The sequence below is a fragment of the Prunus dulcis genome, chromosome 1 (assembly GCF_902201215.1).
Source record: "Prunus dulcis chromosome 1, ALMONDv2, whole genome shotgun sequence".
NCBI lineage: Eukaryota > Viridiplantae > Streptophyta > Magnoliopsida > Rosales > Rosaceae > Prunus > Prunus dulcis.
This window is the reverse complement of record NC_047650.1, coordinates 25808959-25877482: the sequence shown is the minus strand read 5'-3', so window position 1 is coordinate 25877482 and position 68524 is coordinate 25808959. Positions and strand designations below refer to the sequence as shown.

The following is a 68524-nucleotide window of genomic DNA, read 5'->3' as shown; positions in this document are numbered from 1 at the left end:
CACTCTTTACTTCCCTACATCTGGATTCTGTATTACTTGTTCCATCTTTGGACCATAACTTGTTATCTGTTGCACAACTTACTACTACTTTGGGATGTACCATAACATTTTGGCTGAATCATTGTGTTTTTCAGGACATCCTCACAGGAAATATGATTGGTTGTGGTACTCGACGAGGCAAACTTTACTACTTGGACTGGGCATCAGATAATGAGGTCAAGGTTGGTCAAGCTTTCAGAACCAGTGGAACTCGTTGAAAGACAAATTTGGTTATGGCATAAACGTCTTGAGCATGCCTCGTTCGGTTATCTTAAGAAGTTGTTTCTATCATTATTTTCTAGTCTTGATGTTTCCAGCTTCCAGTGTGATACGTGTGAATTGGCTAAGAGCCATTGTGTCCCGTTCCCATTAAGTTCAAATAAGAGTTTGGTTTCGTTTTCCCTTGTTCAGTCTGATGTTTGGGGACCTGCTAAAATTGCCACTCAGACAGGGGCGCGATGGTTTGTCACGTTTATAGATGATTACACATGCATGACTTGGGTTTCCCTTCTCAAAACTAAAGGGGAAGTCAGTTCCAGGTTTCAACAGTTTTATCAAATGGTGGAGATTCAGTTTCATGCCAGAATTCAAGTTTTTCGTTTTGACAATGGCAGAGATTTCTTAACCATGATCTTAACCAGTTCTTTCAAGATCATGGCATCATACATCAATGCTCATGCCCTTACACTCCCCAACAAAATGAGGTGGTTGAAAGAAAGAACATACACTTATTGGAAGTTGTTCGTGCCTCTCTCTTTGGTGCCAATATGCCACGATATTTTTGGGGCGAAGCCGTCGTCTTTGCAGCATACCTTATCAATCGGATTCCCTCTAGTTTCCTAAATTTCTAAACGCCACTTCAAACACTTCACCACCATTTCCAAATACCTCCCACCCCAAACCTAGAACCCCGAATTTTTTGCTGTGTTGTATTTGTCTACTTACATGATCACCAACGAAGTAAATTGGATCCCCGAGCCGAAAAATGTGTTTTCATTGGCTATGCACCTTATTAGAAAGGATATCGGTGTTATCATCCTACTAGTCAGAAGGTCTTCACCTCCATAGATGTTGTGTTTTAAGAACATGACTTATATTTTTCAACAGCCCATGAGGAGAATCGAGAATCCACCACTGCTCCAATTCTTGATTTTTTTTCCCCAGTACGTCACTCTGCATCAAAATGATCGGTTGCCAGTGGAAAGCAACCAGTCACCTCCCCTTAGTTCTTCAACTACAGAGAACCTGCTTCAAAACAACCGGTCGCCAGCAGACAGTGACCGATTGCCAAAGAAAAACGATTAGTTGTCTCCACGTTGTCAAAATCAGGAGGAGGAAATTGAACCGTTTTATGAGATTTTGCCCGCTTCAGCTCCAGTACCACACTAATCACCTGCTGAGGAAGTCATTCAGGTAACATCTTTTCCTAAAATTGATAACACTAATGAAATATCCCATGATGATTTGATTTCAAAGGGCACAGAGCCTACATATCAGCTTACAGAAAGGAAGAACCGTGGCAAACCTCGAGTACAATATGAAGCAGATCTTAAAGCCAAAGGGAAATACTCTATTAATAATTCTATATCTCTCAGCAGATTAACAGAGTAACGTGTGCACTATGTGAAGCAGTTGGCTGACATATCTGTCCCCAACAGTGTAACCGAAACACTAGAAGACCCAAAATGGAAAGAAGAAATGCGAGCTCTCTAAAAGAATGTCACATAAGAACTTGTGCCCTTACCTCATGGAAAGAAGACAGTAAGATGCAGGTGGATTTATACTGTGAAACTTAAAGCAGATGGATCCGTTGAAAGATATAAAGCTAAATTGGTGGCGAAGGGGTACACACAGAGATATAGGATAGACTACGAGGAGACCTTTGCCCCAGTAGCCAAGATTAACGCTATTAGAGTCCTATTGTCTCTAGCAGCAAATCTTGATTGGCCACTACATCAGTTTGATGTAAAAAATGCATTCTTACATGGAGACTTGGAAGAAGAAGTACATATGGACTTACCTCTAGGATGTAATTCAGCTCTTAACAAGGAAAATCAAGTTTGCAAGCTCAAAAAGTCATTATATGGGTTAAAGCAATCTCCCAGGGCATGGTTTGATAGATTCACTAAATCTATGAAGAATTTTGGATATACCCAGAGTAATTCAGATCACACCCTCTTCTTGAAGCGTGATGAAGGAAAACTTACTGCATTAAATTTTTATGTAGATGACATAATCGTAACTGGAAACGACGCAGAAGAGCAACTGAAGTTGCAAAAGTATTTGTCTCAAGAATTTGAGATGAAGGATTTAGGTGATCTGAAGTACTTTCTCGGAATCGAAGTAGCAAGATCAAAAACTGGTATATTTCTGTCTCAAAGGAAGTATGTAATGGATTTACTCACTGAAACAAGAATGCTTGGATGTAAGCCTGTTGACACACCCATTGAGATGAATCACAAGTTGTGTAAAGACATGGACCAAGAACCAACCAATAAGGAACAGTACCAACGCCTTGGTGGAAGGTTGATATACCTGGCACACACAAGACCAGATATTGCATATGCTGTGAGTATGGTTAGTCAATTTATGCATTCGCCCAGTGTTTCTCATAGGAATGCAGTTGATCGGATCTTAAGATACTTAAATTCAGCCCCTGAAAAAGGATTAATGTTCTCAAAAAATGGAGATCTTGAAGTCGTTGGATACACATATGCTGATTGGGCTGGTTCTATTACAGATAGACACTCTACTTCAGGTTACTTTACATTCGTAGGAGGTAACCTAGTCACTTGGCGGGGTAAGAAGCAAAATGTGGTTTCTCAGTCTAGTACAGAAGCAGAGTATCAAGGAATGGCTCATGGAGTTTGTGAATTATTGTGGATCAAAAGACTCTTGACAGAATTGGGCTTCAGGCTAGAAAAGCCAATGGAGTTGCATTGTGACAACAAGTCAGCTATCGATATTGTCCATAATCCAGTTCAACATGATCGAACCAAACATGTTGAGGTGGACATACATTTTATCAAAGAAAAAATTGAGAAAAAGATCATCTGCCTACCATTCGTAAAATCAGAAGATCAATTGGCAGATATCTTAACCAAAGCTGTTTGTGGAAGAGTGTTTCATAACTCACTTACCAAGTTGGGCATTGGTGACATATATGCACCAACTTGAGGAAGAGTGTTGGCGTGAGTCTCCTAATTAATCAAGGAGATTTACTTCCTTAATTAATTAAGGGATTTACTCTCCTATTTTTTATATAATTGATAAATCATTGTACAATTAAGAGATACTTTTCAAATTCTTTACTGTATCTAATTCCTTATAAGACCCTCATGTAAACTCCTATATATACCTACTTATGGAGAAGAATAAAACTCAACCTAATACATTCAAACCATATTCATATTTTAACACCTGCTGCATTGCCTCCACCACCACCACCACCACTTGCTCCTCCTACATTGGATGATTTGCCTCCACCACCAGCATTTTGGTTTCCATTTCCAACCTGGCTATTACCATTACTATTAGAGCCCTTGCTTCCTCCCATCTTTGCAATCCAAAGTGTTTTTCTGGTTTCTTTTTTTCTTGGTGAGATAAGATAATCCAAGTGCAAATTACTAGGTTGGTGCTGTCTATGTGGCTTTGTTGGAGGGGTGCATTGCTATATATACACACAGATTTAGATTGTAGTGCAGAAGTGGAAATTAATAGACGAAGCAGGAACTGCCAGAATTATATTGACTGTTTGTTCATTGAAATTGAGTTTTCCAAATACCGGGATAGGATTGGGATTTGAATACTAAAAACCTTTGGATGAAGGTTATATATTGGAATATGGTTTTTCCAATTCAAGTATGTGGTTTCTGAATGCTAATTAAGAGAAGGATGTTATTTAAGTCTATGCATTTCCCAACAACTGTACAAAAAAGAAAGCTTGAACGTCATCGAAGCTCTGCTAATTCAACCTGAAACTCCATTACAATTTGTTGTAGTAGCAAACCAAATTCTTTCCACTTCTTGAAATTGAAGTTTTGTTGACTACTTTAATATTTTATGCCCCAAAAACTTCTTCAATTCAATTAATGCAATGTGACGCAAAATAATGAAACATATGAAAACATTTGAAGAATATCTATATATTCATTGTTTGAAAGGAAAAAATGAATGTTTTTAGATTTTCAAAGTAGGTTTTATTTTTCCAAAGAAAAATAAATGTTTTGAAGAGTCAATGTCAATTACAAGTCCTGAAGAGAGAAAAAGATGTTACACCTTTGATGACTGAGTTTGAAAAGAATGTTGGAGAGAGTTTTGATGATGTGACTCACTTATTTTTGCATTCCAAATCTGTTTGTTAAACATGCTCTAATGCTTTGCTCAAACATCATATGCCACAAGAAGGTGTTTTGACCCCCAAAAAAATTAAAGAAAAGAAGAGAACGACAAGGTCGAAGTAGAGCATTTAGGTTCGGAAAATAAGCGTATGAAGGCCCAAAGTTCAGAGAACCTTAAAGGAGCTTTCTTTTCTAGGTAAACAAACAAGAGTTACGACAAATCTTCATTGGCAATCCCCTTTGCCAGGGAGTTGTAAGGTTAGTTCTGATGGTGGTCGAAAGCCTGCTCTTGGTTACACTGGAGTTGGGGGTCTGTTAAGAGATCATACTGGTAATTGGATTAAAAGTTTTTCTGTTAATTTGGGTGTTGGGTCAGTGATTGAGGCTAAGTTATGAGGTATTTTTTGGGGGCTCCATTTAGCTTGGGAAGCTGGGTTTCGAAGTGTGGAGGTTGAATGTGATTCTAAGTCTGCTGTGGTTCTGTTACAGAATCCTACTGGTCATACTCGTCCTCTTTTTAGCATTATCAATTGCTGCCATTTGCTGATTCAGAAGGAATGGTGCTGTTCTGTCAAGCATATTTTTCGTGAGCAGAATTTTGTTGCTGATTCTTTGGCTTCTATGAGCCATGATCTTCCCTTGGGTTTGCATGTTTTGGATTGGTGTGGTTTTGAGCTTCTTGCTGCTGATGCCAGAAGCTTGGCTCATCCAAGGATGGTTGTTGTGTAGTTCTTTTTGTGTTGTTTGGGCTTCGGCCCCCTTTTTACCCAAAAAAAAAAAAGTCATTTTAAAAGCCCAAAATATGGGCTATTATGGGCATCTGCCAATGACATTTTTCTTCCTAATTATACTCACGTTCAGACGTAGAGAGGTACGGGCTCTTTGACAAAGCATTTTTACTGTTTCATGGGATTGAAACATGAACTTGATTGTCCTTTCTGAAGGTCTAAAATAATTTTATTTTATTTTTTTCCTTTTCAAGACATTGAAATTTAATGAGATTAATATGAAAAAAGTAGTCTAAATTGAATTCTATATGCTTGTGTAGCCGTTCAGCTCAACACGGAAAGCCTTTGTTATGATATCATGAAGAAAGTTAAAGTTTTACTCTAAAACCAATTAGCTATAGAGTAGTATTCCAACTTCTTATAAAGGTCATCAACTTTTCAATGCGACACAAATACTCTCAAATTCTCAACATATATACCTCCTTTTATATTATATGTATTTTTGGAGGACAACATTGGATATAGGGCATCTTAAATGCAGACTTGTGAATAAAATTACTTTGTTACATTTGTTTTTTTGGGGGGTAATCTTATGTTATGTCCCATGGGATGATGCCTAAACAAGCCGCATTTTCTTGTCTTACAAATTCACAAAAGTCACTTAATATAAGAGGTTGTTCGCTACTTTTCAAAGCAAAATTTTCAAAGGGAAGCTCTAGTCTCTCTGTTAAGTTGAGAAAAGTCATGAAAGAAAAACGCGGTGTGGTGATAAAGAGAAAGTTTTGCAAGATTAATCATATGGTGATGTCATAGGTGACGAAGCCAAGAGAAGCTACTTTTCAAAGCAAAATTTTCAAAGGGAAGCTCTAGTCTCTCTGTTAAGTTGAGAAAAGTCATGAAAGAAAAACGCGGTGTGGTGATAAAGAGAAAGTTTTGCAAGATTAGATTAATCATATGGTGATGTCACTAGACTTACCACGATGTATCAAAAGTCTACAAATAGCAGCTTAAGGTTTCAATGAGAGTCACTTACGATGATATTTGCCCTTTGGATTGTAGTATATACCAGGACAAACTAAGTAACAATCAGAAGCTTAACATGACCAGATTGGTTTTTTCTTGACTTTTTTCTAAACAATCAGGAGCAAGAAAAGCTTTGAAAGCTCAGTAGGTTCAGAGAAAGAGATAGAGATAGCCAAAGAGAAAAACAATACCCCAAAAATGACTACTTTGGGAGCCCTAATAATCTTTCTTTCAAGCTTTCTGTGTCTGCTTCTTGTCTTAGCTTTCATCAAGATCCTTCACAAACTATGGTGGACTCCGATTCGCATGCAGAAGCTGATGGCTTTGCAGGGGATCAAAGGCCCTTCTTACAGATTCATCCATGGAAACACCAAAGAAATCTCCAACATGAAAAAGGAAGTCATGGGCAGGCCTCGCATTTTATCACACGACATATTTTCTGTAGTTCAACCTCACATTCACTCGTGGACCAAGATATATGGTAACAAACAAACAAGCCTCTCAATTAGTTAACTATTGTTATTTAAATTATAAGTTTTGGTCATTTTTGCATGCAATTACAGGGAAAAATTTTCTTCAATGGCATGGTTCTCGGGCTCAGTTGGTCATAACAGAACCTGAGTTGTGCAAAGAGATACTGAATAACAAAGGCAGAGCTTATCCGAAAAGAGAGCCCACAAACATTTCGAAGAAGCTATTGGGAGATGGCCTTGTGGCAACAACCAAAGCTGAAAAATGGGCAAAATTGCGAAGGCTGGCCACCCATGCTTTCCATGGAGAGAGTTTAAAAGTAAGTTTTTAAGTTGCTGGTACGTTTTTTGCAAAGAGTATTATAGACATAGCTGCGTCACTTTCTAAATACGAAAAGAATAAGTTGAATGGTAAATATGCTAATACTAAAAGCATTATGATATTTTCTTTTACTAGAGTATGATTCCAGAAATGGTAGCTAGTGCCGAGAATATGCTAGAAAGGTGGAAAGTTTACGAAGGAAAAGAGATTGAGGTGTATGAAGAGTTTAGATTGTTCACGTCGGAAGTGATTTCCAGAACAGCATTTGGCAGCAGCTATACAGAAGGACAGGACATATTTGGGATGTTGATGAAGTTAGGCTCCCTAGTATTCAAAAATATTTTCAAAGTCAGAGTTCCTGGCATCAGGTAGCTTCTGTTCTCTCATTTAGTACTTCTAATATTCCAATTGAAGAGAAGAAATAAGATATTTTTAGAGAGTTACTTCTGTTCTCTCATTTTTAGTCTTTCATTCAATGTTGCAGTAAGCTCTTCAAAACCAGCGATGAGATCGAATCGGAAAACTTGAGAAAGGAATCCATGCCTCCATAATAGAGATGGTTAAGAAAAGAGAAAAGAAGAAAATGACTGGAGAAAACGACAGCTTTGGGAGTGATTTTCTTGGATTGCTTTTGAAGGCTAATCATGAAACCAATGAGAACCAGAGGATTTCGGTGCAGGAGATAATTGATGAGTGCAAGACGTTTTACTTTGCCGGACAAGAAACCACTAATACTTTGCTTTGTTGGACTGTCTTTCTCTGGCACTCCATACGGATTGGCAAGAGGAAGCAAGAAAGGAGGTGCTACAATTATTTGGCAAAGGAACTCCAAATCTTGATGGCATTGGCAAACTGACAACAGTAAGAAACTTGTGTAGGTAGCAGAAATATGTTCTCAATAAAGTTCGAGATCCTGATTTGGTTACCTATTTTTCTTTTTTATGCAGATGAGTATGATCATCAATGAGACTCTAAGGTTATATCCCCCTGCTGTTTTAGTTCTAAGGAACGTTGAAAGGGAAGTTAGACTAGGAAAGCTGATTGTTCCTAGTAATCTTGAATTGGTTGTCTCAATCGTAGCACTCCACCATGATCCTCAAATCTGGGGACAAGATGTGCAACTTTTCAAACCAGAGAGATTCTCGGAAGGGATTGCCAAAGCAACCAACAATAATGTAGGCGCTTTCATACCCTTTTCAATGGGACCTCGAATTTGTGTGGGCTTGAACTTCGCGACAACTGAAGCGAAGATTGCTTTGTCGATGATTCTACAACGTTATGCCTTCACCCTTTCCCCGGGTTATGTCCACTCCCCCTTTCATCATCTTACAGTTCGGCCACAACATGGAGTTCAGGTAAGGCTACAACCACTTTGAACTGCGAAGATCAAATCAGTTGTGCCTATGAATGTTGCACTTTGAGACAAGAGAGACAAGACTTGTCAATTATCCTTTCGATTTAGTTTTGCAGCATTTTGGAAAGTCCAAAGTTTTCCCGTTTGTTTTTCTTTTTCTTTTTTTGGGCAGAATGAAATCTTATGCTTACAGTTTAATAAACATTGACTGTTTGTTCATTGAAAACCTTTGGATTGGTACTTGAATAAAAACCTTTGGATAAAGATTGGAATATGGTTTTTCCAATCCAAGTATGTGGTTTCTGAATGCTAATTAAGAGCGCCTCCAAAGGAGATGTCAAATGCAAAATGTTAAATTTGAATTTGATGGCTTAGGTGGCAATTTGACACTTTGGAAAAAAAAATCAAAGTAATGCTACACTTACCACATTTTTATCCCACATTTCTATACCACATGATATGGTATGCCCATATCATATGCCACATTAACTAAATCAATGAAGTGTATTTTAATAAAGAAAGTTTAATTAACAGTTTTTTTAAAAGTGTTAATCAATCATAAAAGAAAAGAAAATATTAAATAATTTTAATTGATGTGGCTGTCCACCTTATCTGCCACATAAGGTGGTATAAGAATGTGGTATACAAATGTTGTAAGAGTAGCATTATTCAAAAAATTAATTCCACTTGAAATGCCAAAGATGATATTATTTTATTATATTTTTAAAAGCAAATGAGACCCATATGATGCATAAAGTTTAAAACATAGTAAATGATAGTGGGGTCCATGAATAAAAAATATTAAAATAATATTTGACATCAATCTTTTTGATATGTTATTTTTGACATATCTCTTCCGGCGTTCAAATTCATGTAGGATTTGACTACTCGATTGGAGTAGCTTTAACCTTCAATTTTTTTTATTTCATGTTCATGTGACAATTTGACATATCGGTTGGAGATGCTCTAATAGAAGAATGGTATTAAAGTCAATGTATTTCCCAACAACAATTGCACAATAAAGAAAGCTTGAACGTCATGGAAGCTCTACTAATTCAACATGAAATACTCCATTAGAATTTGTTAGTTGGTATTCTAATGTTTTGCTCAAAAATCTGATGCCTCCTCAACAAGGCTTTTTTATTATAAAATAATAAATAATAAAATTAAAGAAAAGAAAATAACAACGAGGCCCAAAGAGAGCATTTAGGCTTGGAAAATAAGCATATGAAGGCCCAAAGTTGAGAGAACCTCAAAAGAGCTTTCTAAGGTGTGGGGGTCTTTTTTCTCCCGGCAGCTGTAAATGGGCTGGGCTGCCAGAAAAGGGAAATCACTGAAATTGCCCCCTGTGCTGGAGTTCGAAAATTAAGCCCCAAAAGCACTTCGGAAGGGCAGCAAAACCTTAGGAAGTATTCTGGTTACCTTCACCAATGAAAACGAGGGCTGCTTACAGGTGTTTTGTGCTTGCTTTCAGATAAGATTTTGGCTTAGCATGAAGAGCTTGTGGCATGGGAGCAGGGTCAGCATGAGTTGAGCACCAAAGAGGAAAATAAGGCTTCTTAAGGAGAAATGTGAGTGTTTAAAATGAGGGAAGCCAGATTTGCAGGGTGATCTTGGCTGAAAGGAGGTAAAAGATGAACATCGCTTCTTCCGGCAGCTTGACAGATTCTGAAAATAATCTGTCAAGCAAAGCAGAATGAAGAAGAATAGTGAATGAGGTTACTGTATTTTGCTAGTAAGAGAGGAAGCTTGCTCTCTCAGCCTGGGTTGGTTTTTGCTAGGTGGAGGGGACCTCCTTTTATAGCTGCGGGAAACTATCCTTTCCCAAGAAACCCTGATGGTTTCTTGCCAATCTTGGCAAGCTTCTCCATCCCTTTTCCTCTCCTCTCTTGACTTTCCTATCTGGGTGAGATTTCCCCTTATCTATTTGCACAAAATCAGGAGTTTTGGAGCTCAAGACCCCCTTTCCCGCGGCTGCTTCAGTAGGAAGCTCCACTCTTGGCTACCTTTTTCCTTCTCTTTCCTGGGGCAGCACTAATAAAGGAAAACAACTGGGTGTATATGCTGGTTTGAAAGGGTACTCCCCTTCCTGACAACTTATATGCTAATATCCCTTGGTCTCTCTGGTGTTTTGTTTTGGAACTTGATCCATTCCTATGTGCTAGCATTTTCCAGTAGCCCTGTTTAGTGATCCTACAAACCTCTTCTACGTGGTTTCTATTTTTCTAGCAAAGGGCTGGGGCTTTTGTGGCTTATTGTGAAATTTTGTATGGGCTAAGGTACTTCATTAAATAAATGGGCTATTTAAACATTGGGCTTTTGGTTGGGCTATCCTTTGACTAGGCTAATTTTGGTTGAGTTATTTTCCCCTTTTTGCTCACCCATATATTTGGGCCTAAGAAATGGGCTTGGGTCCCGAGGCTCCCAAGCAACCCGGAACCTCCATTTCTCGTCCCATCAATGGGCCTCATGACGACCTATTACCATCCATACCACAACCCACTCAAGCAAGCCCCGGGCATTTTGAGTGGCTTGGGCCCACTTAGGCTTGTAGTGTGTTTGGGTGTGAAACAACGATTTCATGCTTGGCATGGCATGTCGCTTGGCGTGCTTTAATTTTTTTTATCATCCTTGATGTTTAATTTTGGCATGGGCTCGTAGAGCTAGCATGGTGAATTAGCATGGCGCATGAATTCCAATTCGCATGTGACAAGTTTTCGAGTACCTCTTTTTTTTTTTATGCCTTTTCTTAATAAAATGGCGTTTCGGGCTGGTAATTTATTTGGGCCCAATCATGAATTTTTTGGGTCTCAACATAAGGTAAATAAATAAGAGCGAAAATATCATTTTAAAAGCCCACATTGGAAGAATCTTTTGGGTCTTCCAATATCAATAGATTGATTGTTTCGCTCTCGTATCTTTCAAAAGGAAAAAAGATCTCTGAGAGCAGTTTCCTGAATTCGAGAACAAGTATAAAGAAATACTTTAAATCTTCATCAATCTTAAATTTAATTATAAAATTATAATCTTTCTATAAATCTTTAGAATTTAAAATATTATATAATCATTATTATTATATAATCTTTATGATATATATAATATATTTTATATTATGACTTGATATTATTATGACTTTAATAAGTCATTTAAAAAATTATTTAAAATTATTAACTTATCTATAAATTATATAAATATATATTTTTTTAATATCTTTATAAAATAATATAATAATATTTTATGGGCCTCGTCCATGACCTTTTTTTGGTTCAACCTCTGCCTATGACTTTACTTTTTCATGGAAGCATGAATTTGATTGTCCCTTCTGAAGGTTTAAAAGAATTTTTTTTTTTTCAAGACATTGAAATTTAATGAGATTAATATGAAAAAATTAAGTCTAAATTGAATTCTATCTCTATGCTTTTTTTTTTTTAATATAGAAAAAGAATTTATTTCATAAAGCTAAAGACGTACAAGGAGTGACATGATATAATGACCTCATTAAAACCTTCCTAGAACAACCTCATTTAATAGGACCCGACTTAAATTCCACTTTGGAATCTGAGCCGAACCATGTGCGTGTCCAACACTCGGCAGAAGTCAAACTTGACAGGACCCGAATCAAATTCCGCTTTGGAATTCGAATCGAACCCTGTGCGTGTCCGACACTTGGCAAATGTCGGGCACAAATAACCTATTTGCCCTTTTTCTTAAAATTTTGACCTTGACTTTTACCGAAATTTTGGTAGAGTCTCCCCTGTAATTTGCTCAATCCCAAAATTTCCACCTGTCAGAATGAGCAAAATAACTACACAACCAACTGCCAGCACTTCAATAAACATGCCAAAAGTTCCATTCTCACTCTAGGGCAATATATCAGAGCAATTTTGATAATTTACGAATCACTTAATTGTTTTACTTACCAACACTTTTGAACCAGAAAGCGCGGAAGTCACGATGGCCCGGTGGTGGATGTCTTGTGCACGCTACAGCCTGGGGGCGCAAAACAGTTGAAAGTGTGAGTGGACCAAAATAAAGGTTCCTAAAATATCTAAGAATATACTAACCCCCATTGTAAAAATAGTGAAATAAATCTAAATACGTATTCTGCATTTAAAACATACTAAACTCAAGGCATTATATGTAAATCATATTCGAACTCGATAATTCTCGCATAAAAACAATGAAATCAAATACAGTTGAGTAAAACTGATTATCTAAACTAGCTTTGAAACATATTAAAATCAACGCAATTACATATTTATAAAAATATATGCTATCGCATTCAAGAGCAATAAAACTTGCATGAAAGCATTGAAATCCAAATTCGCATAAAAGCACTGAAATCAAACCTGCATAAAAGCAATGTACTCAAAACTTGAATCAAAGCACTGAAATCAATCAAATCTACCACTCGGATGTACCCCTGTAATTCCGTCAATTCCCCTGGCAGGTCTCGGCGACACACAGTCTATCCGAGCCTCAAACTGGCAGGATACAGGGGACTATAGTCAGCCTGATCCGTTGGCAGGTCTCGATGACACAAAGTCGACTCGAGCCGCTCTGGCTGGATTCAAGGGACCATAGTCAGCCTGATCCGTAATCCTGGCAGGTCTCGGGGACACGAAGTCAGGCGAGCCACAAATCCTGGCAGGTCTCGGGACACCAAGTCTGCCGAGCCGCAAATCCTGGCACTCACGGTCCTAGCGTCCCCGAAACTCGTGAGGCAATGTCAAGTGCACTGACAGAACTGTAAATAGACTGGATGTCCGTAGACATCGGTCCATCTGAGGGTAATCACCAAAAACGGGTGCATGGTGGTTTTAAAATAAATTACTTTAGGAAAGTCTGATAAATAACTGTAATCTAAAATTATGCTGCTATCTTATTTGATACAAGCCTCAAACTCTGTTTCTATAACTTTTTAGCATGTGCAAGTAGGCAGCATAGAATTATAGAAATATTACTGCACTAATCATGCTCGGAAACATTTAATAAAACTTATTCAAGATCAAATAAGAAATTTAATTATATAAACTCAATTATAAAAACTCATTTAAATAATATTAATATAAAATCATTTACATAAACTCATTTATATGAAATCATTTATGGAAAAAGGTCCACTCACTCCTGGTCCGAGCTCGCTAGACCTCCTGAAGGTCTCTCCTGCGGGTCTGCTTGGTCCCGGTGCCTGGATAAACCATCATGAATATTCAATTAATAAAACTGCTTGGTATAACTTTTTAAGTAAAATCCTGACCCCCGACTTCTAAAAGTGCGTGCACTAGCTTTAAGGTCATTTTTCTGTCCACTTAGGCATTTCAGATGTTTAAAATCGTCTGAAAAGACTCGAGACTTTACTAAGCGATAAACTTCCACCTTGGTCGATACGGAACCCCGTGGGGTCCATGACCTCCAATGACCAATTTGAGAGTTCCTCTAAGTTCCTCACGTTTAAGGAACCATATCCTGTAAGTTTAGTCTGAAACTGACGATCAGATTGACCCCGATCGCGAAATCATAGAATTTCCAAACCCTAGCCCCAGGGTTCGCGATTTCGGAGTATCCGGGACTCCGATTCATAATCCGTCGAATCCTACACGATTCTGAAATTATCTGGAACAACATACCCGAAATTGAGCGCGATCCAACGGTTCGATAATATTGAACCCGGAAATCGCACAATATGGAAAATCCGTTCCGGGCTCAAACGGAATCCAAATTGAGATCCGTGAAATCCTACTTGCTCGTGACAACATAAGGATTGCAACAAGACACAGTGCCACTGCACCACCCTCACCCACGCCCCCCAGCAGGCGCCGGCAGCTATGGGTGTCTAAAGCGATTTTGGCTCGCCGGAAAAACTTCAAACCACGGCTCCAAACTCCTACCCTAGGTAAAACACCATATTTGGAGCCACTTTTGTTCTTGGACCTACCCCAAAAAGTGACTGGAAGTGGCCAAAAATCGGCTAAAACTTCAAACTCAAAAATCCGATGGCTACACTACAAATAGATCTAATCCGACCCAACAGGCAGATAGAACTGCTCGAGAGGTTCAGGATCCATTCCTGGGTCGACGGAAATGGTGGCCGGAGGAGGGAGATCGGAGGCCTTGAAGTTTCGATGAGTTTCGGTGAGTTCCCGTCGTTCTTTCGCAGTTTCCGGCCAGCACAGGTCGTCGGCGGGCGGGGGATCGGTCGGGAAAGGTAGGAAACTCGACGGCGGTTCCATCGCCACCGTTCCCGTGGCCGGTGGTGCTCTGAGGCGGCGCCAGCGAGCTCTGGAAGGCTGTGGCCCGTTTTCGCCCGAGAGGAGAGAGCTGGCTGGGTTTTATAGATCCAACTTCGAGATATTTACGGTTATGCCACTGAGACTCTTTTGACCATAACTCTTTCGTTACAACTCCGATTCGGGCCCACTACGTGTCTATGAACTCGTTTCGCCGTGCTCTACGTAATGGAACAAGCAGAATTGTCAAATTCCTTCTCGATCAAAAAGTCACTTTTTTCTTAATAAAATATTACGAGAGCAAAATTGTCTTTTCACAAAATAAAATATTCCTTAATTGTAAATTTTTGGTTTGGGATATTACAAAACTTGAGGTTAACTTCGGTTTTGTTAGAAGGGCAATTTAGTCAAGTGTGCCCGGCACCCGCCAGCTGTCGGACATGCATAGGGTTTGGCTCAGATCCCAAAATGGAATTTGGATCAGGTCCTGTCATCATTAGACAAACTCCAGGGGAGGAAAGAATATCACACATGTTATGGACTAACAAGAGCGTCTAATTTTTTGACAATTACAATAAATGAACAAATCAAAAAACAAAAACTAACACAAAGACCTCTAATGAGAACCACAACTTGAGACCAACACAGTAGACCCACATGAGAGGACCACATAACCCCAAATAGTAAACCCACATGAGAGGACCGTAGAACATCTCAACTATTAAAAGAAGCTTTCTATGAGTACAATCATAGTCCTTTGACACCCACACAAACTACAAGGCATACCATAACAAAAACCAGGAGAGAACACGGAGGAGGAACACAAAAATAACAATAAAATGACCCATGAGAAATACCCACTTCAACTCAGAACCTGACAAAGAAAACCTTTATATGACCAAACATAATTCTTCGATCAACTCAGAGTAGAGAAGAGCACCACATCCTGACAACTACCGCCAGCGTAGCTGCTGTCGCCGCCGCCATTGAAATAGAGACAAAACATCAACCACAATGTATCACAACTTTCTAGAAGAGAGACACAATCCAGCGTCACTACTGTTACCGCTGCCGAGACAAAGACAATAGCAGCCACTTAGAACACTGCAAAAATAACCAAACAAAACAAAACAGACAAATAGATCTAGATCCAAACAGATATAGAATATCTGGGGAGGGGAAGGGGAGGAGAAGAAGGGAGAAGAGGAAGGAAAAGATGGGAGAAAAAGAAAAGGAGATGAGGAGAGGAAGGGGAAGATGGGCGGAGGGGAGGAGGAGCATTGGCCACCTCCCCCTAGCTTCCTTGCGGTTGGTTGTCGGTAAGGAGAAAGGGGATCAGTGTGCGGCTATTTCTATCTCTATGCTTGTGTGGCCGTTTGACCCAACATGTGAAGTCTTTGCTTTGATACCACGAAGGAAGTTGAGGTTTTACCCCAAAACAATTGGAGGGAGTAGCCCAACTCCTTATACAACCCCTTAATTTTTCAATGTGAGACAAACACTCTCAACATACTTCTGTTTTTATATTATATGTTTTTTTGGGACAACAATTCATATAGGGCAAGTGTTTTAGGTTTTTTTTTTTTTTTGTACAAGCGATAGTCTAAACTACAGGGTAAGGTTTTCTCACACATACAACTAAGATGTCATGGGAGTTCCAACCTGAGATCTCTAGTCGCAAGTTAAGGCCCTTTTCCACTGGACTAGACTCTGTTGGCCTATATAGGGCAAGTTTTTTATAGAAGCAAATGTTCATTCATAATATCAAGAATGTACATATAACGACACGAAACAATGGCCTAATTAAAACCTTCCTAAGAAAACCCAGATGAGGAAAAAATACCACACATGTAAAGGAATAACACGAGAGTCCAATTTAGGTCACGCTGGACTGCTTACAAGATAAAAAACAGGGAGACCAACAGAGAAATAACTCAAAAACACGAGCATGCCAGAGAAAAGAAAACCCCCAAAAAAACACACCCAAACTTCTTTACACTGTCAAAGGAAACCTCCTATGAAACACATAGTCCATAAGGCAATCAAAGTCGCACCGGTATGCTGAGAAAGAAGAATACATAGGGAGAGCATGGATCAGGAAGACAAAATTGGCATGGGCCACTTAACATAAGGCAGAAATCAGGCCTCAATGCAATTGCATGATGCCAAGTCGACGAATGTTGTCTGAATAGCTTAAGGGAGGTCCCTAGGAGACCCCACTAGACCGGTCTCCATAGGCATGTTAGGACGGGTACCACTACAGAAGCATTTAGGATCCATTAAGCCCACGCTAGGAACCAAGATGTCACTAGCAGGAGACTCCTTCGCTAGGCTCTTTAAGACCTTGCACACCAAAGCAAAATCTAGACAAGACCACCAGCGGACAACGAGGCCCAAATAGAGCACAACAACAAAACCCCCATGCCAGTGAAGCAGCAATACACAAATCCTAGAGCATCTCGACAGAACCACCACTCCAACCAGTCTTCGCCGAAACCAGCAAGTAAAGATGATTTGCCGCCCTTCACAATCCCAAACGACTACGGAAGGAGATAGGTGACATAACCCATTCCGATGACAGAAGGGAGAGCACGACAGGGGAAAACGCGCATCCCGGACGCTGGAAGGTGAAGTCGCGCGACGACGATGATGGAAGGTGAAGGCACGCAATGATGAAACAGGAAGGTGAAGTCAAGGGCGCTGCTGCAGAGAGAACAAGTGAAAGGAAGTGATAAGGGCGACATGATTCGTGAGGAAAATGGACGAAACTAAAAGGGAGGTGACGACGCCAATAACGATTCCAGGATTCGAAAGCCGACTGGGAAAATTTTTAATTTATTCCTAATTAAACCCTAGAATACTCAATTTCAAATTAAAAATGCATAAGATAATTAAAAAGGAGAGAATGAGAAGAATAATTCTTGTCAAAAAGAGAAGTTGCTAGAAAGATGAGAAGTTGATGTCTATATGTCAAGAGAAGTAAAGGAGAAGTTATTGTAGACAAGAGGAGAGAAGCAGCCCAGGCAATATTTTTTTTTTGCAAAAATTTGGGCCCTAGCCTGCCCTTAACATAGAAACGCCCCTGGATGGCTCACAGACCAAACCTTAACCCTAGCTTGTGTTTACACTAGCGAGAGAATAGATTATCTTGTGTTTACTTTTTAAAAGTTTAGGGCAAGTTAAGTATATGCAGAAGTGTGAATAAAATTACTAGTGACATTTTTTCTTTTTTGGGTAATCTTATTTGTATTATACTTTATTTCGAGGTCATAACATGTTTCACAAACGAGCCGCTTTTTCTTGTCTTACAAAATTCACAAAATTCACAAAAGTCACTTATTACAATCTTATCCATCCAAGACAGCTAATCACACAAACTGCCTGCTAGTGCCAGCTGCTGCAGTAAGAAACATATGAACTCCATAATGTTGGATACAACTATCTTATTTTGGTATACTCCCTCCCTCTCTCTCTCTCTCTCTCTCTGTATATAGAAAGTTGACAAGAAGAGAGGTTGTTCACTACTTTCCAAATCAAAATTTTCATAGGGAAAGCGGGAGATAATTCCAACATGAAGTCACAACCATGATGTATCAAAAGTCGACAAAGGGCAGCTTAAGGTTCCAATGAGAGTCATTTACGATGATATTTGCCCTTTGGATTGTAGTAAATAGCAGGACAACTAAGTAACAATCAGAAGCTAACACGACCAGATGATTTATGATGAAAAGTAATGCACATTTGATTCTAGAATAGTCTAGAATAGTTGAGAAATGAACTCCAAAATATCATGATATCAATAGCATGTTTTAGTATAAAAGAATCAAGATATTGTAGTATAATAAACCGACATAGCTGTATTCAAAGTTGGTGACTCTCCTATATATATAGGCTTGTTAACTTGAACAAAGATGTAAGAAGTAAGCGGAAAACTACAGCTGTCCTGGTGTCAACCAAAAGGCCAATAAGCCTAGTAATCAGTTTCTAGTTGTTGAAGGCCAATAAGCCTAGTAGGAGCAAGAAAAGCTTTAAAAACTCAGTAGATTCGGAGAAAGAGATAGAGAGCGGAGGAGAAAAGCAATACCCCAAAAAGAATGACTGCTTTGGGAGGACTAATAATCATTCTTCCAAGCTTTCTGTGTCTGCTCCTTGTCTTAGCTTTCATCAAGATCCTTCACAAACTATGGTGGACTCCTATTCGCATAAAGAAGCTGATGGCTTTGCAGGGGATCAAAGGCCCTTCTTACAGATTCATCTATGGAAATACCAAAGAAATCTCCAACATGAAAAAGGAAGTCATGGGCAGGCCCCAGATTTTATCACACGACATACTTTCTGTAGTTCAACCTCACATTCACTCGTGGACCAAGATTTATGGTAACAAACAAACAAACCCTCTCAATCAGTTAACTATTGTATTTAAATCTTAGTTCTAAACAAGATAAGTTTTGGTCATTTTTGCATGCAATTACAGGGAAGAATTATCTTCAATGGCATGGTTCTCTGGCTCAGTTGGTCATTACAGAACCTGAGTTGTGCAAAGAGATACTGAATAACAAAGGCAGAGCTTATTTGAAAAGAGAGCCCCCACACCTCGTGAAGAAGCTATTGGGAGATGGCCTTGTGGCAACAACCGAAGCTGAAAAATGGGCAAAACTACGAAAGCTGGCCACCCATGCCTTCCATGGAGAGAGTTTAAAAGTAAGTTTTTTAAAGTTACTGATACTTTGTTGCAAAGATCATTATAGTAATAGCTGCGTCAAATATTTAAACATGAAAAGAATAAATTGAAGGCAGAAGTCTGCTAATAGCATGATGGTATTATTGTTTTACTAGAGTATGATTCCAGAAATGGTAGCTAGTGCCGAGACGATGCTAGAAAGGTGGACGGTTTATGAAGGAAAAGAGATTGAGGTGTTTGAAGAGTTTAGATTGTTCACTTCCGAAGTGATTTCCAGAACAGCATTTGGCAGCAGCTATGTAGAAGGACAGGACATTTTTGAGATGTTGATGAAGTTAGGATTCCTAATATTCAAAAATATTCTCAAAGTCAGGGTTCCTGGAATCAGGTAACGTAGTACTTTTAATACTCCAATTGAAAAGAAGAGGAAATAAGAAAATTTTGTAGAGTTACTTCTGTTATCTCATTTTTAGTCTTTCATTCAATGTTGCAGTAAGTTTTTCAAAACCAGCGATGAGATTGAATCGGATAAACTTGAGAAAGGAATTCATGCCTCCATAATAGAGCTGGTTAGGAAAAGAGAAAATAAGGCAATGGCTGGAGAAAAGAACAGCTTTGGGAGTGATTTTCTTGGATTACTTTTGAAGGCTAATCATGAATCCAATGACAATGAGAACCAGAGGATTTCGGTGGATGAGTTAATTGATGAGTGCAAGACGTTTTACTTTGCTGGACAAGAAACCACTAATACATTGCTTTCTTGGACTGTCTTTCTCCTGGCACTCCATACGGATTGGCAAGAGGAAGCAAGAAAGGAGGTGCTACAACTATTTGGAAAACAAACTCCAAATCTTGATGGCATTGGCAAACTGAAAACAGTAAGAAACTTGTCTAGGTGGTAGAAATACGTTCTCAATAAAGTCTGAGATCCTGATTCAGTTATCTATTTTTCATTTTCATGCAGATGAGTATGATCATCAATGAGGCTCTAAGGTTATATCCCCCTGCTGTTTCGGTTACGAGGAATGTAGAAAGGGAAGTTAGACTAGGAAAGCTGATTGTTCCTAGTAATCTTGAATTGGTTGTCTCAATCGTAGCACTTCACCATGATCCTCAAATCTGGGGACAAGATGTGCAGCTTTTCAAACCAGAGAGATTCTCAGAAGGGGTTGCCAAAGCAACCAACAATCATGTTGGTGCGTTCATACCCTTTGGATTGGGACCTCGAACTTGTGTAGGCTTGAACTTTGCGACGACTGAAGCGAAGATTGCTTTGTCAATGATTCTACAACAATACGCATTCACCCTTTCCCCAGGTTACGTCCACTTGCCCTTACATTATCTTACAGTTCGGCCACAACATGGAGTTCAGGTAATGCTGCACTCACTTTGAACGGCAAATGGTGTATCAAGCAGACATGTTGCCTTTCACTTTGAGACAAGACAAGAGCTTATTTGTCAATTGTCCTTTCAACTTTACCAAGCAATTGTTCTCTTTAGTTTGGCAGCATTTTGGACAGTCCAAAGTTTTCCTGTTTGTTCTTCTTTTTTGGGTACAATGAAATCTTATGCGTACAATTGTAACAAAAAATTTCATATCTAGTAAAAGGAATTTAAATAATGGCAGAAAGAAAGCTTAAACACAATATGTAATTAGTAATTAATCCCAAAACCAAGATGAGGGTACTTTCATTAACATAGGGACATTACATAAAGATGGATAGATAGATAGATAAACAAAAGCAGCAATAGAGTAGACTACTACTCTTTATTCATATAGCATTGAGTAAGTAGTTCCAAGCTATTTGCGCAAATCCTTGAAATAGGCAGCTGGGTTGCTCTCAAAGCTCTCCCTGTAGATTGTATCACCTCTTCCAGGTGCTTTCATGGTTCCAGCTGCATTGGCTCCAACACCACTTGCTGCTACATTGGACGACTTACCCCCGCCAGCATTTTGATTTCCAACCTGGCTATCGCTATTACTATTAGAGCCTTTGCTTCCTCCCATATTTGCAGTCCAAAGTGTTTTTCTGGTATATTTTTTTCTTGGTGAGATAAGATAATCCAAAGTGCAAATTACTCGGTTCTGCCTCTGTGGCTTTGTTGGCGGGGTGCATGGCTATATATACACACAGATTGTAGTGCATCAGTTTGATTCTAAGAATTAAAAGAGTCAAAAGTTGAAATTAATAGAAGAAGCATTGGAACTGCCAGAATAATATTGACTCTGAGTTTTCCAATTACCGTGATGGGATTGGGATTTGAATACGTGAACCTTTGGATGAAGATTATACATTGGAATATGGTGTTTCCAATCCAATCCAATCCAAGTATGTGGTTTCTGAATGCTAATTAAGAAGAAAAGGATGGTATTGAAGTCAATGCATTTCCCAACAATTGTACAATAAACAAAGCTTGAACGTCATCGAACCTCTGCTAATTCAACCTGAAAAACTCCATTGGAATATGAAAACAGTAAGACAGTCAAGAACTCAATCATTAGCTTGTTCTAAGTGACAGAAACTTGTTGTCATTTTTTTTTTTTTTTTTCGTTTTGATGCAGATGAGTATGGTTATATTCCCCTGTTGGTACGCTGTTAAGGAAAGCTATTGTTGAATTGGTACTTCACCATGATCCTTTAATCTGGGGACAAGACTCGCAACTTTTTAAATCAGGGAAAAATTTTAAATAAATAAATAAAAATTTAATTTTAAATTAAAAAAAAAAAAAAGGCCCCAGTAGAGCCGCTCGGCTATAACTTTTATATATTTAAATAGTATTACCGCCCGGCTGTACTATTTATTACCCAAAAAAAAAAAAAATTGTTGCTAAAGCTACTAACAATAACGCAGGCGCTTTCCTACCCTTCGGAGTAGTAGGATCTCGAACTTGTGTGTTGGGATTGCTCTGTCAATGGTCTACAACGCTACTCCTTCACCCTTTCCCCGGGCTATGTCCACTTGCCCTTTCAGCAAGTAACAAATCGCCCACTCCGTGGAGTTCAGGTCATGCTACACCCCTTAAATCTTGCACTTGGTAAGTATCCAGAAACCAGAGATTAATCATAATAAAGCCTTTGGTTATGAAGTGAAATTGATAAAGTCAATTGTATTAGTCAATTATCTTATCAACTTTACCAAGCTATTGTTGTGTTATGTTTGGCAGCATTTTAAGATAATCCAATAGTTTATTTCTTTTTGTTTGGCGTGGTAGAAAGAAACTTTGAAGCTTGCTTGCAATTGTAAGCATCGTTCCAGAAAAAGGCAACGAGGTAAGGATGAAAAACAATTGTTTATGTTAGAAGATGCCCCAATAGAATATGAAAATGATCATGTAACTGCTGCATTAGAAACACCAAAAAATAAACTCGCCGTCCATTTTGGGACCCTTTTTGTCATTGGTGACGAAGCGGGGAGATAATTCCAACATGAAGTCACAACCATGATGTATCAGAAGTCGACAAATGACCAGATGATTTAAAACTGGTTTTTTCTCGACTTTTTCTAAACAATCAGGAGAAGATAAGCTTTAGAAACTCACTAGGTTCAGAGAAAGAGATAGAGATAGCCAAAGAGAAAAACAATACCCCAAAAAATGACTAGTTTGGGAGGCCTAATAATCATTCTTTCAAGCTTTCTGTGTCTGCTCCTTGTCTTAGCTTTCATCAACATCCTTCACAAACTATGGTGGACTCCAATTCGCATACAGAAGCTGATGGCTTTGCAGGGGATCAAAGGCCCTTCTTACAGATTCATCCATGGAAACACCAAAAAAATCTCCAACATGAAAAAGGAAGTCATGGACAGGCCCCAAATTTTATCACACGACATACTTTCTGTAGTTCAACCTCACATTCACTCGTGGACCAAGAAATATGGTAACTGACAAACAAGCCATCTCAATTAGTTAACTATTGTATTTAAATCTTAGTTCTACCTAAACAAGATCACTTTTGGTCATTTTTGCATGCAATTACAGGTAAGAATTATCTTCAATGGCATGGTTCTCAGGCTCAGTTGGTCATTACAGAACCTGAGTTGTGCAAACAGATACTGAATAACAAAGGCAGTGCTTATCCGAAAAGAGAGCCCCCAAACCTTGTGAAGAAGCTAGTGGGAGATGGCCTTGTGGCAACAACTAAAGCTGAAAAATGGGCAAAATTGCGAAAGCTGGCCACCCATGCTTTCCATGGAGAGGGTTTAAAAGTAAGATTTTTTAAACTACTGGTATTTTGTAGCAAAGAGTATTATAGTAATAGCTGTGTCAACAATATTTAAACACGAAAAGATTAAATTGAAGTCAAAAGTCTGCTAATAGCATAATTGTATTATTGTTTTACTAGAGTATGATTCCAGAAATGGTAGCTAGTGCCGAGACGATGCTAGAAAGGTGGACATTTTATGAAGGAAAAGAGATTGAGGTTTACGAAGAGTTTAGATTGTTCACGTCGGAAGTGATTTCCAGAACAGCATTTGGCAGCAGCTATGTAGAAGGACAGAACATATTTGAGATGTTGATGAAGTTAGGCTTCCTAATAGCAAACAATTTTCTCAAAGTCAGGGTTCCTGGAATCAGGTAACATAGTATTTTTAATACTCCAATTGAAGAGAACAGGAAATAAGAAAAAATTGGAGAGTCACTTCCGTTATCTCAGTTTTAGTCTTTCATTTAATGTTGCAGTAAGTTTTTCAAAACCAGTGATGAGATTGAATCGGACAAACTTGAGAAAGGAATTCACGCCTCCATAATAGAGATGGCTAAGAAAAGAGAAAAGAAGACAATGGCTGGAGAAATGGACAGCTTTGGAAGTGATTTTCTTGGATTACTTTTGAAGGCTAATAATGAAGCCAATAAGAACCAGGGGATTTCGGTGGATGAGTTAATTGATGAGTGCAAGACGTTTTACTTTGCCGGACAAGAAACCACTAATACATTGCTTTCTTGGACTGTCTTTCTCCTGGCACTCCATACAGATTGGCAAGAGGAAGCAAGAAAGGAGGTGCTACAATTATTTGGCAAACAAACTCCAAATCTTGATGGCATTGGCAAACTGAAAACAGTAAGAAACTTGTCTAGGTGGTAGAAATATGTTCTCAATAAAGTTTGAGATCCTGATTCAGTTATCTATTTTTCATTTTCATGCAGATGAGTATGATCATCAATGAGGCTCTAAGGTTATATCCCCCTGTTGTTTCGGTTATAAGGAAAGTCGAAAGGGAAGTTAGACTAGGAAAGCTGATTGTTCCTAGTAATCTTGAATTGATTGTCTCAATAGTTGCACTTCACCATGATCCTCAAATCTGGGGACAAGATGTGCAACTTTTCAAACCAGAGAGATTCTCAGAAGGGGTTGCCAAAGCAACCAACAATCATGTAGGTGCATTCATACCCTTTGGACTGGGACCTCGAACTTGTGTGGGCTTGAACTTTGGGACCACTGAAGCGAAGATTGCTTTGTCGATGATTCTACAACGCTACGCCTTCACCCTTTCCCCGGGTTATGTTCACTTGCCCTTACATTATCTTACAGTCCGGCCACAACATGGAGTGCAGGTAATGCTGCAGTCACTTTGAACTGCCACAACATGGAGTGCAGGCAAGGTTGCCTTGTACTTTCAACTTTACAAAGCAATTGTTCTCTTTAGTTTGGCAGCATTTTGGATAGTCCAAAGTTTTCCTGTTTGTTTTTGTTTGTTAGTAGAATGAAATCTTATGCTTACTTTTTGATAATAAACATTTTCAGTTTGAATGCATCATCCATATATAGTAAAAGGAATTTAAATAAATAATGGCAGAAAGAAAGCATAAACACAATATGAAATTAGTAATTAATCCCAAAACCAAGATGAGGGTACTTTGATTAACATAGATAGGGACATTACATAAAGATAGATTAATAGATAGATTAACAAAAGCAGCAATATAGTAGTAGTGAGTAAGTAGTTACTTCATTCAAAGCTCTCCCTGGAGATTGCATAATCTCTTCCAGGTGCTTTCATATTCCCTGCTGCATTGCCTCCACCACCACCACCACTTGCTCCTCCTACATTGGATGACTTACATCCACGACCAGCATTTTGGTTTCCATTTCCAACCTGGCTATTACTATTACCATTAGACCCTTTGCTGCCTCCCATTTTTGTAATACAAAGTGTTTTTCTGGTTTCTTTTTTTCTTGGTGAGATAAGATAATCCAAAGTGCAAATTACTCAGTTGGTTCTGTGGCTTTGTTGGAGGGGTGCATGGCTATATATATACACACACACACACACACATTCAGAATGTAGTGCATCAGTTTGATTCTAAGAATTAAAAAAGAGTGAAAAGTGGAAATTAATAGAAGAAGCATTGGAACTGCTAGAATTATATCGACTGTTTGTTCATCGAACTTGAGTTTTCCAATTACCGTGATAGCATAGGATTGGGATTTGAATACTTGAACCTTTGGATGAAGATTATACATTGGAATATGGTGTTTCCAATCCAATCTAAGAATGTGGTTTCTGAATTCTAATTAGGAAGAAAAGGATGGTATTAAAGTCAATGCATTTCCCAACAACAATTGTACAATAAACAAAGCTTGAACTTCAACCTGCAATCCTCCATTGGAATGTGTTTAGTTGGCCTTGTTATGCTTTGCTCAAATATCAGATGCCTCAACCAGAAAAAATAAATAAATTAATTAATTAATTAAAAAAAATCACGTGTAATATGGAACTATAATTTACCGTATCTACTATCTCTCCATCAAGTTTCCTTGGAAATTGAAATGAGTCAAATTTTGGATAGAATAATAGAATATCGGGATATTTGGGTTTGGATATAAACTCATAATCTACATGGACGTCTGAGCTTTCTAGACACTCCATCCAGTCACATCCGTTACTATTAGTGAGGAACCAAAATAATAAAATTTCATTTACTATTTACAACATGGCATGCTTGCTGTGAGCATGACTTTTTAATATATTGGAGCACACAGATTTGACAGTTGCCAATTGGCAGTTGGCAGTTAACAGTTCCTGAAAAGCACCATTACAATGTATGACCATGAGAGTAGACAGACGGTTTTACATGGTATATTTGGAAGTATAGAGATTGGGCATCTTATTCAAATGCCTCAAAATCTTCTCAGCCATCTGCCTGGTATTTCCAGCTCCATGATGAAAAGCACTCACCAGTATGGCAGGCAACACCCTGTCATTTGATATATCTGAAGCAGACTTATCCCCACCTTTGTTCAAGAACTTTTCAATCACCCAAAATGACTTCTGCCACAGCCCCTCTTCCCTGTGCTCTTTCACCACATTCAAAACATGTTGCACAGCGTTTGCCTCACTCAGCATGCTCACACTATTCTCCACATCAACTTTGTCATCCAACAAAGTGCATATAGTTGACAATGCAGCTTCCACAACCTCTGCATTCTCATTTCCCAGACAAACCAATAGCCTCTCAACTGCCTTTGCATCAACTATGCAGAAGGTGTTTTGTGAAGAACAGACCCCTCCGTGAACCGGGCACAGTGGTATTTTCCTCCTCCTTGATGAGCCACAGAATAGATACTTGGGCAGGTAGAACAACTTCTTTCTCTTGATTTGTGGTGGTTTGGATAATCTTATTGACTCTGTAGAAAGATTCTCCAACCCAATTGCTGATAACCTCTGAACTTCATCACTTGATGGTTGTATGAGTAGTTCTGTGAATAGTGCTGTAAAATTGTGTGTTCTTGCTGAAAACAGTATTTGGGGTTCATATAATGTTGTTGTGAATCTGACTAGAATGCCTACTAGACCTTCTAAGTAAGCGCTTTCGAACCTGCTTGATCTTGTTCCTCTTTTTTGAATTTGACTGATTGCTTCTAGGATTGTAGGCACTGTATTATTGTATAGAAGAGCTAGGTTGAGCGTCAGGTTTTGATGGGGAAGTTGAGCTAGAAATTTTGCTGAAACTGCCTGCTTCTCGGTGATGGGGGTTGTATCAGTTGGGCTCTGGACAAGATCCTCAGGCTGTCCTCTGGTTTTGCAGAGTCTTTCCGCTAACAAATTGCCCATAAGGGGTGAAAGAACAGTTAGTAGCTTGGTCGCGGCAATGGCAAGTTCTTCATGTGGGTTATTGATGAATTCAATGAGGGTGTAGCTTGCTTCAGTTTCTTTTACCAGTGAGACAATGGTGGCTGCACATCTGGGGATCTTAGCAATAAACAAAAGAATTCTGATGAGGTTGTTGTTTAGTTCATCTGAGGCTGAGTTCTTGAGCATGTACATGATGTTACACACCACATAGTCTGAAGTCATGGTGTGACCGTGAGAATTAACCTGGAGGTTCTCAAGCTCAATCCCAGCATCAAGTATATTTGCAAGAATTGCAACTGCTTCATTTTTTGAGTTCATTGGCTCATTTTGAATATTTCGAATGAACATCTCTTCAACCATGATTTGCACAATTCCTGCTTCTTCAAGTATTTTTCCATTTGGCTGGTATGATGAGAGTTGTGCTAGAGCTTTGAATGCTGCCCTTCGGGTCAGGGTATTTCCCCTATGTACCATTTTGATGAGAGCAGGAGAGGCCCTCTCAGCAACATAAGTTTTGCTGTCATGTCCAAGAACAATTTCCCCAAGGTAACTTGCCATTTCCATCATCATCTCTTCACAACCTGTTATTTCAGAAAGAAAAAAAAAATTATAAGATAACATTTGAGATTTTCAACAACTAAATTATCATATGTCATTTAATCTAAACTTGCAGAATGGTCACAATGGTAAAATTAGTGGTCCAAAAGGTTTGAATTTCTTTGTTATTTATGCTTGGCTGGAACTGTGGAGTTGTAGAAATTACCTTCAGTAAGATTCTTTAGGAGGGGTTCCAGGAGTCCATTTTCTGCCATGTTTTTTATGTTATTTGGCGAATGCTCTAAATTCCTTAAGATTTCATCTGCTTTTTCTGAAGCAAAGGCATCAATAGACCGTCTATATTTAATCCTGATCAACATAAGGATTGCTCCAGTGACTGATCCAATTCTCTCACATAATGATTGTGATCTTGAAAGATCAAGCAAGTATAGCAATGATGCATGCCTTATGGACTGGTGACTACTAGAAAGCATCTTGATTATAGTTGAAATATTCGTTGTTTGCGCAATCATTTCCTGCACAAGAAACCACTTTCAAAGTTGGAGCAAAAAAGTTTTCATTCTAGTCAATCTACTGGTTTGGTTAGTGCATGTTTTAGTAAATCATAGTACTTTTCTTAATTGGTTGTTTCTCATTAGAAATGAGGAAATTGAAATTTGACCTTGCTGTCGTTATCATCCTCCACCAGTTGCCTCAAAAGTTCCAGCACTGCACATCTAACATCTTTGTCTTTGTACTCCAGACACTGAACAAGCAATGGCAATATTCCAACACTTCGAACTTGCACCTTACTGTAAGGGTTCCTTTGGCAGATATTTTGCACGTCCTTTACTGCTTCAAGTACCATATTCTCTGAACTAGCCAAGGACAATGCTGCACGCGCAACCTTAATCCTTGCTGCCTGATTCCTTTCCTTCCACTCCTCTAATGTGGATTTCAGAGCTATGTTGACATTGAAAGATTTACTCATCAACTTTTGTCCAGTGATTGGGCAGAAAATTTCTTCCGAGTCGTTGAACTTCTTAAACCACTCAACAATTGCTTTCCTCTCGTAGGTCACTCCACTTCTTATGGTTACCGGGTCATCCATGATCTTCTTTGTCAGTGGGCAGAAGAAAGTCTCATACAGAGGCTCCATGTACTCACCCACCTGTGGAAATGTTGTTAATGATCCACTCATGCTCCCATGTTTTCTTTTGCTGACCCAACTTGTGCTTTTAAGTATTTCAATCAGCTGAGGTGTATTTAAGAGCTGAGGATTCTCCATGGAAACCTCAAAATCTATAGGGTAGAGATCTGTTTCTTCTTTTGGTGTTTGTTTTTCCTTTGGTTGCTCTTCCAAGGACAGCATCTTTGTATCTTGTTCATTGGTCTCAGATGTTTGAGCTTCGAAATGAGCATTCTGCATCTCCTTTGAAAGCGACCGCACTGCAACTTCTGCATATTGTTGGTCTCCAAATGTGGAGGGCGGTATCAAGCTCAGGCATTCTCCTATGTGCTTAATGACCTCCTCCAGCCGTGCTATAATGATTCTCAGTTCAGGATCTGAAAATGGTTGGATGCCTATTTGGCATCTCTCCACAAGATCTTTGGCCAGATTAACACTTTTGGAAATAGACTGAAGAATTTCCATTGCATTTTCTGGGCAGGTGTCAGTCATCTTCAACTCCATTATGGCCATAGAAGCCCGATAGAGATAGCAAGCAATCTCAATGAAATTTTCGTGTTCCACCTCGATGCTTACTACCAATTCTGTGATTTCTGAAATGGATGCCAATATGGAATCTGCAAGACTCTCAACTGGACTTGCATCTTCCTTGAGCTGAAGAAAAGAATGAGACAGATTAGTCTTTTACCACGCTCATGAATCTATGAAGTTAAGGAATCTATTTTTCTGTAGACAAAGATTCCTTGGTTTTCATCCTTAAGATACTCCCACAAAATAAAGTTAGTGATACAGATTTTCTGCCTCACCAAGAGAGTTAGTGAGTTAATAAAGATTATTCAGTTTAATATTTTCATGTTTTTGTTTTTGTACTACTTATACCTGGTGACAGATATATCAGCTAGCATGCTTGTATAATTCTAACGTTACCTGGGAAACTAATTTGTAAACGGTAGAGCTTTACCACTATGTAGATAGACGTATGAAAGCTTCCCAGAGCCTTGATTTCCATTTATCAAACACATAAGAATTGTAAAAGGCTAAAAAGAAAGAAGAAGAAAAAATGCATATGAAGGCTCCTACCGGCATCCAGTTGTAGTTGGTCTGCCCTATATAGCCTTGCTGTTGTGAACCTCAACCACAAAACCACAAAACCACAAAAACCAGAGTGCTAAGCAGAAGACTTGGCAAAGATGAAACTTTCAATTACGAGTCACTGATAGCTCTTTGAATGTTTGTGTGATCTCACTGATAGTAATTTTTATTTAGTTAGATACCTTCTGTGTTGATAGACTCAAGAGCAGGTACAGAAGAAAAGACTTGGTCAGCTAGCAATCACTTCTGGTTTGGTTTGAAGTTTCTATCTGATAATTTACTAGCATACAGAAGAAAGCCTCTGATACTGGTCAGTGTTACGTGTAGTCCTTCTTCTTCTTCTTTAATTAATTCCTACAGGATTGACTAAGTAGTTTCTTCAAGATATGCATTTGTTTTATTTATAATCAAGGTTTGAAATTCATGAATGGTAATTTACTTTACTTTAACAAGGTAGACTCTTTCTTTTTGCCATATATTAGGACCATGCTGAGTTGCAAGGTGAGCACTAAGAAATGTGTTTGACATTACAAAGAAGCTGGAGGCATGAAAGCCTATGCACAACTATGTGAAATTACTAAACTAGCCCTTACAGCTGATCCACTCTGATGCATGGGGAGACGGATTGAAGACGAACTGAAGACGGATCAAACTTAGTACATGAGCACATATACACTACCTTTACGAAACTCATGAAGTTGGTTAACCAATACACTTGGAGAGAGAAAACTCATCATCCACTCAAACTTCTACACGTGGCATATACTTGTTCGCACCACAGCCACCACCCTTAAACACGTGAAATATACAATTGGCTGAATTAGAAGCTTGATGTGCTAAAGATTAAAAGCACAATTATTACTAGACGACAAATCGTTGTCTACCCAGATTAGAGCTTGCCACCATTTAATTGGATAAGGACGCTGGATCCTGGGTGCCATTGCCACACCAGCAAGCAACCAGTCTACTCAACCACCATCGCTTCGTGTTTGCTTCTTTCTTTATTCTTGGGTTGGTCAAGGCATCGTCTTGTGATTCGTTGACCAAAAAAGCAAACTTACCATTTGTTCTGTTACTTGTGCCTTTCAAGATAAAGCTAACTACTCAAACAAAGCGGCTACGAATTTCCTCATGAAAGTGAAAGCAAGAGAAGAAGAGAAACTCTCACTCACTGTAAACCAGCAAGAAAAGAAAACAATGACCACTGACAGCAAGCAAACCAAGAACCCAAGAAAATGCAAGCAACCCATTAACGAGGAATCTCCACTGCTGCCAAATCAGAGGGGCTGCGATGAGCAGGCAGTGCAGGAATTCAATGGTGCATCTTTTGCTGGTGCAGTGTTTAATCTGTCAACGACCATTATTGGTGCTGGGATTATGGCGTTGCCTGCCACCATGAAAGTGCTGGGTCTTGGCGTTGGGATTGGTATGATCATTTTTGTTGCGATTTTGACACAGGCCTCCGTGGAGATGTTGTTGAGGTTCAGCAAAGTGGGAAAGGTTGTGTCTTTCGGAGGGGTTATGGGGGATGCCTTTGGGAAAGCTGGGAAGGTTGTGTTTCAGTTGTGTATCTTGGTGAACAATCTTGGAACGCTCATTGTCTACACGATCATCATTGGTAAATAATTTTTTTCATTTCTAGTCCTAATTTTTGGGTGTGAATTTTAATTGGGTTCCATCCATAATCTGATTTTTCCTAATTACCAGTCTTCATACAGTATAATAGTACTTCCCCAATAGTAAATCAGGTGTGCAAAGCTCTGACTTAATTGGTGCATACAAGAAGCATTCAAATTGTATGATACTGCACTTCAATTTCAACCAATTATGATGTCTGAAGTATTGTAATTAGGTTTCTGTAATTGGTGCGCTGGTTGAAATCAAAAGATGCTGGCACATGTATTTCTTTCAATTTGATTACAAGTAAATGTGTAGTAATTCTCGTTGTTTTACTTTCAATGTGACTTAGGTGATGTGCTGTCTGGAACTTCTTCAACTGGAGTTCACCATGCTGGAGTATTGGAAGGGTGGTTTGGTGAACACTGGTGGAACGGGCGTACCTTCGTGCTGCTTGTCACAACCATTTTTGTATTTGCTCCATTGGCATCCTTAAAGAGAATAGGTACATAAAGACTGATTCTTTGTAATACTGAACGCAGAAAAAAGACTAATCCTTGTGATTAAATAATCCACACATTGGTTTCTCCAGGAGTTGTTCAATGGCATAAGAACTTGTCCACAATTACAATTCTATCATAGAAGTTTTGCTTTAGCAGTTAAATACTGTCTGTGTCATTGGTCTTCACCAACCATTTTATTATATGGATCAAGCATTTCTGTAACTTGTGCCTTTTTGTGATTGCAGATTCATTGAGATATACATCGGCTTTAGCAGTTGCGCTGGCAGTTGTTTTTCTAGTTATTACTGCAGGAATCGTAGTTACTAAATTCTTTTACGGAGGTATTTCCATGCCCAGGTTCCTTCCTAATGTGTCTGATATTGCATCGGTGTGGAATCTCTTCACAGTTGTTCCTGTTCTTGTGACAGCCTTCATCTGCCACTTCAACGGTATGCTAGCTGATCAACATGAAATGCAGCTTTTATTTCAAAGTGAAAAAGCATAACCGTTAACGAGAATTTTGTTCTCCTGCAGTGCATACAATCGACAATGAGCTTGAGGACTCTTCCTTGATTCAACCAATTGTGCAGACATCATTGGCTTTGTGCTCTTCCGTCTACATACTGACCAGCCTTTTCGGGTTCCTCCTATTTGGGGACTCAACTCATGATGATGTGCTAGCCAACTTTGACACCAACCTTGGCATCCCTTATAGCTATTTGCTCAATGATATTGTTCGCATCAGTTATGCCCTGCACCTCATGCTTGTTTTTCCTGTTATCTTCTATCCACTGCGGCTCAACTTGGATGACCTCGTCTTCCCCTCATCTAGGCCTCTGGTTTCAGATAATTGTAGGTTTGCATTAAGCACCATTGGGCTCATTTCTGTTGTCTTCGTGGGTGCAAATTTTATACCCAGCATCTGGGATGTCTTCCAGATTTCTGGAGCTACTGCTACAGTTTGCATTGGGTTCATCTTTCCTGCTGCCATTGCTCTAAGGTGAGTTTTGTGGCATACAATTGTTTTCATTCCATTTTCATTTTGGATTTATCTTTCCTGCTGCCAGTTTAATTTTTGTGTTCTGGCGATGAAGGCGCTTACATTCGGATTATCTCTCTGAAATGCCTGATTAGTGATTGATGAATGTGCTTAAAAGGTTACATAACATCGTAAATTCATTCTGAGGAAAAGCTGAGTTGTACTCGAGTTGGTTTAGATGCATATAAATTCAAAAAGAGTTCACACAAGCTCTCATCAATTTCGAATTGGTTACAAAGCTAAATCAGATATCTGAATATCCTACTTCTCATTCCATGATTTGGTTTCAAATTTCTGCGATGCAGAGATCGACATCAAATAGCAACAAGAAAGGACAAGATTTTCTCTGTTTTCATGATTGGTCTTGCCGTGTTCTCAAATGTGATAGCAATATACAGTGATACCACTGCCCTGTTAAAACAGGTGGTGTCCCCTGGTGCATGATTTTACATTGTTTCACACATTAGTTGAACAACCTGGACGTATACTGAATGCCATAGCCATTTGAAATCCAGAAAAACATTGATGTTTTCTGGGGAAATATGTGTATAATAAGGTGAAAGAACTCTAGCCTATGTACTACTATTCGTCTCTGGACATGCAGCCACCGGCTCCATGTGTATTGGAAATTTTTAATGCAACACCTCAATTCTTAATTCTTCCAGGGCCCTAGAAGTAAGCTTCCCTCTAATCTTCCTTGATGCACACCGGGGTAGGATTTTACTTGAATTTGCTCGTCTGTTTTAATTTATAGGGCAAATTTTGTTTATTTATATAAACTGACTCATAGGAAAGCCTTTGAAACTATGGTGTCAAGGAAGCCGATACACTTACGAATACGCCAAAGCATAAAAACGGTATTGCATTCTAAGTTCAACCTCTGTAATTTTCACATTAAAATCTAATGAATTTGCTTCAAAATCGAGTAAAGAATCAAAAGCGAAAAAATCCAGTACAAGAACTTATTCTCTACCTCTGAAATGAAGAACAAAATATACAAACAGAACTTGACAACAATTATGTTGACCTTTTAATCAAGCCACTAATAAACACACACCCACCCATATCTGTTGCACTCGTCATCTACGAAGAATTAAGACCTCCACAATATTCATCAACCATCCACTGCCCATTTGTTTGAATCAACTCGCCAAGTGTTTTTCATGCTCTTGGTGCTTTAATTTGCTCTGATTTACAACATGTTGCTGTTCGTTTCTCGAATGCTGCATGTTGACCATCTTGTTTCCCCAATCCTTTTAAAATAGCGGATGCAGAAGACAGCCAAGCCCCCTGGGATATCTCCAGCTAATTCTTGTAGGTAGCTTGTCTCGACATATGTACAAGAGTACGGACAGCAAATGGATAGCAGCAGTCAAATCAAGATTTTTTCCACCGGAATTGTTCTCCTTGACATCACGCAGGGAACTTGCCTTGACAATCTCATACAAATTAAATTGCATCACCTTGTGATTGAATGATATAAGGAACTAAAACAAGCAAAAAGGGCACTGCTGCCTAGCAATCATCTGGCTCAGACTAGTTGAAGAAATAGGGAGATTCAAGAACATCTCTGAGATCGAAGTCTCCGCGATCTGGTAAGGGGGGAAAGGTCAAGGTGGGGAAAGACTGTTGAAAGCCTTCCAACAACTGTAAACATAAAAGTACAAATTAAATAAGCAACAAAACATGGGAAGAGCATATTTCAATTTCATAAGATAAAGAAAATTGGGATCACAGGACGAAATGCAATTTAAAAAGCTGGAAATATTTTTCTTTTAATAGCCCATGAATTATTAAAAAGTAAAAACTTTTGTGGTGACAAGCAAAGGAGTGTGCTTCGAAATCCCCTTTATTTTTTAATTATCATGTGAAGGATTATTTCTAATCTAATGTCACCATTCGTTACATTTTTTTGTCGTTACTAATTTTATAGAAAATAAATTCTAACAAGGGGAACTGGTGACTAAACAAGATCGCCACACTCACACCAAGTAAAGATACTCACATTCTCCAGTATCGGTGCCTCGTAAAGTTCAACAAACTTCTCCCTTAGTATCCTATTCATTTCGTCAATATCACATGCATGCGTCCAATATGAATCATGCACTCCTGTATCATTAGCAGTTATTGGGAAACCTCCAAACATGTGAACGGCTACTAGCCTATACAAGAGAGAACAAATAGCAAATAAGAATACAGTAGAAACCTGCAAAGTTTAAGCCTGCCTTTTTGCAGGCAACAGCAGTCATCATCATGTGGGAACCATCAAGGGAGTGAACAAAATTCGGGGGAAAGGCTGTCCTCTGCCGTTTAACCATGACCTTGTCAGTTTCTCTTTGTAATGTCAACACCTGAAGGGAAGTCTTAATCTGCATTCAATTCCAAGTGGTATCTTAGTTACATACTGGCCTTAAATGTTTTTTAAGGTACTTTTGTAATTAAGTAAAATATATGGCCGCATTTGAAGTTCTAAGAAGTTGTTTAAAATATTACAAGATGCCGTCCTAATTGCCGGTACGGTTGTACAACAGGAAGTCCAAGGGGAGTGATCCACCGAACTGGTTGATTCTCTGAAGCTATCACCTATTTATGTTCAAATATAACTGTCAGAACTAGCATAAGAACAATACAGAATCAGTTCATACTTTAAAGAATTGATATCTTAAAACGAAATAGTCAAAAGAAGAATCAAGTATGAAATTTCAGACTTGTGCTCAGAGGCGCAGGTGCTAAAAAGCAACTTACAACCAACAGGTCCAACACTAATATCATTAATCAAACATAGAATCTGAATCTGTCCCTTGTGCATGTGCTCAGGTTTCAAGTCATTAACAGTTACACGCCATTCACACATAGGTACAAACAGACCACAAAGTAGATGAAACATACCTTTGCACATTCACCAAGCCAACTCATAATACTTCTTGCGGCTTCAAACATCTCTCCTAAGGCAGTCAAGGTGGTCTGCTCTCACAGTAAAACAATAAGTACAGACACAGACATTGGACATATAAGCACACTAAAGTTTCTTTCACTAACCCTTGCAGCATAGCAAGCTGCGGCAAACAGCGCCGTGTCATCAGCTATGGAACCACGCTCCTTTAATCTCCTCTTAATTTGATCGCGTGCACCAACATAAGTAACACCATATACAGACGTCATAACTGTCTGCTTCACCAATTTACGATCCACCTAAAATTTCCAATCACCAAAGCCAAGCATTAGAAACATCATATTAAGCAGTAACGAAGAAGCAGAAATGCAGAAAATTACTAAAAATCTTAACACTTTGGCAAGCACGATTAACGATATTAACCTGATTAATTAAAAGCCTAGCATGCAATGCATTTGGATTAGTGGCAGGATCTTTTTCTGCATCATTGCGCATTATATCAAGTACTCTGCATAGCCACAAAAAAATTCATTAGACAAATTAACAAGAATGATGTCACTTATCAGTGGTATATTTCTAGGGAAAACAACAAATTTCAATCTTCTTTTTAAAACAGATATAGGGAATGAATTAGGCTGCTGATTCCTCTTAGTTTTCTACATCCAATTCATATTATTGCAAAAGATGCAAATGCTTATATGCCATGCCAAAATGAATTTTTGCTCACAAACTCAACTCGGAGAAAGTAACAGTTACCTGGCAGCAATTCCTGAGTAAACATCTGCCGGTTTATCTCCCCCCACAAGATTTACAGCAGCAGCTCCAAGCTAAAAAAGGATTAGCAATTTGATCAACAAAACAAAAACTCACACAATCACTAAGATATAAATGAATTGTTCGGTAAAGAATTTCTTTTAGTCGAAGCAATGTGATCAACCACAAAAGCTGTCGTTGGGTGCATAAAAGGCTGGGGTTGGAGATCTCATCTGAGTAAGATGAACACAGTGGTGCAAGTGAATGAACTACTATGATCATAGATTTGGAAGAGCTTCACATTAAAATTAAAATATATTGAACCTTTTTCTTAATTTTTAACAATAAAAGGGTTCATTACCTTGTCCCTTCCAAGGGCTGCATAGTGTTGTAAACCATTACATGAGCCATCCTTGCAACACAAAAAGAGAACTGAGATCAATTTTTTGGATAACAGAATCATATGTGCCAAATCACTAAATACAAAACATAGCAAAGCATGGGAGATGTCCAATGGTCTCTCAACTTCAATAAAAGTGAAACAGTTGACAAGCCAACAGGCCAAATAGAAATCTCAAAATCGCTCTCCACCAATGATATCCATCTTAAAATTTTATAATGTGTAACCAACCACTATTGATTCTAAAATCTATTCATTTTAGTACCTGGAAATTCAATCCAAACCAATTAAACCTTTTGGTTATCTTTCTTTTTACAGCAGAAGACGGAAGTGATTTCAACTTCCCAGATGATGCAACTGTAACCATTTAGAATTCACAATTTTGGTAGTTTCTTGGTTCGGAATAAAGTAATGAAGTTATAATTGTTTGTAGAATATGATTAGAATATTATAAGAGATGAATTACCTGGTGGACAGGCATATATGAAATGGTAGTCTCTGGAGAGGGGCTTCTCAATGCTTCACAGAGATTAATGCATGCTGCCAAGCACTGGAAAGGATCCTCTGCACCCAACCACCAGCGCCTTCCTTCAAGAGGTCTGTCTGCAGAATCAAAAATTTCATCTACGTGATTCTCAGTAAATGCTGCTCGATCATCAAAGGAGAGTTTGTCCACGCCCCCAGCATATAAATTAGCCAAATGTATCTTCAACCAGCGTAAGCCTGACTTTCCAAGATGCCGTCCCTCTGAAAACTCCAAGATGCCTCGGCACATATCGGAACCAAGATGGTTTAGATATGGGTGCATGGGGTAAGCACGACCTCGGAAATCGAGGTTGTGTGGGTAGTAGAAACCCTCCTCATCCTTCATCTTTCGAGATGCCTATTCCAATTCAGTGAAACTTAGTATTAGAGTATCCAATAGCACTGATTATTCAACTTAACAAGAATGATTCTTACAGCAAGTTTAAGTTCTATATCACACCGCTGTGAGTGCCTCTCACTATTCTCCTTCTTTGCAGCTTTAAGTTTCCACTTCCATTTTCTGATTTCTGCCTCATCTTCTGTGTCTGGTTCTTCAGGTAAAGGAACCTTTTTAAAGCAGGAAGAAAAGTGAAGGTAAATCATTTATCGATAAAAACCAAGGTGCTGAATTACATGTTAATTTCAAATTGCAGCAAAACAATAGAATTTCTGTCAAACAAAACCAGTTTCTTCTGCCCAGAAGCACAGGAAAGGTATGCACCACCAAGTATGGAGAAAAAAAAAATTCCAGTTAAACATAACCCACATCTTCACGGTCAACCAAGTCAGCAAGACGGCCTCCGCTAGCCCATATCCTGTCTATCACACCAAGCACCCTTTTGTTTACCCTCCATTTGGTACTTCCAAGAGTATCCAGGGCCTAAAGACAGAGAACAATTAAGAGATTAGAAGAAGATCCAAAAATTACAAGTGAAGAACCCTTGCACTGGTGTATACATTTACGAGCTGTTTCTGAGGAAACAGAAATGCAGGAGAAGATGCAGCGCAGAAACTAAAAGTAACAGATCCTGGGTCTTTCAAACCTCAAAAACAGGTTCTAATTGCTTTCTAGGAGTCCTTTTAACAACTTCGCGTTGTTGTTTCGCTCCATGAGTTCGCATTACATAGGATGGTAAGAATAAATATGCTCCTCTGTCATACCTGCCAAAATATACAAACAGGCAATAAGAGTTGGCTAAAACCCCAAAGTGCTTAATCTCGCTAGTTGCTTCAAAACTAAGAAGTCCAGCTAATCTAAATACTTCATACCCGGTCCAATTAATAGGGGGAACCAACATAGGCATATAAGGCATGACCATGTGCCTTGCCTGCATGGACAGAACAGAAATCAGTACAGTTGCTACTCAGGTATTCATATGCTTGTATGAAAAGTAAGATTATTGCCCTTGTTAGTCACAACACAAGAACAAAAACATTAAAGAAACAACCTAGAATCGTGAGCATGAGCCAAACATGCTGTTCAACTTACAGTTTTCTCCATGCCTTTGCGAACTAATGGGTCGCACTCTATAACGCCATATCTCCTACTGGTCTTCCTATTACAAGAAACCCAGATTAGTATAAAATAAATAAATAAACTGATATTTGAAGAGGAGAAGAGTGATAGAGAGCGGGGTTAAGAAACACAAAGATTGAATATTTCTTACTGTGTGTCTCTAGTGATTGTCTTAAGGTTATGTACAAATGCAGGGCGTATATCAGGTGGACCATCTCCTATTTGATCAACTGGAGGTTGTATATAAGCCGTGTCCATCAATAACTGAATCAATCGACAGCCAACCTGGAAAGTACAAGCACCAAGATAATATAGCAACAATAACAAGAAGATAGTTTGCTTATTTGAATCCATAGACATCACAAACCTTAACATGGGCTTCCTGACCCCATGGCTTCAAGTCTTCTTGTTCCTTCACAATTCCTCTAACTTGCTGCATTTTCTGCCTTTTTATTAGTTTGTTAACCTTTTTCCTAAGTCTCTCTTGTTCTTTGGTCAGTTTCTCTTGTTCATCAGCCAGTTTCTCTTGTTCAATGGTCACAGGAACAGAATCAGCTTCAGCCTTCTTATCAGTAGTGTTCTTCTTCTTCTTTGTCTTCTCCAAAAATCTGTGTATCCTAACCTGATACACATGATTATTTTATATAACTCGATTAAGTTCAAAACCAACAAATAAATGGAAAATAGCATGTCAATAATATTTAGCTGCTAATCTGACTGGGTGCTGAACCAAGCATGACTACCTAATGAGAAAAGCCTTCAATTAGTCATGGAGGCATGAGAGGCCAGACGACTCAATTTCATACAAAGGCAACACATGTAATCCTAGAAAATGGAAGTTCATGTTTGTGTGTATAATCCTACAAAATGGAAGTTCACGTTTTTTGTGTCTATAAGGAATTTAAGTAATGAGTTTCTACCAAACCTAACAAATTGATAGTTGACCGATAACTAAAATTTAAGTTCGAGCCAAATTGTTCATACTACAGCAAACTTAGAACCAAAATCAAAGTCACCGCACCTATCAATGTTCCCAGAAAGAAATTTGGTGAATTTGAACCGCATATGTCAAAAATAAAGATCAAACATGAATTACGAAATAAGAAAATTCTAAGCTCACAGACCTCTTGCTCAATGGCTTCACCTATCGCACAAGCAGCTTGGACTACCCTGACACTGCCTATTCCACCATTATTTGTCATCAATAGCCCCATCAACTTATGCATTGTAATAACCGCCATCTTATCGGCGGGTAAGTGATCAAAGTAGGGAGCATGACTCTGTCTACTGTTAGGTTGCTTGCAGGAATCTTGGTCCGCCGCAATGGCATCTCGTAAAGGCTCAAACCAACCAAGAAACAATGACTTGATGTATGGCAAATTGGGTGCTAGCTTCTGCTCACACATGTCCGTTAAAAGCTCTTGGTACTCTTTGGCCGCCTCTTGCCAAGCCTCCGTCTCCAGTTTTATTTGCCTCTTCCGAAGAAGATTGTACTTTCCTACTCCCATACCAACCACCACTCTCTTTGGCTGCTTGAAATGGGACTCCACCATGTTGTTTTCTCTGATCAAATCCTCCAACATTTCCTGAATTTCTTCAGACCCGGACGAGTCCTCCTCGCCATCTGTCGAAGCAATGGCCTCGGCAACGCTGGCATAGCCTTTGGCGTAGTTGCAAAACCCAGAAATACCATAAGGGTAACTTGGATTCAGTGAACTGCATCTGCCCAATTCGTCCTTTTGAGAAGCCATATCACTAACTTGACGAAAACCCATTACCAAAATCCGATTATTTATGCATTTCCGAGCCTCGAAATGCCTGGCCTTATCGAGAAAGCTCGATTCTTGAGAAAATATCATAGAAGTAGAAGAAGGGGAACCAAAATGAGATTGGGAGGAGAGATTGGTCTTTCTCGAAGCAACTTGTTTAGCCAAGTTTCTCCACATATTTCCCAGTAAACTTTTCAAATTAATCAATCCGACTTGCAGGTGCTGAAAGATACAGAGGAATGGAAAATATGATACGGGACATCAAAAAGGAAAATCTTAAATTGTCGAAGAAGCAGAAAATTGGAGAAAAAAGTCGGAAGTTATAAGAAAATTACAAGTTTTAATTTTAAAAACAAAAAATCTACAAACGAATTGGACGATCTCGAGCGATCGAGGAGGCAGGGAGGAAGGGTGTGACTGGGTTGAGTAGCCGCCTTTAAACCCTCCTTAAACCTACGTTTTCTGATTTTCAGATGAAGCCGTTGGGTCTTCGACCCGAGATTTTCCAAAGTCTGTTTTAAAACTCAAATTACAAGTCGGTTTGTGGGTTGTCGGGAATGATTAACTGGGCTCATTTAATAGCAGTAATATGGTCCCATGGGCTGGGCTTTGCCATCGTGGCTTGCAGGGATGAAACGTGTATCCCTAATTCAACGTGAACTTCTTTTTCTCTTTTTTTGGTAAAACAAAAGATATGAGTGAGCATTTAAATTACTAACAAGTACCGTTAGATTAATCTAAGGGCTTGTATTAAAGAGTTGCTCACAAATCCTCATTTTTAAGTCCTTAAGTGAGCGACACTAGTTGTATTAATCACTTTTTTAATTGGGTAATGCTAGACTTACCACATTTTTCATACCACATTGTGTACCGTCTCTCTAAATAGAGGTGGAGTCCACTAATACAATAGGGTCCACCTCTATTAGAGAAGTAGTACATAATGTGGTATGAAAAATGTGGTAAGCCTAGCATTTTTCTTTTTAATTTGTACATATGTTACTGTTATCCATAATGGTATAGATGGATCACATCAGCCATCCAAAGAGTCTCTTGTTTATTTGTGGACAGGTGATGTAATTCACCCGTGGGACCCAAGAATTTCTCCACATAGTGGCCAGAATCTAATTTGAGCGTCTCCTTGCCTAGGCCTCTGTTTTAGTGAATGTGCTAGGTTACAAATCTAGTAGCCTTAGATTAACCGTATGCGTTGGATGATCATGATCCGTGAAACTTGCATTGGCAGTGAAAGACATTATATTCTGCAGAGTTGGTGGATCATTTATTTTAATTTCAATCACTACATCTTGAGCATGAAGACCGCCACCGTTTTCCAGTTTCTTCATGCATGAAAATATTTATGGAGGCAAAAAAAGAGTCCTCTGTATTTGAGAATATTGAATTGTTTCTCGTAAGGTGGAAATTGGCAAAAGCATAGGTCCACATAACCAGAGGCATGCATTTCCCTCATACCAAGTTAGCGACCGTATTCTTTCTTCTAAAGGCTAATCAAATATTGCCAAAATTTTTATATAAAACATCATTTCTGCCAGACATTCAGTCGCTCCATGGATCGCTCTCTGCCCTCACGTCTGATGGTTCAATTACTTGTGCTTCCACCACTTCACCAGCACTCGCATCAGATGATTCTCCTGCATCACCATCAGCTACCTCCGTCTCTGCCTCCTCGTCTTCCGATCTACCCCATCTTCCTCCAAGGGCCATTGCCATCATCTCGTATATCTTGTTTCCCAACTCAGCTGGGCTGTCAGGCTGAGTCATCAAAGAAAGAAGTAAGAATGGCATAAAGCTACTCTAAACTATGACATTTCAACAAAGGAAAAACAAAGGCTTGCTCCTTACTGTGAATCCACTGGAGATCAATGCTGTGTCATACAATAGGTCTACAGCTCTCTTGGCATCTGTGCTGTCAGGGGCGTTCTTGCAAGCAGCCTGCAGTAGAAAACAACCGTCAATCCAGTGATTTTAAGTCTTCTACTTCCAGTCAAGAATAGTTCTCCTGACCACATGAAAGCATGAAATTTTTGTTTTCGTTTTTCTCATTCACATTTTGATGCATCTATCTCACATATTCGATCTACTGTTTAATAAGAGCGGTCTCATGATCCTACCTTTAGATCCTTAACAATGGGATGATCTGGGTTAACTTCCAATATTCTCCTGCCCCTCATGAACTCCAAACTTGCAGTATCACCAAGTGCCTGTGCTTTCATCAATCTGCAGAAGCAAATTTTTTTTATCATAATCATAGCAAGGGAAGGTAACAATTAACCAGCACTTTTCTTGGTATGTATCCTTAGTGCAAACAAAAATCTACCTTTCCATATTGGCAGACCATCCAAACTTGCCAGAAACAAGTACACAGGGAGATGAGCTTAGACGCTTTGAGACTTGGACTTTCGCCACCTTATCACCAAGTTGTTGCTTTATCCAGTCACAGAGAAGATTGTATTCTTGTTCAGTTTCCCTTTCTTTGACCTCATCCTCATCACCTGGTATCATAAACTTTTTGGTGAGAAACATGAGAAAGATAACAAGAAGGAAGCCACAAAGCTGAACATAGTAAAACAACTGCCAATAACATCTGAATATGCTGATTAATTTTCCAAATAACAACTAGGGGCGAGTACTAACCAAGCTCTAAATCTTCCTTGCTAATGTCTACAAACTTCTTTTCTTTGTATGTCTGTAGGTTCTGGATGGCCACTTCATCAATAGGTTCTACTAAATACAAAACCTGAGACAAAAGAAACAGCATCAGCAACCTGGGGAGGAAAACTCATCACAAAGGAAAAACAATTGTTTCTGAAACCAATTATTTTTTAATGATGTTTAAGATTTCCGTTCCTCCAAAAAAATTTAAAAGGAAAACATAATCGTCTTGTCTTTTTCTACCACTAGCTTGCAAATCAGATTTTCTATACAAATCACCATTGTTCCTCTACTGGACTACGGCCAAATTCAGCAGGACAGATACCTCAATATCTTTCTGAACCAACTTTTCCAAGAATGGAGCACTTTTCGCACTTTTCAGACTGTCTGCTGCCAAGTAATAGATTGCCTTCTGGTTCTCAGGCATGTTCTCGACATAATCATCTAAGCTTATCAGTTCTTCCTCACTTTTTGAAGAGTAGAACCGCAACAAGGGTGTTAGGCGCTTGTGATTTCCAGAGTCCTCGATGCATCCCAATTTTAGAAACCTGCCAAAGTTCTCCCATAATTTCTTGTAATCCTGGGATCAAGTTCAACCATTTTCCAAGTTAATAACAATTTTCAGCCTTTCCGGTGGAATTGAAGAATAAAACACAAACTTAATTGCTGCCACCAACCTCTTTATTTTCACTCTCAGAAATCTCTTGAATCATGTCAAATGTTTTCCGTACAAGTCTCTTTCTCATAATTCTTACCTGAAAATGGTAGACAGATTGAGATGAAGAAATAATACAAATATCCAAGCACATAGCAAGAACAAAGAACTAAATATTAACTGCTACAGAGATGTTCATTCACAAATTTGTAAAAATAATAGCATTCCCTTCACAAAATGCATAAAGATAGTGGAAAAACTAAGGCTTACAATTCGACTTTCTTGAAGAATCTCTCGAGAAACGTTAAGAGGAAGATCATTTGAATCCACCACACCCTTAACAAAGCTCAGGTATCGAGGAAACTGCAGAAAGAATAAAGGTGTTACAGCCACAAACCATATTACCAAACAAATAAGCATCAACCCCAAAATGTATTTTCAACATTCCGGATGGTACATCACAAGTTGAATACCATCAATAGACCACTTTTATGCTGAACTAGCAAAATCGTAGCAGAATGAATTGACTATAACATCTAAACAAATCCATTGATGAAGGAAAAAACAACTCTTCTTTTGATTAGAACATCTCATAACTAAATGAGTATTAAGGAATACTCCATTTTCCAATTTAAATACAGATTAAACAGTCAACACCAGCATTGTTAATAATATACAAATTATTTTCCATCATAAAATAAATCACAAAGGAAACTTAATGTGCAACAGTATATGAAACAAGGAAGATCACCACTAACATGAAACAAAGACGACAAACTAATGGAAGCTCAAATTCACACCGTTTTGCAATATATCGAAACTTACCAGTTCACCATCAAAATCATCTGAGATAAATATCCGTTTCACATACAAACGTATATTCTTTGTTTTTGCGTTCACTACATCCTCATTGTTAAGAGGCCCCATTCCAGGAATATAAAGAACACTCCTGAACTCCACCTCACCCTGCACAGATTTCAAAGTTAAAACTCCAAATCTGCTAAATTTTCTACCTCAACCAATATTAAAACAACAGACAATGAGACAAAGGGGGAGAGAGGGAGGGAGAGAGAGAGAGAGAGAAACCATTTCAGTACCTCAGTGGTGAAGTGAGTGTATGCAACTGGATCCAAGAACTCACTAAAAGTTTTTTTGTAAAATTCATGGTACTCGTCTTTTTCAACTTCCTTTGGATTCCGCATCTGCAGAAGAACAAAAACAAAAACAAAAATTATACAAGAAAAGGCTATAAAATATATAACAAGAAAATACATACACATTAGGCAAACAGACCATGCTGAATCTAAAATACATATACCATGACATCAATAACACTATGCCTTCAACTCACCCATATAGGCTTCGTTTCATTTGCTAATTCCCAATCCCAATACTTCTCAGTTTTTGTCTTCTTTTTCTTCTCACCCTGGTAAGAATCAAAGTAACTTATTTCACTGTATAAGTTGATGAGAAAAAACTACATTTCCCACAATCGGGAATCCTATGTCAATTACCTCTGGCTTTGGTTCTTCTCCTTCTTTTGGTTCTTCCTCCTCTTCCACCTGCCAAAAGTTTCCACTCAATGAGGACCGGCAAAAGTGCTAATTGCTTCATTATATGAACAATAGATACTTCTTAATCATAAACTGTGAGGTATAGAAGAAATACAGCCTCAAGGATTAGTTTGCAAGGTCAAGCCAATAAAGACTACTTATCCAGAGAGTCACATTTTGATAGCAATACTTTTCTGATTATCACCTACAATGTACACTTGACATGCACCTTCAACTAATCAAGAAGTAACAGTCCAACCATTTAGGAAAAGATGAACCACATGCAGAAATCCAATTGTACTAATCCCTTCAAAACCTGCCATATAGAGGGTAAGGGTTTGACAAAGCAGAAAATGAAGTACTCACCTCAACAGTCCTTGATTTTTCTTGCCATGTATAGATGGGGAAGGAAACAAACTGCGAGTAATTCTTCACCAAACCCTGGATCCGGGCTGGCTCTGAAAACTCATACTTGTCATCCGGCTGCAAGGAGAGATTTCACTTTAAGATAGTTCTTGGTAAGACATCAGAATAAATTGAAAATTAAGCAATGGAATGTCCCAACAAAAGATAATGACTTTAATGTGTCAACATCTGGCAATTGCTGGGCATAACTTCAATGCCCAATAAACAAGAAAAGTCACATGCAAAATGACCAAATGCCATGAAAAGAGAAATGAAGTAGCAGGTAAGGTACCCTTAAATAGAGTGTGATCTGTGTTCCACGGCGTATGAGATTTTCAGGATCAGTTTCTTCCCTAATTACATAAGAGCTACTGTCAGCCGCTGCTTCCCAAACATATTGCTTGTCTGACCTTGGGCTTTTTGTAGAGACAACAACCTGATTTTGTATAATATATACAAGCCAATTAGCAGCTACCCAGGAAAGCCATCCACGTTAAAAGCTCAGCTACAAGCAGATAGTTAGAAAAACGCATAAATAATTGTCAAAACACTACTGCACCTTCTCAGCGACCAGAAAAGCAGAATAGAACCCAACACCAAATTGACCAATTAAGCCATTGTCTGCACCAAGATCCTTATTTTCCTACCAAAATATAAGGCTGAGAAGTAAGCTTCAAAAGCATCAAAAACCCTCAAAAATCATTCACACGGAAATAACAAACTGAAATATAATGCATTCAACAGATGCAATAACTAATTCCCGGTTGTGAGAGTCAAAAGAGAAAGGGGGAGAGAGACACCTTCAGAGCCTTTAAGAACTTTGAAGTACCACTCTGAGCAATGGTTCCAAGGCAGTCAATGAGTTCCTCTTTCGTCATTCCAATACCAGTATCCCTAAAAGTCAGAGAATCAGACTTCAATTACCTCCACTAATCCATCCAGGGACAAAAATGAAGCAAAGATTTACAAAAACATACGTTATAGTGATAGTCCCATTATCTGGATCAGGTTTGATACGTATCTGTAGCTCACCAGCATCTCCAAGCAGAGAGGGCTCAGTCACACTCAAAAATCTCAACTTGTCCAAAGCATCACTTGCATTACTGGAACAAGAAAGCAAAATAAAGTCAACATATGGACCAAAAAGAAAGGCAAATACAAAACATATCATAGTGAGCAAATTATACGATACTCATCTAAAATCGATGTGATTGAAAAGTTTAAAGAACAAACGAAGGAGCAAATTCTACAAGCAAAATAGCATATCGTATAGGTGAGTCACCAGAATGACACGTTGCATTGAAGTTTATGCATATGCAGCTCACCTCACAAGCTCCCTCAGAAACACCTCCTTGTGGCTGTATAGACTATGAACTATCAAATCCATTAGGCGAGTGACCTGCAATAAGTTTCAAAGTCATCAACTTTCGATTCCAAACTCAAAACCCAATAACCGAATCCTCTCAAGTAATGAGTACTAAGCCGATTAAAAAAATTATTTTCATTTTCTATCCAAAACAGTGACAAAGACCCATAATTTAGTACCAAAGCGTCCATTTTGATTGCGAGGAAACATCAAAAATGCATAAAAGTCTATAAATTTCCTATAAATTTTAGTCACTGGGTTACTGCAATCGCATAGCCGCAGTTGATGGATTCCAAAACCAAACAGAGAGTAAATAGAATTCAAAACCCAATTGAGTAAGAATCCAAAAGACCAAAAATTTATCGAAACAGAGAAAGGGATGCACCTCGGCTTGGTACTCGAATTTTTCACCGGGCGTATCGGTGGCTTCTTTCTCGGCAACCGCCGCATCACATCGAATAGATATTCCTCTGTTTTTGCTCTCAAGCTTCCACTTCAATCCACCGCAAGAGAAGCCCTTCCTGAGACCATTTTGAGGAACAAAAGCACTTCTCAGGCTCAAGGCCTTGCTGGGGTTTCTAAGTGTGAAGGGAGATGAGGAAGGAAGTGAAGCTAGAGAAGCAGTTGCTAAGCTTCTGCTTAGAACTGGAGCCATTGAACCCTAAACCTAGCAGATGTTGGGTTGGGGGCGATAGTAGTGTTGTGTTGTGTTGTGTCAAACAGAGTCTCTAAAGTGTAAAAACCCTTGTGACTTGGTGAGGGTTTAGCAGTTTTAAGTAGGAGGTTGGAGTGTTCTAGAAATATCAAAATTTTGGGGCTTTTCCTTTTTGTTTGGACTCGGAGCTTCGTTCTGCGGAATTGTGAGGCCTATATTCTGCCATTTCAGCTACCACAACAATATCCTCTTCTTTTTTAATTTTTCTTTTCTTTTTTATTGCCAAAATTTGAATTTTTACTGGGAATTTGGTCATGTTCCAAATTTCCAACCCAATTAAATATCTAATTAATAATTAAAATGTTTGCAGTAGCCACAAATTACTACACAATATGACTTTGCATGTTCTGCGGATTGTATTAGCTTTCCAAGCACCAATTGAGGTTCAAAAATGGGAAGCAAAAGGCTTGAGACTTGAGTCACACTTGAAGAAATTCAAACTCAATTCTTTACATTCAATTCATGTTCATATGGTATATGGTCTCTTTTCTTTGACCAAAATGGCAACATGTGTGATGGGGCTATGAGAGAAATCCCTTAAAACAAGTATTGGATCTAAATTAGTTTCAGGCAGAACATGACCACAAAGTTAAATGTTTGATATGTTTGTGTTTGGACTGAAGATGGTGGCACGCCTACACAAACAACACACTGAATCATTACAAGGCCTTTCATTTGGGCCTTAGCTCAGAGTCCCGATTCAGAAAAAGGAGAGAGGCTGGAACACTGTTCAGTGTGCCCAGTCCCACACACCGTCTCCTCTGGGGTGAACAGATTGCTTCCATGTCTTGTGGCAATTCTCCCCTCCTTTTGCTACTCAACTCTATCAAACTAGTACAATATAAAACAGAAATACAATTGACAGAGATGCCAACATTGTCGATGTATATTGTAGCTTATGTACCAAAACATTCAACAATACAGAACAAGGCAGCAATATATTTTATTAGATATCAGATTGAGGAGACAACAGAAGAGAAAGAAGAACCCCATGAGGAATGGGGCTGCACGTGAGCCTATTTCCATTTGATAAAACCATGGGGGAAAAATCATTCCCTTCATCCAAACATCCCATCAACCAAACATTCAGTCTCTAAACAAATTACAATCCAAGTAGGAGCACTCAACCTTTCTACCTCAAGCCTCTAATGCTGCATGCTTCAGACAATCAACATTACACAATCCAACCGACCTCACCATATCTCCCAAGCTGCAACCATTGAATTTCAACTGTCATTGTTAAAGAAGAATTGTAAAGGAAGCGAAAAGAAAATCGTTGGTAGTTTAACTCACCGGTCGAAGCTGTTTCTAGCTCTCTCTGACTGATCTGTGCTATTTCTTGCCTTGCCAGATCGATCGATGCTCTTTCTTGACTTCTCTCTCTTATCAGTGCTGGTTCTTGATTTCTCTCTGCCGTCCGTGCTCAGTCTAGATTTTTCTCTCTGCCCAGTGCTGGACCTAGACTTCTCTTTCTGGTCAGTGCTTGATCTGGCCTTCTCCTTGTTGTCTATGGTCTTCAGAGAAGACTCCAATTGATCTGCACTTGGTTCAGGTAAACTTTGAACACATGGTAATTTCTCTATGGCAGATATGAACTTCCTGAGATGCCTCAAGTACTCTGGATAGAGTTCCAAATTACAATGGTTCCCTCCTTTAAGCCACAAAGGCTCATACTTCTCTTTGCAAAGCTCCCACAGTTGCTTACCATGGGAGAAATCCACAACTTCATCTTCAGTTCCCTACAAAATTGATCAACTGTATCAGTACTTCATGCATATTTTGTAAGAAATTCATTTAAATTATGCCTCTTTAAACCCACATATGCATTAAAACTGACAAAGTTTTGGACTTCATGCATATTGTAACTAATTTCTTTACATTTCTTTACTGAAGTGTAGAGTGAATCCCACTGGAAAGCATTTCAATTTGTGGAAGTCATAGAACAATAAATCAAGTTCAAGCCGAACTGAAATGCAAGATAATGTAGTTCACAATCCGTAGACTAATTAGTTAGGCCATACAAAATGTGCCACAAATACTCAAAATCATCATACCAAGCAAGAATGAAAGGAAATTAATAGATGAAGACTTACATGAATTACCAGAACTGGGCAATTGACAAACGGGATCTTATCGATATTCTGCAGCAGAAACAAAACTCAAACATTCAAAAACAGAGATCATTAAACCAATCATAAAAAAGAAAAATAAACTGATTTTGTTCAATGAAAGTGGAGGTGAAACCTTGTAAATGTCGAACCAGAATGTTTTCTTAACAGGGTACATCACTCGAAGGCCAGACAGTATAGGACTGTGCAGAACTACAGCCCTCAAGTGAGGCAAACGAATAGCCAACTCCAAAGCTGGTCCACTTCCAACTGACTGTCCATACAATATGACGTCTTCCTCCTTTATACCATACGTCTCTTCAAGGCATTTATATGCAGCTTCTATGTCTGCATAAGTGTCCTGCTCACTTGGCTAATTGATGAAGGTATATATATGTTAGCATGTTATCATCAATATGCTTTTGATTGTTTACAGAAACTAAAGCATGTCAGGACAGTAACCTTAGCATAAAGATGCAGACAATGAACACTTGCCATGGTCTGAAATTGAAGTGTTACAAATGAATGTTGACTTGGAAATAGTTTGAGCAGATGGGGAAGTTTTGAGAAACTATAATTTCTTTTTCTTCTTTTTGGTTAAAACATATAAAATTAATTTATAGCCAGATGGTACTATTGTTTTTGCCAATCTATGGCATTCCATCATCAAACAAGATGTAAACAAACAGTCATTTGAAAAATAAATGGGCTCATGACAGTATCAAAGGTCATGTCAAACAGTGACACGTGTTCATTCACAACACTGGATTTGACCCAATTGATCTTAATTACAGAAAATTAGGTAGGCACTAGCTTGCTGGTCGAATTATACCTTTCCAGAAGATTGTCCATAACCAGAATAGTCGTACCTGCAAAATCATATAGCACCATGAAATCCCAACTGATAATAATGGTCTAGATCCTCACACCATTTCTAAATTATTTCATTAACAGAAACAAATTAAGTAACAACTGATTAAGAAAAAAAAAATTTATATCGAAACTGACCCCATGAGATTTACACCAAGATGAAGACTAAGCTCAGTGAAAATGTGGTACATCTGACCTAGATCAGCAGCATTTCCATGGGAGTAAAGCAGAGTGAGAGAAGCACATGGGTTTTTGACAAACATGGCCACAATCTCATTCCCTTTCTTGGTGCTGAGCTTGACCACGTCCACATCATCTCTGGGATGAACATCAGAGATCCTCAATTTCCCAGTTGGTTCATCCACATATACGCTATATGATGGAGGGTCTGGTGGGAAAAATGCAAACTTTGCAGCCATAGAAGATGTTGCAGACCCCATTTTTATTTGATCGGTGGAAGTTCGAAAAAGACTGGGATATTTAATATGGAGTACTAATTTGTGTGGTTTGGGTCATTGGGTGGCTAGCTGCAACAGGTGAGAATTCTACTGCATGGTAAAGTTTGGCTTTTTGCTTTGAAGCTGGTGTTTTGGTAGAAAACTATGTGCTGTGTAAGAGATGAAAAATATGAGATTTTGAACCATGGGAGCTTAGAAGGAATATGAAAGTTGTTTTAAAAGGTTTGTGTTTGATTTGTCTTAATAAAGAAAAGGGTTTTTCCATTTGGTTTATAGAGAAAATGTTTGAATTAATTCCTGTTTTAAGGGTGAGTGAGTGAGTAAGAGAGAGAGAGAGAGGCAAAGATAAAAAGGACAAGACAAAGATAGACAGAGGAAGAAAAAGAAATTCTTGTCGGATAGCAGCAAGAGTGATTTCCCGAGTTTATCTTTTTATTTATTTATTTAAATTAAGGTATATCAACATTCCTCATATGGAAAATAAATGAATAATTCACAAACGGAACAAGAAGAATAAAATTTAATAAAAATAATAATAAAATAGAACAGAATAAAATTTAAACATCATCATCCCATTAATTTATTTTCGTAGAAGGCCATTATATAATTAGTTAATTGTTATACGTTAGCTTTCTTTGAAATAAATGGGAAATAAATGGGGTATCGTCGGCAAGTGAAAGCCAAATATATCTTGAACTGTGGAAAATATCCGAAGACGTATAATTTTTGAGTCCCCACCCTGCATAATAGTAATCTCTCAACACCATCATGCAAAGGTCAGCTCTTAGGCAATACTAGCAACAGAAAAAAGGATATTGCTTCCCTCTTTCTCTGTCTTTTATGCAAATCACAGTTTGATATATGAGTAAAAATAATTTATCGAAAAAAGAAAAAGAAAAACGTGTATATATGTCATACTGTCCTTGACAGAAATATAAAAGCTCCTACTTACAAAATGAGGAAAGTATGTTCTAACAAAAAAACTGGAAAAAATAAAATGCATAGTCCACTTAGAGAAATTAATTTTGAATATTGCTATTGCATTCCAAGGAGCGGACTTTGAAAATTGAGAGAGCAAGCAAAATGCAAAAAAAGTAGAAGAATGATGAAATTGTGGGGTAATTGATGAAAAAATAAGCAAAAGAACATGAATGAGTGCTTTGGGTGGGGGCCGAGTTCTAAGAGCCGAGGGAACATCAAATGATTGCATATTTGGGCCCATATTTACTTACCACCACAACTTATTTAAAATATTTCATCTTCGACTTCAACACTTCAATGTAATGCCAAATTGCCTGCTGCCAATGGGTTTTTTATTTTTTTTTTTGGGGATAAAAGCTCATCTGTATGTACACAGATCAAAGCCCAAATACTAATATATTACAAGAACCATCAGCTCAATAGAATCAGGCCTAAGGCCATCTACAGTCATGGGCCATAGACCAAAATAGTTCTAAAATAATATAAAATTTATCTTCAATTATGGGTTAAAGAAACTTTTAGTCAAATTTGGAGAACTACATTTGGCCCTTTAGCCCTCCAACCAGGCCACTTGTCTCCTAGTTTTGGCCTAGGCCAATATTTTTGTGGGCCTAGTGTATGTGTTTTTCAAGAAGAAAAAGTATTGCGTGTGAGCAAGAACACGAAACATTTTGTACAACTACAGATCCAACAACCAATATTAAAGGTGTGTTCACGTCAGCTAGCTGTTAAGTTTTTTTTTTAATAGCATTTTTTAAATGTTTTTAAATTCATTTTATTTATATATATATATATATAAATAATTGGTTTCTGACCATTGGAGGTCAGAACCATTGGTTGAAAAGTTCCTCTTTTTTTTTTTTTTTTTCATTTAAAACCTTTTTAAATGTTTCAAATTCATTCTGTTTAAATTTTATAATAAAAAAAATTGGTTATGATCGCAGGAGGTCAGAACCATTGAAACACAGTCTATTTTTTTATTTTTTTAAAATTGCCTTTGTTGGTTTTATTATTATTATTTAAAAAAAATTTAAAACCTAAAATATGTCTATAAATACCTGAAAATTTCTTCAAAAATTTTCCCACTCATTTCATTCTACATTTCTTACAAATCTATCACATTCTCTACTTATTCACAACTTTCCACACTTTTTCTTTTTATCAAATATCTTCCACACGCATTTCATCCAAACATTTCGTACAAACTTATTTTCTTTACTTATTTTGTTATTCATATTGTTTGAAAAATATCTCAGACTTTAAAGGGACGAAATTGGACACGAGTGGAAGATGAACATCTTTGCAAGGCTTTCATAAAAGTCTCCGAAAATAGCGTTGTGCATACTAACCGAAAAAGCAGTAGGCTTTGGGAACGTATCTCACAAAAATACACAAAGGCATCATCAATCGAAAATACTCCATTTATTGACATTTGAAGATGAAGATAAGAGGTGCCACATACACGTATTAAATGCTTATCAACGTACACGGGACATATATGGAATATTTTCTCTAAATAGTAATTTAATTAAATTAAACAATACATAGTTGTGGAATGTATGAGCATTATACCATAGTTTTTCTCAAAATAATAAAATACTAGCCCCTTGGCACATGCTCACGCATGTGCCAATTGATTTTCTTTTTTCTTTTTTCTTTTTAGAATTAAGAAAAGATAACATGGGTAGTTATGTTCCATAAAAGTATGACATATTATCTGATTTTGTTTTTGTTTTTAATTTTTTAAATATGAAAGAATGTGAAATTTACCATATTATCCTCATTTAATTAATAATTTCAATTCTTAATGTTTGAATTAACCAAGGGTATTTTCTAGTGTTTTGAATGTTTCACCATTATCTGCCTTTTGCTTTATATATATAGATGAAGGCCCCTAAAATATAGCCCTATATGACTGGAGATGAAAAAATTTAACCATACACTATTGTTTGGGCCTAATTTGACACGCTCAATCTAAAATCAAAAAGCCCACAAAACAGAAAAAGAATGGGCCTTGATTCCAAAAAAGCAGCTCAAACCAAACAAAAGAGGCACATGTCTTCTACAAAGTGGCAGATGTGTAAAAAACACAAAATAAGTCAATAAAATTGCCAATTAATGGCAATTCATCACCAAAATAGATCGATAAATTTCTAAAGAAAAATTGGATTGGGCCCAACTTCTAAATTCTCACCATTTATGTCAAAAATCCATAGTGCAAGACAGCATATCTTTTTGGAATGTCTATTCTCAAAGAAGCCCACGTGACTACCTAACTTTGAAGAAGTCAAAAATCTCAACTATCACAAAGAAGCTGACAGATAGTTAATAAAGGCAGGTCTTACAGGAGGACTTCTCCATTTTTGCAGCCAAAGGAAGAAGATCAAAATCCTTTTTTTTTATTATATATAGAAACTATGCACCAAAGCAGGTGGCCTTTCCAAGAAATAAGCAGACTACAATTTCAAAAGATAAGTGGGGAGTAAGGGAGTTGTTCAAATAGGGAAAGCAAACTGACCATCATAGCAAATTGAGTTGTTCTCTTTATAAGGAACAAACAGAGAACAAAGGGAGTTGGTTTTTTCATAAAAGCAAAGAAAAGACCTTTATGAAAGCTGATTGCTGATGGTTCTTATCTGCCAAAAACAATGACTTCCTTCTTTTACGGCTTTGAAAAGAGAACAGATTTTTTTGAAAATCTACCGCCCATTATTAAAAGATTAGAATTCCCACTCCAGCATTTCCTATAAAACTAAAAGAAGGTGAATAGATCAAGGACAGCCAAAAATCAATCAAAAACAAAAACTCAAAATGATCACTTGATCTCAAAAGCCTCAAAACACTGAAGCAACCAAAAGCTCATTGAGCCACAAGAAACAAGTCAACTATAATCCAGAATCTCTAACTTCAGTTCAGTTTTAGAGAAATAGTCATTCAAAGCGAGATTTCTCTCGTTACAAATTTGGTTCAGCTTAAACCAAGTCAAGCAGAGTTCAAGTTTTTATCAAATATGAAAACCTCAACAAATTTATGGAGAGCCCTGATCAAGCAGAACAGGTACTACAGTGCAGTTCCAGCTCGGTAATCATCAGGCCTAGTCATTTCTGCCCCTTCTAAACAAAAGAGGTCCCAATTCTGCCTGTTCAAAAAGCCTTCCAGGGCTTGAAATAGATTAAAGTTCTGCCAAACTCGAACGTTGGTATCTATTTACAGCTGAAACCTGACAGTTAAAGGTGTTGACAGTCCAGTTCAGCACAAGCACACCCAGTCCAGCCCTGATCAGAAGCACCTATCCAGGCAGAAATGGAAGTCCAGCCCTCTTTTTGTCTTTCTAGAGTTGGTTTTTCCTTTTTGAGTTTTATAAAAGGCACTTCTGCCTAAAAGAGTTTGCTATCTTATCATTTATTCTGGTCAGAACTACCAGTTTTGTACTGTGAAAAATTGTGAAGTCATCACCAGTCTGAGGCAAGAAAAGAACTTACTTGGGAGATATTCCTCACCCAAATTCAAAATTGCTTGTTTAGAAATCAGTAACTTGGAGCACAAGTTATCTATTTTAAAGAAGTATACTAGGATTTTTCATTACTAGCACTGGCACGCTCGTACATTAAAGAAAGTTGATTTGTTGACTAGTCAATGGTTTTCAAGGCAATTGGGAACTTTGCCCTACCATCACAGGAACAAACATAAAACGTGTGAACAACTATTCTTTAAAAAATTAATATTTTAGAGGGCTATAGCCCTGGACTACATTTAGCCCTATGACTGGAGATGGCCTAAAGTAAGAAGAAAGAAAGAGACCAAATTTCAATTTTTAATAGTTTACTTCATCGAAATTTGATATATATGTTATTTGTGAAGGAGGTTGAGGTTCCACCACAAAACCAATTAGTAATTGGGGAAGTAGCTCAACTCCTTATAAGCCCTTGTTAGATTTATCAACTTTTGAATGTGGGACTTTTTACTTTCACGATTTGTACCATCTTTATTGACCGACCACTTATCTAATATGGGTAGGTTTTATATACATTGGTGGAGCCCACTTCTATTAGAGAGGTGGTCAATACAAATAGTACCAATAGCATTGTTGATATTTCAAATTTGACTATTTTAATTAACTTTTGTTAGCTAAATTATTTGAATATTAGCAAGACGAAAATGTTTGGATTTGTACGAAAAGAAAGAAAGAAAAAAAAAGCTTTGATACATGAATTTAGATGATACATTGCACCTAATTATTTCAAAATTTTGAATGTCAAATTATTTCCTTTTATTTTTGGTCAACATTTCACATTTATTTCCTTAAACGCATTGGATCTAGTATTTGATGATCGATCTTCAACGGCCTAATTAAATTGTTGAAATTCAAATCACTTTTCGGCTGGCTGAAACTCATACATTTCCACTAGGCAACTTGCAGAAGCTGCTAACTGGTAAGGTTCCATAATTCTGTACTTATTTTCTTTTTAATTTTTCTGTTAAGATTATATATATATTATATAATTTGTGGCTAGATACACGCAAAATGCCATGCAACACAGTGCACAAATTCCGACTTTGGAAAAACATATTTAGAGGTGGTTTGAGTTGAGTTGAGCAAAACAAATGAGTTTTACACTGTAGACGAGGGCTACCCACTGAAAGTTTCGTTGGATGAAACGCGTTCACTATCCCAAGTTCTTAAACCCTAGACACAATTCCAGGTGTTCTAACACACATAGTTGCGAGAGCCCTTATAATATATGCAAAAGAGTGAGTGATTCAAAATTATACTACTTTGCATCGCATAGATGTTTCTTATTCTCTTAATTTCATGCCATATATATGCATCATCTTCTGCCCATATATTACATTAAATTATTTCATCTTTAAATTTTTTGGGCTCGTATTTTTATGAGTCCGGCACAAAACATTAATGAATGTGACTTATTAGCTTTTAATTTAGTGGTGATTTTATATATAATTGAAAGAGATAGTTTAAGTTCAAATCTCTTTTACCGCCAATCACAAAACCTAAAACAATCATGAGATACAAGAAATTTGACTCTCGCTCTTTTTAACATGCCATAATTCTTCATATTATAATATAACATATTGTTGTTATTGTTGTGAGATACTATAATATATACATATGAGAAACAGTAGCCTTAGCCTGCCAAAAGTAATGTGTATAAAATACATGGAATTGAGGAATTAGGCCAAGCCAGCCCTTCGATGTGCTTGATGGCTGTTTGCATATGACGGCAGACAGGCACAAAACACTTTAACGTCCGTAGCTTCCGTTCCACGTTATAGAACTAAGTTTCTCTTCTAACTATGCATGCCCCTCTTGGCCCTTGAGGTCCAAATAGTTAGGTTTGTTTCTGAAAATGCGAGAAACATACATCAAATTCTTCTCAGGATGCTTCGAAATCTTCGTTCCCACATCAAAATACACATGGGTTACACGGAGTTTTATGTAGCATTTGTAATGGTTGTCTTGGCCACAGCCACTCCTCTAAAAAAGTTAAAATATTCAAAGGTTTTTAGGAACCCTAGGGTCCCCTAGATGGGCTATCTATTTGACTAGTTTAGTTTGACTCGGGTATATATGTTATGTGTGTGTGTGTGTTGATGCCACCTATATATTTGACTTGGGTTTTACACATTTGACTCTCTTTGAAATCCAGATTTAACACATTCACTGACTCACTCTGCAGTGCTAGGTTTCATTTATTCTTCTCTTTAAAAGGTGAAAAGGGAAAGACAGAGATATTTTGGGCCATTATGAAGTCTTCTTGTTATTGCTTGCTACTGTTTGTGCTTGTTACTGCTGCAAGCATATGGGACATGTCTGCACATCCCCTTCATCAATTAGGTATCTGCTTTTCTTTCTCTATTATATAGTTCAACTTTTTCCTTAATATGCTTGAAATTACATTACTGTTTCTCACTATGCAATGTTTAAGCTTACCAACATTTTAATTTTCTTTCATTTGAAGGTGGAAATGCTGCCGTGATCAAAATTAATGATGTTTCAACCGTAAGGGTACGCAATATTTTAGTTATTATATTCTGAAATAACCAGACTAATGTTAATGTACATTTTAAAGGTTTAGTATAAAGATATGATTCATTCTATAATTTATATATATATATATATATATATCTGCAGGGCCAGGATATTGATGAAGTGGTCTGTCCTTCTACATCTACTGCTACGAAGGGGGACAAGAAGATAGGAGGAAGGAAAATGGGTGCTCTCCACAAGGTGGTGAGGTTAGAGAAGGAAGTTAAAGTAGAAGTGGATGCTGTGAGTGGAAGGAAGAGCAACTCAAAGACGGCTTCAAGCAGCAGCTCAGAGCTTGAAGGAAAATCACCACGTCGCAGTCATGAAGCGAATACGATTGGCAATGGAGAAAGTAGACAAAGTAGCAGTGTAAAAGGAGGTGTTGATCATGATCATAATGATGAATATTCTGCAGGTTTTGTAGCTTTTAGTCAGGATTACCATTCACCAAGGCACCACCCTCCTAAGAATAACTAGTCCTAAAAAACGGATGAGGCCTTATATTATATATGAATTTCGGTAACGTACTAATTATCAACCTTCTAATTTTACTTTTTACTTCTCTTAATTGGGTTTCCTTTTCCTTTTCCTTTTTTTTATATTTAAATTTACCTAAATGCTCCTTCTGTGGTAAACTTTACACAAATCGTTTGAGAGTGCTTTTGAAATAGTTAAAAATTAAAATTGCTAGTATTTCGCAGAAAAACTTAAAATCATTTTCTCATGAGGCACTTGAATTTTTAATAAAACTTTTGACGTCCTTCTATGAGAAGCATTTATGAAAATGCGCTTATGAACAAAAGTGTTTTCTATACAAAAGCTCCCAAATGGGCCCAAGAATGTTGCAAAATATTTTTCCCAGGCCCATTAGAGAACCTGAGTCCGACTGTACGATCAAACTTGACCAAAGCCAGCCCAATGGTTTGGTGAGGCAGCAAATATGCAAATATGACCCAACACAGTACAGATCAGACATCATGGCCTTGTAAAAACTTCACCGTCACCTTTCATAAAATTTCCAACGCAAAAAGTTAACAGACGCCGGTGGTTAAGAGACACTTTGTTTGTTAACAACCAAGAACCAACCAACCGCTGTCCAAAGTTCAAAAACTTTTTGGGGTCGGAAAGTCCACAACGGGGTGGATAAATTGGACAATATAGATGTGCATCTTTCCACATTCACACCACCACACTGCCCTAACCATATAGTCAACTCCAAGTCTTCCTGCTCTCTCCTTCTCTGAATCGCCAAACAGAAAACCATGTCAAATACCCACATCCTGGTGTTCCCCTACCCAGCGCAAGGGCACATGCTCCCAATTTTAGACCTAACCCACCAGCTAGCCCTCCACGGCCTCTCCATAACTATCTTGGTCACCCCCAAAAACCTCCCAACCCTAACCCCTCTCCTCCACACCCACCCCTCCTCCATCCAAACCGTAGTCCTCCCCTTCCCTCCTCACCCCAAAATACCCCCCGGCGTTGAGAACATCAAGGACATAGGCAACCACGGCAACTTGTATGTGATCAACGCCCTAGCCAATCTCCAGGCCCCGATTGTCCACTGGTTCAGCTCCCACCCTAACCCTCCGGTGGCCCTCATCTCTGATTTCTTCCTCGGGTGGACCCTACACCTGGCCCACCAGCTTGGCATTCCCAGAATTACCTTTTACTCCTCTGGCGCCTTCTTGGCCTCTGTGTTCCACTACTGCTGGCGTAATTTGGACAAAATGCGCTCCTCCTCAGGGATCGTTCATTTTCCTGATCTTCCTAGATCGCCCTCTTTTAAACAGGACCAGGTGCCCTCTGTGGTCCGCTGCCACAGAGAATCGGATCCCGAGTCTGAGCTCCTGAGGAATTCCATGCTCGCCAATACCGAGAGTTGGGGATGCGTTTTTAACAGCTTTGAGGACTTGGAGACTGAGTATTTCGCCCACTTGCGGACTAAAATGGGCCACTCCCGTGTTTACGCGGTCGGCCCATTGAGTCTAACAGCGGCCGCGGCTGCTGATGACAGTAGTTTGGGCCGGGCCAACCCAAACAAGGACTTCGGTGCCAATGTGATGACGTGGCTCGACGGGTGCCCCGACGGATCTGTGCTCTACGTTTGCTTTGGGAGTCAGAAGTTGCCAAATAGGCAGCAGATGGAGGCCTTGGCTTCTGGGCTCGAACGGAGCGGGGTTCGGTTTGTGTGGGCCGTGAAAACAGGATCGGCCCAACAGGTGAAAGATGGGTATGGGGTTTTACCAGATGGATTTGAGGAAAGGGTTGGCGGGAGGGGCTTGGTCATAAAGGGTTGGGCCCCACAGGTATTGATCCTGGGCCACAAGGCCGTGGGTGGATTTGTGAGCCACTGTGGGTGGAACTCTGTGCTGGAAGCGATAGTGGCTGGTGTATTGATATTGGGCTGGCCCATGGAGGCTGACCAGTTTGTGAATGCCAAGCTGTTGGCTGAGGACATGGGTGTGGCCGTGAAGGTGTGCGAAGGCAATAATGCAGTGCCGGACCCAGCTGAGTTAGGAAAGGTGATTTCCGAGTCGATGACCGGGGAGACACCGGAGAAGGTGAGAGCAAAGGAACTGAGGGACAAGGCATTTGCGGCAGTGGGAAGTGGCGGGAGCTCTTCAAAGCATTTGGATGAGCTTGTCAAAGAATTGGGCCAGCTTAAAGCGGGCCGAAAGTGAAGCCCACAATATTTTGAGCCAAAAAGATGTTCGACGCATAGTTTGTTTAGTAATGTTTCAATGTACTATGTTGTATTTGGTCCCTAAATAATTACATGACTCTTTCACAAGCAACCAAAAGAAGAACAAAGTTTTGACAAAACAAAAGAGACTTAGGAAGCTTAGCATGAAATTGATGGATGGGATATCTTTTTCTGTGCAGGCAACAAGTATGCCTCAAACCTACAGAGAAGGCTACAGAGCAAAAAAAAAGAGTAGGAGCTAAGAATGACATGGACCCATCATCACAATGTGATTAAATTTTTCAGGTGATCCTTAGAAGTCACAAAGGCTCAATGATTTCAAAGAAACCTTTTACCTTGGATTTTGCTTTGAAACTAAGGAGGAAATGGTAGCAGAGCATTATGCATGAAACTCACATTTCACCAACCAACTTAACCATAACTCTTCCTATAAATCTCAGCCTGCTTTAACATAGCTACCCCATTTAAGCTAAGTTAATAAGCTTAGCTTTCCTCATCCTCTGCTGCAACATGTCTAGAGCCAATGTAAGAAGGCATGTACTTCTGGAGAACAAAGTTTTGAAAGAGAGAGAGAAGACAAGTAGCCCTAAACACCTCAAGAGAATCTACCCAATTGGCCTTCACAAGAGCACTTCATCTCTATCTCTATCTCTATCATCATCTTTGTCATTGTCTCTGTCAGAAAACTCCTATGATTCTTCTCTCACTGACTCTAGCACACTGGATCAGAAGATTTCCGCCGCGCTCCGATTCATTGCACCAACTCAAAGAAGAGAATATAATTCCCCAGTGGCTAAAGTTGTCCAGCAGCAAATTAGTCAGGCTCAGGATACTAATGATGGGGAGTTGAAGAGGTGCAATTGGATAACAAAGAATAGTGGTAAGTTTCATTGCTTCATCACACATTGCAGAAAACTTTGATTTCTTGTTTTCATGCTTTGACAAAGCCACATCTTAATTACCAGGCAACCAAAGAGAAAAAGGGGAAGAACAAAAAAAATGGTCATCGCAGTTGGTATGAGGAATCTAAAGAAAATGATAGTACACATAAATAAACAAAAGAAAAAGTCATCAAGCTTCCATCACAACCAACTGGTTGACATTTCAACGAAGTGACGTCGTATATATACAATAAATAGTATAAGAAACTCTTTTTGGTTTTGCTAGAGTAAATAGAATAATTCTATGCAACATGCATTGATCGTAGAATTTTATTATGTTATGCAGATAAAGTTTATGTAGCGTTTCACGACGAATGCTGGGGAGTTCCAGCATACGATGACAAGTAAGTCCTTTGGAGCTTTAATTCCCCATCAGTTATATGGACTTTTAAGCCAACTATTTAGTGTTAATTAATTATCTGCTGCATACAGTCAATTGTTTGAGCTGCTTGCATTGTCTGGTATGTTGATGGACCACAACTGGACTGAAATTGTCAAAAGAAGGGAGCTCTTCAGGTAACCTTTTTTCTACCAGAAAAACTTGTGTGGAACGGGAACAACACTATTTTGCCAGCTCGGACAAGCATGGTATGACAAGTGAAAAAGTTATCATACGTGGCATACCGTGATTGGCTGATGCTATCCCCGTTTCACACAAGTGTTTCTCCTATTCTACCCATCTGACTAATTTATGAAACTTTGTATCAAAACATGGTTGAATTAGCTTATGATTTAGTTTGTAACTCAGGGAAGCATTTTTCGGATTTGATCCAAACAAAGTTGCCAAAATGGGGGAGAAGGAGATTGCAGAGATAGCCTCCAACAAGGCGATAATGTTGGCAGAGTGCAAAGTGAGGTGCATAATAGACAATGCCAAATGCATATTGAAGGCAAGCTAGAAACTTAACAAATTAAAAGCTGATATCAATTAAAGTTTGGTTGCCCCATTGCACCTGATATATCTTAATTAATTTATCCCCAAAAAATGCAGATTGTGAGGGAATGTGGCTCTTTTAGCAGCTACATGTGGGGTTCTGTGAACCACAAACCAGTCATCAACAGATTCAGATATCCAAGAAATGTTCCTTTAAGGAGCCCCAAAGCAGAAGCCATGAGCAAGGATTTGATCAAGCGAGGGTTTCGATATGTTGGGCCAGTCATTGTGTATTCCTTCATGCAAGCTGCAGGGTTGACCATTGATCATCTTGTGGATTGTTATAGATACAGTGAATGTGTGAGCCTTGCAGAAAGACCTTGGAGACATATCTAATCTAATTAATTAACAAGATGAAAATATATTTATCAAATGTTCTTTAGAAACTTTATTTTGTTTAATGTAATAAATTAATATTTGGCTTCCATATGTAGCTGTAGGGGGTGACTAATATTTTTAAGTTATGCAGAAATGGAATAGCATCCAAGTTGGATTCTATAGCTCTTCTTTGCCTCTTTTATGTTTCTTGGTGCAACACATGAATCATATTAAAGAGAATGACAAGCATTGCTCTGTTTTATACTTTTTTAATATTTAAATTTAAGCGATATTGGAGAATGGGGGATTCGAACACTGAACCTCGGGTGCTGCTAACTGCTCTTAAACACTTGAGTTATCATTGGTTCATAAGGGTTACAAAATTTATGGTGTGTTTATTCATCAGGAATTGGAATTCTCATCATATCAAGGAATTGAAAAGTAAGTGGGGCCCACAAAAAATTAGGAATTGAATTCCTGGAGAACTAATCCATTAAGAATTCATCTTTTTTACCCATTAATTATAGAGATATTTATTCATATAGCCATTCTTAGCACTAAAACTATAAATGAACCATACACAATTTAATTTTCTATAAACAAACCCAAAAAAAATCCAAAAATTGACAACTTGCCATATTAAATCTAATTTTGATTATTAAATTACTTTGATGCCCTATTGAGTGTTTTGGGCTTCTTTATGAGGTTTTTAGGTTGGGTTTGTTTTAAGAAATCAATGGTAGTTTTGTAATTTAAAAGAAGTTTAAAGCCTTTTTGTTATGTTGTAAATAAGCTTTGGGTGTGTTTCTAAAGTCCATTTTACATACGGTTTTTTAATAATTTGGGCTCCTATATTGGGTACAATAATGAATCTCCCTTAATTATATCCTCACACAATTTTAAAATTCCAAAATTTTCATTTACTTTAACCTAACAACGAGAACATTTTAGTAATTAGTACCACTCTGTTGAGGCCTAAAAAATCCAAGGATGGGCCCAAATATATTTATAGCCCAGTACAACACCTAACTTGGGAAGAAACCTAACTTGAGTACGCAATAGTTCATCATATACGCATGCACACGTGCCACATCAAGCAAATAAGCAACACGCCATGCTATAAGCTTAAGTGGGCCCAAGCCACCCGAATGCCTGGGTTTGCTGAGAGGGTTGTGGTATGGATGGTTACGAGTTTTCATGAGGCCCATTGATGAGTCGAGAAATGGAAGTTTTGGGCTACTTAGGACCACCGAAACTCAAGCCCATTTATTGAGCCCAAATATGTGGATAAGCAAAAAGGAGAGAAAATAGCCCAATAGCTTAGGAAAAATAGCCCAATACTTTAGGAAATTAGCCCATTCCCTTAATGGATTAACCCATCACCTTAGAATGGCCCAAATGACCTATAAAATATCTGAAAGTCTCCAGCACATGGCTGGAGACAAAATAACGACAAAAGCCAAAGGTTACCTATGTATGCAGGCAGCTGGGAATCTCCAGCACATGGCCAAAGACAAATCCCCACACAAGCCATTCAAAAAATCAAAGGATACTTGAGCAAAACACCCTTTAGACTAGCGCCATTACCCACTCATTTCTCCTATCAACTCTTGCCATGAAATAAGGGAGGAAAGAAAGTGAGGTAGTAGCCAAAAATAGGAGTTTAATACTGAAGTAGCTACGGGAAAGCCTTAGAGCTCCCAAAAATCTTGTCTTTGTGTGTTTGGACAGAGGAAGGTTTCACAAAAGAGGTTAACTTAAAGTAAGAGAAGAGAAATGGAGGAGAAGACTTAGCAAAATTAGAGAGAACCAACTAGGGTTTTTTTGGGAAAAAAGAACTTCCAACGCCTATAAAATGGAGGCACCTTCTACCCAGTAAAACAACTCAAAAAAAGGGCAAGCAACCCACATCCAGAGAGCAAGCTTCATCTCTCATCCTTGGAACCCTTCAATTTCGAGCTATATTCCTCCATCTCTTCTCATTTTCTCTTATGGCAAGCCATTCCAGAGTCTGACAGAGCTCTCGTCAAGCTGCCGGAAACCACTCAACACACCCATTGTTATACCTCCATCTCTCTCTTCAACAAACCCTCTTAGAATCCCTTTCCCCTTTCCTTAAAACCTCTATTTCTCATAAGAAAACACAGCTCTCTCTCTTTCATGCTAAACTCATAAGTGCTTAGCTTCCATACCACAAGCTTTTCAAGTCAAGCCAAGAATTTATCTGTAAGCAACTGTTGGTTTCATTGGTGAAGGAGACCAAGGTGTTTCCTAAGGCTTAGCTACCCTTTCGAAACACTCTTGGGGTTTGATCATTGAACTCAGACTCACGGGGCAATTTCACACATTTGGTTCTTTACAGCAGCCCATGCCCATCAGTAGCTGCCGGAACGAAAAAGCCCATATACATTACTACTCCAATTCCATATGATTTAGTAAACAACTTCAATAGGAATCCATTCCATATGATTTAGTAAACAACTTCAATAGGAATCCATAATCTAACTCATTTCAATCCATATGTTTAGTAAACAACTTCAATAGGAATCTGAAATCTAATTCTCCCCAATCCAACTCATCCTCAATTCAATTCATCCTCATAGCATGTTTACTAATCCATAATTGGATTAGGATGAATTGAATTGAGGATGAATTGAATTGAATTGAGGAGGAGTTGGATTAAGGAGAATTAGATTCATGATTCCTATTGAAGTTGTTTACTAAACCATATGGATTGAGATGAGTTAGATTCCATATTCCTATTGAAGTTGTTTACTAAATCATATGGAATTGGGGTATGAGTGGACTAATTACGAAAATGTCCTCGTTGTTGGGTTAAAGTAGATGGCAAATTTGAAAATTTAAAAATTGTGAGGATATAATGGGTAAAAAAGATGAATTCCATTCTCCAGGAATTAGAATACAATCTTCCACCCAAAAATTGAATTCCTCCAAAATCACAAATTCAATTCCCAATTTTATGGGCTCCACTTACTTTTCAATTCCTTGATGTGAAGTAAATGCAGGAATCCCCGATAGGTGGAATACAATTCTTGATGAGAATTCCAATTCATGATTAGTAAACACACCATCAATTCAGTTCTTCCTAATCCAATTACGGATTAGTAAACATGCTATTAGTAAATTACTCAATGGACTGGAATCTGCAAGATTTTGACATGGCCCAACGTAAGAGCATCTCCAACTGATGTGTCAAAAGTGCCACATAGATATTTAACGGCTAGAAATAACATCTCACATCACTCTAACCGATGTGTCAAAGCTGATGTGGAATGAAGGCTGGAGGTTGAGATGTTATTTTTGACATCCCAAAACAAGATGTCAAATGAATATTTTTTTATTTTTTTTATTTTTTTAAATTAAAAATAAATCAACACTAAAATATACTAAAATAATAATTTAATTTGACATATCGGGCGGAGTTTAAAACTGTGTAAGATGTCAAATTGCCACATTCGCCATCAAATGACATGCTCACATCACTAGACCAATTGATCCTAAGGCCAGCCTATCTTGGCCATAATGAAGACCTATGGATCCATAATGATATGATAAAAAGGGGCATGCACTCAATTGAACAGCTGTGCTTTTTTAATCATTGGCAGCAATTGAAATTGATGGCTCCTACTTTCCATTCAATTGAGCCTTTTGATTCTATCATGTACTTAGCGCTTTAAACAATATGATTAGTGCAAACAGTTTGTATTAGCAGAGTCAAATTGACCAGTCATTGCAATTTGCAAAATCTTTTGCTTCAAATTGTTGTAATGACACTGAGAGAAGGGGACAAGAATACAAGTCTGAGTTTCACGTTTTGTCTGTCTCTGCTCAACTTGTTAATTGCATCATTTTGTCTTGCGTCTTAAACCACTAGTGAAGTGAAGCCAGAGGAGAGGACCCAGCCCCAACCCCACACCACAGACAAGTGGCAATTTACAATGCAAAGCTGCTCTCAAGATTAGGCTGCCACGTTGGGTTCATTGCAGTCTCCGTCCACCTCCCAATGAAATTTTCACACTAATTAATCTATTATTAATACCCCTTCATGTGAGCTCTGATGGACGGAGACTTACAACACAACAATTTCCATCAGCTACAATGGGAAGGCCTTTGACTGCCCACAAAGATTGTTAGTTGCACCAAATCTCAATGCCTATCTTCTTTGTAGATAAAGTCCAAATCCAAAATTAACCCTTGTTAAGAGTGAAAGATTGAAATTGAAACCCCACCACTGATGACATATAAGTTATAATTAAGAGGGAAAGATTGTTACCGCCCATCTTCGAGCAATGGTTGAATTGAACACAAAATCTCGGCACAACACAAAGATAATTGCTCTTAATTGCATGTTACAAGTTCCTTACACATAACATGAAATTTCAATGCACCAATTAAAAAAACTCAATGTCAAAATTGCTCTGCATCACAAAGAACACAAAAGAATCTCAAGATTGCAGGTGTGGAAAACCCGCGGAAATGGGTTGAAGCAAACAACGGGCGAAACAGTCTGCTGACAAACAAAGTTGAAACGCCAGGGCTTGAAATTATTTCAGTCGAAATCCAATGGGTCGTGGGACCTTTTCCATGTGATGTTTCTTGGTGGGTTGCTAATATCTGTTCTGCTTTCCATGTCAGCATCGACAAAATTTCTCTGTACATCTTGTATATAGTTTCATT

The 68524-nt window shown here is 38.4% G+C and overlaps 9 protein-coding genes and 1 pseudogene across 11 annotated transcripts; 6 read left to right on the top strand and 4 right to left on the bottom strand.

Moving 5' to 3' along the window:
* The first annotated feature begins 6181 nt into the window (after positions 1–6181).
* LOC117614599 lies at positions 6182–8501 on the top strand (annotated as a pseudogene).
* A 9965-nt stretch (positions 8502–18466) lies between these two features.
* On the top strand, positions 18467–20749 carry LOC117614734 (cytochrome P450 CYP749A22-like). Its single transcript, XM_034343632.1, has 5 exons — positions 18467–18883; positions 18981–19207; positions 19343–19575; positions 19681–20065; positions 20152–20749. Exons 1-5 carry the CDS (start codon positions 18601–18603, stop codon positions 20578–20580), a joined length of 1557 nt encoding a protein of 518 aa, XP_034199523.1. The 5' UTR covers positions 18467–18600; the 3' UTR covers positions 20581–20749.
* A 1771-nt stretch (positions 20750–22520) lies between these two features.
* On the top strand, positions 22521–24922 carry LOC117614673 (cytochrome P450 CYP749A22-like). The gene is made up of 5 exons (XM_034343557.1): positions 22521–23065; positions 23167–23393; positions 23531–23763; positions 23869–24247; positions 24334–24922. Exons 1-5 carry the CDS (start codon positions 22783–22785, stop codon positions 24760–24762), a joined length of 1551 nt encoding a protein of 516 aa, XP_034199448.1. The 5' UTR covers positions 22521–22782; the 3' UTR covers positions 24763–24922.
* A 1154-nt stretch (positions 24923–26076) lies between these two features.
* On the bottom strand, positions 26077–30391 carry LOC117621741 (putative U-box domain-containing protein 42). Its single transcript, XM_034352298.1, has 4 exons — positions 30070–30391; positions 28483–29643; positions 28027–28336; positions 26077–27844 (listed from the first exon to the last, which is right to left on the bottom strand). The coding sequence occupies exons 1-4, from the start codon at positions 30073–30075 to the stop codon at positions 26259–26261; spliced, it is 3063 nt and encodes a 1020-aa protein (XP_034208189.1). The 5' UTR covers positions 30076–30391; the 3' UTR covers positions 26077–26258.
* A 570-nt stretch (positions 30392–30961) lies between these two features.
* Positions 30962–33899, top strand: LOC117615226 (amino acid transporter AVT6A-like). The gene is made up of 5 exons (XM_034344268.1): positions 30962–31699; positions 32051–32203; positions 32447–32650; positions 32736–33201; positions 33546–33899. Exons 1-5 carry the CDS (start codon positions 31213–31215, stop codon positions 33682–33684), a joined length of 1449 nt encoding a protein of 482 aa, XP_034200159.1. The 5' UTR covers positions 30962–31212; the 3' UTR covers positions 33685–33899.
* A 209-nt stretch (positions 33900–34108) lies between these two features.
* Positions 34109–41605, bottom strand: LOC117635756 (DNA-directed RNA polymerase 1, mitochondrial). 2 transcript variants are annotated; one of them, XM_034370113.1, is made up of 19 exons: positions 41432–41605; positions 40452–41318; positions 39695–39949; positions 39479–39612; positions 39301–39367; positions 39081–39139; positions 38855–38972; positions 38578–38691; positions 38247–38378; positions 37753–38169; positions 37248–37298; positions 36890–36960; positions 36557–36641; positions 36280–36432; positions 36130–36204; positions 35734–35823; positions 35447–35609; positions 35246–35349; positions 34109–34887 (listed from the first exon to the last, which is right to left on the bottom strand). In XM_034370113.1, exons 2-19 carry the CDS (start codon positions 41271–41273, stop codon positions 34777–34779), a joined length of 3021 nt encoding a protein of 1006 aa, XP_034226004.1. In that variant the 5' UTR covers positions 41274–41318; positions 41432–41605; the 3' UTR covers positions 34109–34776. The 2 variants fall into 2 exon arrangements, with proteins under 2 accessions (XP_034226004.1, XP_034226012.1); XM_034370121.1 differs by lacking the exons at positions 38855–38972; positions 39081–39139 and having other exon boundaries at positions 40452–41604.
* Positions 41606–42353: 748 nt separating this feature from the next.
* On the bottom strand, positions 42354–48587 carry LOC117633059 (heat shock protein 90-5, chloroplastic). Of its 2 annotated transcripts, XM_034366733.1 has the most exons (19): positions 48131–48587; positions 47705–47778; positions 47357–47482; positions 47180–47273; positions 46939–47022; positions 46672–46815; positions 46341–46457; positions 45936–45983; positions 45773–45847; positions 45519–45623; positions 45247–45387; positions 44692–44784; positions 44444–44521; positions 44092–44346; positions 43749–43851; positions 43432–43606; positions 43226–43331; positions 42957–43046; positions 42354–42866 (listed from the first exon to the last, which is right to left on the bottom strand). In XM_034366733.1, the coding sequence occupies exons 1-19, from the start codon at positions 48398–48400 to the stop codon at positions 42651–42653; spliced, it is 2394 nt and encodes a 797-aa protein (XP_034222624.1). In that variant the 5' UTR covers positions 48401–48587; the 3' UTR covers positions 42354–42650. The 2 variants fall into 2 exon arrangements, with proteins under 2 accessions (XP_034222624.1, XP_034222630.1); XM_034366739.1 differs by lacking the exon at positions 48131–48587 and having other exon boundaries at positions 47662–47708.
* A 792-nt stretch (positions 48588–49379) lies between these two features.
* LOC117615962 (alpha/beta hydrolase domain-containing protein 17B-like) lies at positions 49380–52146 on the bottom strand. Its single transcript, XM_034345150.1, has 6 exons — positions 51577–52146; positions 51401–51437; positions 50705–50941; positions 50554–50601; positions 49754–50199; positions 49380–49670 (listed from the first exon to the last, which is right to left on the bottom strand). Exons 1-6 carry the CDS (start codon positions 51876–51878, stop codon positions 49598–49600), a joined length of 1143 nt encoding a protein of 380 aa, XP_034201041.1. The 5' UTR covers positions 51879–52146; the 3' UTR covers positions 49380–49597.
* Positions 52147–59982: 7836 nt separating this feature from the next.
* Positions 59983–61724, top strand: LOC117614047 (UDP-glycosyltransferase 89A2-like). Its single transcript, XM_034342722.1, has one exon. The coding sequence runs from the start codon at positions 60189–60191 to the stop codon at positions 61608–61610; it is 1422 nt and encodes a 473-aa protein (XP_034198613.1). The 5' UTR covers positions 59983–60188; the 3' UTR covers positions 61611–61724.
* A 366-nt stretch (positions 61725–62090) lies between these two features.
* On the top strand, positions 62091–64090 carry LOC117614970 (DNA-3-methyladenine glycosylase). Its single transcript, XM_034343924.1, has 5 exons — positions 62091–62513; positions 62861–62918; positions 63007–63090; positions 63323–63464; positions 63566–64090. The coding sequence occupies exons 1-5, from the start codon at positions 62144–62146 to the stop codon at positions 63842–63844; spliced, it is 933 nt and encodes a 310-aa protein (XP_034199815.1). The 5' UTR covers positions 62091–62143; the 3' UTR covers positions 63845–64090.
* Positions 64091–68524: the final 4434 nt, after the last annotated feature.

Coding starts and splice junctions, on each gene's coding strand:
- LOC117615226 (XM_034344268.1), top strand. CDS start 31,213: ATGAAAGTGAAAGCAAGAGAAGAAGAGAAACTCTCACTCACTGTAAAC. Junction 32,651..32,735: donor CTTCATCTGCCACTTCAACG/GTATGCTAGCTG, acceptor GTTCTCCTGCAG/TGCATACAATCGACAATGAG. Junction 33,202..33,545: donor CCTGCTGCCATTGCTCTAAG/GTGAGTTTTGTG, acceptor TCTGCGATGCAG/AGATCGACATCAAATAGCAA.
- LOC117633059 (XM_034366733.1), bottom strand. CDS start 48,400: ATGGCTCCAGTTCTAAGCAGAAGCTTAGCAACTGCTTCTCTAGCTTCA. Junction 47,023..47,179: donor AGTTCTTAAAGGCTCTGAAG/GTGTCTCTCTCC, acceptor ATATTTTGGTAG/GAAAATAAGGATCTTGGTGC. Junction 43,607..43,748: donor CAAGGAAGATTTAGAGCTTG/GTTAGTACTCGC, acceptor TTATGATACCAG/GTGATGAGGATGAGGTCAAA.
- LOC117614673 (XM_034343557.1), top strand. CDS start 22,783: ATGACTAGTTTGGGAGGCCTAATAATCATTCTTTCAAGCTTTCTGTGT. Junction 23,394..23,530: donor TCCATGGAGAGGGTTTAAAA/GTAAGATTTTTT, acceptor TTGTTTTACTAG/AGTATGATTCCAGAAATGGT. Junction 24,248..24,333: donor GCATTGGCAAACTGAAAACA/GTAAGAAACTTG, acceptor ATTTTCATGCAG/ATGAGTATGATCATCAATGA.
- LOC117614734 (XM_034343632.1), top strand. CDS start 18,601: ATGACTGCTTTGGGAGGACTAATAATCATTCTTCCAAGCTTTCTGTGT. Junction 19,576..19,680: donor GTCAGGGTTCCTGGAATCAG/GTAACGTAGTAC, acceptor TCAATGTTGCAG/TAAGTTTTTCAAAACCAGCG. Junction 20,066..20,151: donor GCATTGGCAAACTGAAAACA/GTAAGAAACTTG, acceptor ATTTTCATGCAG/ATGAGTATGATCATCAATGA.
- LOC117635756 (XM_034370113.1), bottom strand. CDS start 41,273: ATGTGGAGAAACTTGGCTAAACAAGTTGCTTCGAGAAAGACCAATCTC. Junction 36,205..36,279: donor CAGCTTGCTATGCTGCAAGG/GTTAGTGAAAGA, acceptor CTGTGAGAGCAG/ACCACCTTGACTGCCTTAGG. Junction 34,888..35,245: donor AGGCACCGATACTGGAGAAT/GTGAGTATCTTT, acceptor TTATGTTTACAG/TTGTTGGAAGGCTTTCAACA.
- LOC117614970 (XM_034343924.1), top strand. CDS start 62,144: ATGTCTAGAGCCAATGTAAGAAGGCATGTACTTCTGGAGAACAAAGTT. Junction 63,091..63,322: donor AAAAGAAGGGAGCTCTTCAG/GTAACCTTTTTT, acceptor TTTGTAACTCAG/GGAAGCATTTTTCGGATTTG. Junction 63,465..63,565: donor ATGCCAAATGCATATTGAAG/GCAAGCTAGAAA, acceptor CAAAAAATGCAG/ATTGTGAGGGAATGTGGCTC.
- LOC117614047 (XM_034342722.1), top strand. CDS start 60,189: ATGTCAAATACCCACATCCTGGTGTTCCCCTACCCAGCGCAAGGGCAC.
- LOC117621741 (XM_034352298.1), bottom strand. Junction 28,337..28,482: donor AGGATGATAACGACAGCAAG/GTCAAATTTCAA, acceptor TTTCTTGTGCAG/GAAATGATTGCGCAAACAAC. Junction 27,845..28,026: donor CCTAAAGAATCTTACTGAAG/GTAATTTCTACA, acceptor CTGAAATAACAG/GTTGTGAAGAGATGATGATG.
- LOC117615962 (XM_034345150.1), bottom strand. CDS start 51,878: ATGGGGTCTGCAACATCTTCTATGGCTGCAAAGTTTGCATTTTTCCCA. Junction 50,942..51,400: donor ATGGACAATCTTCTGGAAAG/GTATAATTCGAC, acceptor TTCATCAATTAG/CCAAGTGAGCAGGACACTTA. Junction 50,602..50,704: donor TCTGGTTCGACATTTACAAG/GTTTCACCTCCA, acceptor TTTCTGCTGCAG/AATATCGATAAGATCCCGTT.